The 72,089-nt window shown below is 39.2% G+C and overlaps 2 protein-coding genes across 9 annotated transcripts; one reads left to right on the top strand and one right to left on the bottom strand.

Annotated features, from left to right (window-relative positions):
* Window positions 1–33,875: 33,875 nt before the first annotated feature.
* On the top strand, window positions 33,876–44,494 carry LOC110735153 (exosome complex component RRP45B-like). 8 transcript variants are annotated; one of them, XM_021915316.1, is made up of 10 exons: window positions 33,876–34,043; window positions 34,572–34,716; window positions 37,128–37,337; window positions 38,982–39,077; window positions 39,165–39,279; window positions 41,602–41,679; window positions 41,765–41,953; window positions 43,284–43,562; window positions 43,683–43,741; window positions 44,208–44,336. In XM_021915316.1, exons 2-10 carry the CDS (start codon window positions 34,580–34,582, stop codon window positions 44,209–44,211), a joined length of 1,167 nt encoding a protein of 388 aa, XP_021771008.1. In that variant the 5' UTR covers window positions 33,876–34,043; window positions 34,572–34,579; the 3' UTR covers window positions 44,212–44,336. The 8 variants fall into 8 exon arrangements, with proteins under 8 accessions (XP_021771008.1, XP_021771009.1, XP_021771010.1 ...); XM_021915311.1 differs by having other exon boundaries at window positions 33,877–34,043; window positions 43,284–43,558; window positions 44,208–44,494; XM_021915315.1 differs by lacking the exon at window positions 33,876–34,043 and adding an exon at window positions 34,926–34,990 and having other exon boundaries at window positions 34,602–34,712; window positions 43,284–43,558; window positions 44,208–44,494.
* Window positions 44,495–62,194: 17,700 nt separating this feature from the next.
* On the bottom strand, window positions 62,195–69,534 carry LOC110735152 (uridine kinase-like protein 1, chloroplastic). Its single transcript, XM_021915310.1, has 14 exons — window positions 69,205–69,534; window positions 68,968–69,059; window positions 68,766–68,835; window positions 68,467–68,585; window positions 67,454–67,550; window positions 67,187–67,266; window positions 66,683–66,877; window positions 64,806–64,889; window positions 64,645–64,705; window positions 64,058–64,118; window positions 63,496–63,589; window positions 63,329–63,401; window positions 62,639–62,721; window positions 62,195–62,556 (listed from the first exon to the last, which is right to left on the bottom strand). The coding sequence occupies exons 1-14, from the start codon at window positions 69,392–69,394 to the stop codon at window positions 62,410–62,412; spliced, it is 1,446 nt and encodes a 481-aa protein (XP_021771002.1). The 5' UTR covers window positions 69,395–69,534; the 3' UTR covers window positions 62,195–62,409.
* Between the last annotated feature and the right edge of the window lie 2,555 nt (window positions 69,535–72,089).

The following is a 72,089-nucleotide window of genomic DNA, read 5'->3' as shown; positions in this document are numbered from 1 at the left end:
TTAAGGTCTCATTCTTGACAAATTTGCACATAATTTATCAATTTAAACTTGTGTTATTAATCTTCTAACTACCATACAGATAAAGCTAAATGAAGATCGACCTTTCTTAAGCAAACCAATGTCTTTTAGCATTAAAACCCATTTTCAAAAAATGTTTTTAAGTTAATTTATAGCATAATATATAATATTATTTGTTATTAAGTAGGATCTTACGATCCTACGATCCGATTCTATCGATTCGATCCCACCCCTCCCCCTCATCGATCCAAGGTAGGATCCCGATCCTAACAACCTTGCCGGTGATTATATGTAAAGAAATAAATGCTCATTTTATTAAAATGGAAAGGGTAAAATAAACTCATGAAGTTAATCTAGGAAAAAGATGGAGGGTGCCTATGCTAGACTTATTGGGGAAAGGGACATCAAAAAAGAAAAGAATCATGACATCTTGTCATTGAAGTCCGCATCGTGCTTTTTGCTTATCATCACTCGGTCTTCTTGCCAGCTGGAGGAACGGGAAGCTTGTTATTATCGATTTAATATTGGATGGCCTCTTTTACCTTCTAACAACTCTCAGTAGTATCACCCCTGCCTTGATGGTACTTGCAATGGGCGCTAGGATTCCAGTTGGGCGTTCTATTTTCGTGTGCTGGATCTTAAAGAGGTCTAATGGGAATGATGAGTCCCTTGGCATGGAGTCGATCGAAGGCGGTGTCATAGCTCATCCCAATAGGGGTGAATTTTCTTCTAAAATTGCTTCTTTTTTAAAGGAATGGAGTCCTTCGAACAAGTGTATTATTCCGATAAAGGGTTTAGAATTAATTAGAAAGCTAATTATTCAGTGAGGTCAAGTGAGCGGAATGCCTAGCTAGAGGCCGCTTCCGATCAGTAATATTAATGAATAAATCATATTACAGCTTAATCTTGACTAAACCCTTCAGGTCACACCCAATCGTGTAACCGAACCGAAGCGACGAATTAATTCGAAGGATTAAATGAGTCAATAGAGATTTTACGAACAAAGACGTTGGATTTCGAGCTTGGAGCGTCAAACCTGAGCGTCGTAAGTCGAGTCGGATTTAGGAATCGACGAGACTGAAAAATCATCCAAACAACAAGTCAAAATATACCCCTAGCCTCGTGTTGGCCTAGCCAAGTGAAGGCTAGGCTATGAAGGGCTGCTAGCCGCAGCAGCTAGCAAGGCTGCAAGCCAAGCAGCCCCATGCGGGTGCTAGCTGGGGCTTGCTGGCCGAGAAAGCATGCTAGCAGTGCTAGCAACGCCAGCTAGTTGGGCTAGCATGCCCAGGCACTCGCACAAGCGGCACAGCAGCAACGCCAGCAGCAAGCAGCCTACATATGCGAGGCTCGCTACTACAAGCTGGTGCGAGAGTGCCAGCGCATGGGCTAAGCTGGCCAGGCCATCTGAGCACAAGGGCTGCCAGCGTGTCGCGCCTTGTTGCTCAAGGATGAGCGGCCAGCTGGTCGATTCCTATTGGGGCCGGTCATTTGAGAGGGTTTGCTTGGGGAGCAAGGAGAAGGTGATCCTCCCCTTGTGGTCCTCACCTAACCCTTTTCTCTTCTCATGCCACTTGTTGTTTAGTGATTCATTTGGCTTTTAATTTAATTTTAGAATTAAATTAAATTCTATTTTACCTTTTTACCAGCTATACCACATTGAAAGATGATGGGAATTCTTGAGCTCTATTCCCCATAAATACCAATTATTTGGCATTGGGAGAAGGCACTTGAGTTGGTGAACTTTAAGGGATCTCCATAAGAGAAAAAACCTTTGTTCGTAAACTCTAAATTGTTTTTGGTCTAGCCCCGACTAAGCTTCGGGGTAGGGACTGGTTACGGGTCGGTAGCAAGGGTGTGAGCTGTTGGAGGTTCTCGCACTTGCAGAACTTGAAGCTTTCAAGTCCGAGCTCAACGGTTGAGCGAAGCACGCTACAAGGGTGAGCATTCTTTCTCTCTCTTCTCTCTCTTCTATTATATTTAAGTTTATTTTGCATGCTTTTATTTATGTTGTAATTATTATGCATGCGATCCGGTTATCGGGTTTTAATTTGTTTCCGCGTGGTGTCGGACACCGCAAAACCCAACAGCGGTGTAAGAGCCTTTTACATTTAATTTTTACATCTAAAAATAAATTAAGGTGATTTAAAATGGATTTTAATTTTTGGTTTAGCATCCTAATTAGATTAGGAGCTCGTTTTTAATTGGATTAAAATCGTATTTATGCTAATTTTGGATTACGAACTCCGATTTTGACTCAAAAATAATAAAGTTGGGTGGAATCGACGTTCTAAATAAGACTTTATTCACTATGTTCTTAAAATGGCCTTCCAGAAGCCAAAATCCATCTAGAAAGTTGTTTTTCGAGGGGATTTTCGTTTTTGACGAAAAATTTTAACTCTTTAAACCTTGATTAATTATGGCATCCAAATTTTGGATTATTTGTTTGATTATACCATTAATCTTCTGCAATTTTAACCCTCATTATGCATGTTAATATTTATGAAGTCATAATTGGTGTTTAATTTGGTTAACTCTTATTTTTGCATATACCTGCAATTTCACATTTTTGCAAATTAATTGCTTGGAGTGTGAATGTTTATGACGAAAATGTATTTTTGAAGCCCCTAAAATGTTAAAGATTCAATCTTTAATTGTTTATTTGGTTGGATCTTAACTTTCTAAAATCCACAATGAACTAATTTTTTGTTTTAATCATTTTGAGTTGATTAAAATCTTAAATGTTCAAACTTGTGCTTGAAAAATTATTGTTCTTCATATTGGAAGATTACAATATTCAAATATGCACAAGTAAGTGTTGGATTAAATTTTTCATTAGATGAATGATTGTTTATTCAACTATTTTTGTCAAATCTCATTATTAATTTATGTTGGTTAAATTAATTATGAGAATAGCCTTCAATTTTATAGCATCAAGTTGAGCCAAAAATAATTTAAAGAATGGTTCTTGAATTAATTTTGGTTTGTGCACTAAAATTGAATTTAATTAAGTTGGACTTCTTTTATTTTCATATTGCTCAATATTGGTACTAAAAATAATTTAGAATTAATTTTTTTTGTCACACAAAAAATCGGAACGAAATTGCGAGGCACTAGCACGTAAAACGAGGCACCAAGCCTCGAGCTCAAACTCTCGGCCAGCTGCGCTGCTTGCGCAGCCCGCATGCGGCTGCTGAGAGTGTGTGCCGTGCTAGTGAGTTGGTGTGTTCGAGCAGATCCCTTGGTGCAGCAACTTGGTGCGAAGTGGGCTTACGTGTGGTGTGGTATGTGGTTACTAGGCAGCACGAGCACGCACAGCAGCATGACCTGCGCGGCCACCACCTGCGTGCGTTGCAAGCACGTTGCTAGAGCAGCACAACGCGCGAGCGATGTTGTTAGCCACTAGCAAGTGACTTGGCGCAGCAGTGGTTGTGTGGAGCAGCACCCACACATGGCAGCCTGGGGCTTGGTGCCTCGCAAGCCGACCTCGTGGATTGGATGCTAGGTACTCGGCCGTAAGGGGCTCTTAATTTTGCGATTATGCGTTTTTTTTGTTTTAATTAAAACGAGGCTAGGCCTCGGTTTTTCCCGGCACTTGCAAAATAATTTGGCAAAATTTTTGGTTAACCGGCTTAATTAATTTTAATTGGGTTAATTTTAATTAAGTTGGATGTGTAATTTAGTGGGAGCTTCATTAATACTTTTGAGTTATTATTATTGCGTTAATTCACATAATCGGATAACAACTTTGACTAGTTTTAATTAGGCGCGTTAATTGGATTAACCACCTAAGTTAGTCACTAGTTTTGCGCTTGTTTTGAATTATTGCTTGAATTATTTGTAAAATGCATGGGCCATTCACGTTAGTGAATGGATGAATGGAATTGATATTCTAATGCAGGTTTTACAAAATGGCAACTAGTGGGGCCTGACTAGGATAGTAAATACGGACTGCATTCCGTTTTGTATTTTTGTAAATCTAAATACAGACTGCATGACGTAAAGTATTTTTGTACTTAAATTATTTAGGTTAGTTCTAGCTTTTCTAGTATTTGCATAATTGGTGGTGATGTCTCGAAGACGGCGTTTCTAAGAAGACGAAGCCAAGAGGATACAACGAAGGCCCTTGAAGATTTTAAGACTTAAGTTTCAAGGGGTTATGCTAGTTGCCAAAATGCATCTTTATTTATGCCCTATATATATTTTGCTTATATATAATTGTGATGTTAGATGCATGTTTAGGATTTCGAATGTTGAATGATTAGTTTAGTTCACTTAAATCAACCAACATAGAAACCCTAAGTCCCAAAGAATATTGAGTTAAATCTGCCATCCAAAATGACATTTACGGAACTAATGAGAATAATAATGGGCTATGCCAAAGCTAGGCATTACTACTTTCCTAGGGAAGTAAGGTATGTCGGTACCCTTGCCAAAGCAAGGCATCATATACACGTTAGTTTTGGTTAAACTCAACGATATCAGTAAGGAATCCTTTGATGTCGTGGCAATGGAGATAAACGTCAAGGAAGCATTAGATGCAACGTTTTATCGAACCAAGAGTAGCTTAGAGCTATTAGCAATTGGATTTCTTACCTTAAAATATTATGTGTTAAGACAAGCCAAAGCATGTAAATTCTCGCCTAAAAGGGACAATTTTAAATGTGTGGATAAAATGCTTAATAAGATTGAAAATTTGCATGTATGCTTTAAATTTCAATCTTATTGGTTTTATGAATGGTTTTTCATTGTAAATTCTTTCAATTGTAGAAACATGTCTGCAACTAATACGAACAACAACCAATTTTCACCTTGTTCTATACTCGATAAAGAGAAGTTGAATGGGACAAACTTCCTTGATTGGCACAGGAACTTGCGTATAGTTCTCATGCAAGAGCAAAAGGAATACGTCCTTGATGAGGAAATGCCCGACGCTCTTAATGAGAAGGTCACTTAAGCTACCCTAAACCGATGGCACGCTGCCAATCGGGATGTCAAATGCATTATGTTGGCCACAATGTCTCCGGATCTCCAAAAGACCTTCTTTGGAAAGGAGACGACTTTTGAGATCATTTCTGAACTTTAGAATATGTTCCAAGAGCAAGCCCGAACTGAGCGGTTTGAGACCCATAGGTAGATCCTTGAGAGCAAGCTCAAGAAAGGAGAGTCGGTTAGCCCACATGTACTTAAAATGATCGGATTATTTGAGAACATGGAAAGGCTTGACGCTGGGTATTCAACCGAGATGGAAATTGACATTATTTTCCACTCGCTGCATAAAGGCTATGATTAGTTTAAGATGAACTATAATATGCATAGCATGGAGAAAACCCTCACCGAGCTTCATGGAATGTTGAAGCAAGTCGAGCACTCAAGGATGAGGAATGCATGATATGCTTATGCTCAAGAAGGGCAAACCATTCAAGCGCTCGGGTAAGAAGAAAGGCTTTAAGGGGAAGGGTAAGAAGACCTTTTCGCCTAAGTGAATAGCTACCAAGGGAAACAAGGAAAAGAAGGTAGCCTCTTCTCAATCCGATTCCGAATGTTTCTACTGCAAGAAAAGGGGACATTGGAAACGGGATCGCCTCAAATTCAAGGAGGATAAGAAGAACAACACCGTTGCTTCTGGATCAGGTATATATGTTATAGACCTTAAATTTAATAGCAAAGCATCATGAGTATTAGATACAGAATGTGGCTCACACCGTTGTTCCAATGCTCAGGGACTAAGGAAAAATAGAAGGCTGGTGAAGGGAGAAGTGGAACTCCGGGTCGATAATGGAGCAAGGATTGCAGCCGTATCCGTTGGGACACTTAGTTTGTCTTTGCTCTCTAGGATTGTTTTAGAACCTGAAGATTGTTATCATGTTCCAAACATTACCAAAACATTATTTCAATTTCAGCGTTGGACGCCAAGGGTTTTGAATTTTGGATAGAAGAAAATAGTTGTTCATTTTATCTCGATAATGTTTTATATGGTATGGCACATTCAAAAATGGTCTTTATGTGCTTTCACTAGACAAACAGGTTTATTATGTTAATGATACCACCAAAAGTGCTAAGACCGTTTAATCGAATCAAACCTACTTGTGGCATTATCGTCTTGGCCATATTAACATCAAACGCATCAAGAAACTTCTTCATGAAGGAATTCTTGATTCATTCGACTTAGAGTCATTTGAAAACTGCGAAGGATGCTTACTAGGCAAGATGATAAAAGAACCATTCTCCAAGTTGGTGAAAGAGCTAGTGACTTATTGGGTCTTATACACACGGATGTATGTGGACCAACGAGCACAACCGCAAGAAATTGTTATCGCTATTTTATCACATCCACCGACGACTTTAGTAGATATAGCTATGTCTACCTTATGTTGCACAAATCTGAATCTTTTGAGAAATTCAAAGAATTTCAGAGTCAAGTGGAAAAGCAGCTTGATAAGAAAATAAAATCACTTCGATCGGATCGAGGTGGCAAGTAATTGAGCTACGAATTCGACGATCATCTGAAAGAACATGGAATTTCCTCAAAACTGACACCTCCCGGAACTCCACAATGGAATGGAGTGTCCGAGAGAAGGAATCGAACTCTGTTAGACATGGTTCAATCAATGATGGGTCTTAGCGATCTTCCTATCTCTCTCTATGTAGGTCGCAACCTATTACCATGCGTAGGTCTAAACCTATTATGCGAGGCTGCGAGCGCATGGGCCAAGTTGGCCAGCCCATCTAAGCACAAGGGTTGCAAGCGTGGCACGCCTTGTTGCTCAAGGATGAGTGGCCAGCTGGCCGGTTCCTATTGGGGCAGGTCATTTGAGAGGGTTTGCTTGGGGAGCAAGGGGAAGGTGGTCCTCCCCTTGTGGTCCCCACCTAACCCATTGCTCTCTTGATGCCACTTGTTGTTTGGTGATTCATTTGGCTTCTGATTTAATTTTGGAATTAAATAAAATTCTATTTTGCCTTTTAACCAAATATCCTACATTGAAAGATGATGGAAATTCTTGAGTTCTATTCCCTATAAATACCAATCATTTGGCATTGGGAAAAGGCACTTGAGTTGGTGAACTTTAAGGGATCTCCATAAGAGAGAAAACCTTTGTTTGTAAACTCTAAGTTGCTTTTAGTGAAAGGAATGGTGTCCGTCGAACAAGTGTATTATTCAGATAGAGGGTTTGGAATTATTAGAAAGCTAATTATTCAGTGAGGTCAAGTGATCGGAATGCCCAGCTGCAGGCCGCTTCCGATCAATAATATTAATGCATAATTAATATTAGAACTTAATCTTGATTGAACCCTTCGGGTCACACCCATTGAGTAACTGAACCAAAATGACGAATTAATCCGAAGGATTAAATGAGTCCTTAGAGTAATACGAACATAGACGTCGGATTCCGAGCTTAGTGCATCGGAAACTGAGCGTTGTAAGTCGAGTTGAATTTAGGAATCGACAAGACGAGAAATCAAGCAAACAACAAGTTACACATATACCCCTAGCCTCGGAATGCCCTGAGCAATCTGAGGGCCAAGGGCAATATAGCTAGCCAAGGCCACTGCCGCAAGGTAAGGCCCGGCGGCAAGCTCAGCATACCTAGCATGGCCGAGCATGCTGGCTGAGCATGCCTTGTGCGCATCGCAAGGCCAGCATGGTTGGCCGCATATGCTAGGCAAGCTAGCAACACCAGCCGCACCATCGCAAGTCCAGTAGCACGCAAGTGCTCGCTGGGCCTCGCACATGGTCGCAGCGAGTGTGCGAGCTCGCAAGCAATAATAGCAGTGCTGGATAGCTGGCTGGTGCGACATGCCAACATCGTTGGCGCGCTAGGCGTGCTAGCATGCTAGTGCCTCACACACAACAACTCCCAATCAAGCGCAGCGTGCTAGGCTGCACCTAGCACGAGCATTGCAGCAGCAGCAACACGCAATGCATGCCTGGGTTGCGGGCTATGCGTGCTTGCGTGCTGGGCTGCGTGCACGCTCAACGCCCAACTTGCAGGCTTAGCCAAGCACCAGGCCGCCATCATGGCATGCCTTGGTGCCCAAGGCTGGGTGGGCAGCTGGCGTGCGAGCATTGGGCGTGTGTGGGGAAGCTGGTTTGTGTGGGTTTCCTTGGGGAGCAAGGGGAGGGTGGTCCCCCCCTTTTGGTCCTCACCTAACCCCTTGCTCTCCACTTGACTCTTTTTTTTTGTTGATTCATTTGCATTACAATTTGATTTTAGTATTAAATTAAATTGAATAAATGCCTTTTTACCAACTCTCCCACATTGATGGGAGATTGGAATTCAAGGGCTCCTTTCCCTATAAATACCAATCATTTGGCATTGGGAAAGGGCCTTTGAGTTGTGATCTTGAATGGATCTCCACAAGCGAGAACACTTTCGTTCTAATACTCTCAGTACTTTTGGTCTAGCCTCGATAAGCTTCGGGGTAGGGGCCATTCGGGTCGGGTCTTGAGGGTGAGAGCCGTTGGAGGCTTGCACATTTGCGAAGCTCTACGCTTTCAAGTACGAGCTCTAAGAAAGAGCGAAGCACGCATCAAGGGTATGATCGTCTTTTCTTCTTTCTCTCTCTCTTTGTTAATTAATTATGTGATTGTTAATAAATATGCATGTTTAGTTACTTTAATTTTTGTGCGGATTTTGGGAGGGTTTCATTCCGCGTAGTGTTGGACACTACGAAACCCAACAGCGATAACGGAGTTGCGCTCATTTTATTATTGTAACTAATAATTAATTAAGGTGATTTAAATGGATTTAAATTTCTGGTTTTGCTTTATAATTCGATTAGAAGCTCGTATTAATTAGTTTTAATCTCGTTTTAATGCTAATTTTAGCTAAAGAACCTAGATTTCGACCTACAAGTAGTGAATTTTGGGTGGAATCGATGTTCTAAATTAGTTTTGACTTTTTTTAAGGATTGTCCAGAAGCCAAAATCCATCCAAAAACATGTTTTTCGATGGGTTTTTCGTTTTTGACGAAAAATTTCAAATCTTTAAACCTTGATAAATTATGGCACGTTAATGTTAGATTTTGTGTATGGTTACATCATTAATCTACTGCAAAAATAACCCTTATTAAGCATTTTTATGAAGTCATATTTGGTGCTTAATTTGGTGAGTTAATTTTTCACATAAACTTGCAATTTCACATATTTGCAAATTAATTGCTTCAAGTGTGAATGTTTATGGTAAATTTGTAATTTTGAAGCCCCTAAAGTGTTAAAGATCCAATCTTTACTTTCTAGATTCCATGTTGAACTAATATTTGATTTAATCATTTTTGAGTTGATTAAATTCTTAAAAGTTCAAACTTGTGATTGAAATTTGATTACTCTTCATATTGGAAGGATGTAATTTTTCAAGTTTACACAAGTTAGTGTTGGAAAATTTTCATTGGATGATTATGTTTATTTTTCCAACTTTCTTTAATTTTGTCAAATCTTATTATTAATTTATGTTTGGTTAAATTAATTGTAAGTATAGCCCTCAATTTTTGTAGCATCAAGTTGAGCCAAAAATAATTTAAAGAATGGTTCTTGAATTAGTTTTGGTTTGTGCACTAAAAAAATTGAATTTATTTAAGTTGACCTTGTTTTATTTTCATTTTGCTCAAATGTCGGTTCTAAAAATAACTTAGATTTAATTTTAATATCACACACACAAATCGGGATAAAATCCCTAAGGCAAAGCATGTAAATCGAGGCGCAAAATGCCCAAGCACTCCCTCGGCTAGCTAGGCTGCTTGCGCAGCCTGCATGTGGCTGCCGTGGAGTGCGGGCTGGTGCTTCGATGGCGCGCTGTTGATGCGGTGTGTGCGAGCTTCGTGTTCGCTTGGTGCAAGCTCAATGCGGTGCGTGGGGTGTTGCGGTGTGCGTTAGTGGCCAACAGAACCCCGCACAGCCTAGGGCCTTTGAGGCCGAGACTTGCTTATGTGGCCGACATAATGCGCGAGTGATGCTGTCATCCACTCCCACATGCTTGGCGCAGCAAGGGGTGTGCGAGGGCAGCAACCACGCATGGCAGTCGCGCCTTGGTGCTAGGTACTTGGGCATCGTTGGGCTATGTGTTTTGCGAATTTTGTCGTTTTAATTATTTTACTTAATTATGAAAACGAGGCTAAGCCTCAGTTTTTCCGACATTTGCAAAATAATTTGGCAAAATTTGGGTTAACCGACTACATTATTGGATTAATTAAGTTGGATGCGGAATTTAGTGGGAGCTTCATTAATTACGACTTGGGCTAATTTTACTGCATTTAACCACATTATCGGTTAACAACTTTGACTAGTTTTAATTAGGCGCGTTAATTGGATTAACCACCTAAGTTAGTTACTAGTTCGTTTGCGTATATTTTGCATTGTTGCTTGTTTTACGTTGTAAAATGCATGGGTCATTCACATATAGTGAATGGATGAATGGAATGAATATTCTATCACAGGTTTTATGAAAATGGCAACTAGTGGGGCCCAACTAGGATAGTAGATACAGACTGCGATCTGTTATATATTTTTGTAAATCTAAATACGGTCTACGAACTGTTGCGTATTTTTGTACCTTAATATTTAGATTAGTCATAGTTATAATTACTAGTAGTTTCATTATTAATGGCGATGTCTCGAAGATGGCGATTCTTAGATGACGAGGCTAAGATGATGTGATGAAGACCCTTGAAGACTTGAAGACTTAAGGGGTCATGCTAGTTGCCAAATGCATCTTCTACTTATGTTTTCTATATATAATTATGCTTATATATGAATGATATGTTGGATGCATGTTTAGGATTTCGAATGTTGCGATGATCAATTAAGTTCACTTAAATCAACCAACATAGAAACCCTAGGTCCATATAAAATTGAGTCAAATTTGCCATTCCAAGATAACACTTACTGAACTAATGTGAATAGTGATGGACTATGCCGAAGCAAGGCATCACTATCTCCTTAGGAACGTAAGGTATACTAGGTATACAAGTTGATTTTGGTTAAACTCAACGATATCAGTAAGAAGTCCTTAGATGTCGTGGCAATGGAGATAAACGTCACGAAAGCATTAGATGCGACATTTTATCAAACCAAGAATAGCTTAGAGCTATTAGCAATTAGATTTTTTACCTTAAAATATTAAGTGTTAAGACAAGCCAAAGCATGCTTGCTCACTTTTTGCTTTTAGGGATCTTGGAATCGTTTTATTCTCGTCTAAAAGGGACAAATTTAATGTGTGGATAAATCGCTCAATAAGATTGAAAATTTTCATGTATGCTTTCAATTTCAAACTTATTGGTTTTATGAATGGTTTTTCATTGCAAATTCTTTCAATTGTAGAATCATGTCTGCAACTAATAACAACAACAACTTAATGTGCCCGAAACTCCTTGACAAGTTGGCTTTTAGCCTAAACTTGGTCAGCTTTAAGGAATGGGATGAGGAACTCCGGAAAACTCTTCGGGATTATTCCATGGAGTACATTCTTGATACTCCCATTCCAAGCTTCTTCTCGAAGGGAATCATGAGTGATGAAGCTCATGATGCATGGTCTTTCGATTGCAACAAAGTCTCACGACTAATGGCTAATTCCATCCCGGAAGAATGGAAGGAAAAGTTCTCCTCCTATTTTCCGGACATGTTCCTCAAAGCACTTGAGGACATTGTCAATGTGAGAGTCACCAAGAGTCTCAATGGCAACTACGATGGACTTGTGTTTGATGTGACTAGGTCACTCTCAAACATGAAGATAAAGCCACCGGAAGAGGGTTTCCTTGCTAAGGAGAGGTACCGGCTTTGGTCAAGGGTCTACAATACCAAATTAAGACCCAGTTTGCCCCTCCAACCTCATGTGCTTAGAATGACTAGACACTTCAAGCACATGGAGCTTCTCGGAATCCCATTGGAGGATGAGATGGTGGGTCATATCTTGCTTGCCTCACTCCACTCGGACTATGATGCACTTAGGATGCATATAGCTGCGGGAAAGGAATCACACTCATTGAGAAATGTGGTGCAGCTATTTCGCAAAGCCAACTCCTATGGAGCAACCAAAATGCCCTTGAGAGCAAAGAAGAAGGAGTTCAAGAAAAAAGCGAAGATGTGATGCTTCTATTGTGGTGGGCAAGGCCACTACAAGAGGGAATGCAAGATTTTCCAAAGGGATGAAGAAAAGAGGAATGTTTCATCAACCTCAAGTATCTTCATTAACACTTAAGCTATTCATAGGTATTGGATACCATGTGTGACTCACTCTATGCTCCCATTTTCAGGGACCAAGTGAGAGGGCTTCACAAGTGGATGTGCAACCAAGAGCGGACAATGAAGATGGTCTTTCTATCATGCTTGTAGGCACATCATTTGTCTTTGGCTTGTAATAGAACTAATTCTTGTTTTATTATGTTTTGAACATATTTTGATCTATGGCGTTGGACGCCGGGTTATTTGATCACAACACTATAACAATGGTTGTTTTTACGAATGTCTTGCTTATACGTTTTATGAGAACACACATTCTATATGTGACTAGACAAATGTTAATGATACCACCAAAAGAGCTAAGACTATTGAGTCGAATCAAACCTACTTGTGGCATTGTCGTCTTGGCTACATTAACATCAAACACATCAAGAAACTTCTTCATGAAGGGATTCTTGACTCATTTAACTTAGAGTCGTTTGAAAATTGCGAAGGATGCTTATTAGGCAAGATGATAAAGCAACCATTATTCAAGTTTGGAGAAAGGGCCGGTGACTTATTGGGCCTAATTAATACACACGGATGTATGTGGACCAATGAGTACACGTACCCGCAAGGAATGGTTATCGCTATTTTATCACTTTCACGGACGACTATAGTAGATATGGAAATGTCTACCTTATGTCGAACAAATCTGAATCATTTGAGAAATTCAAAGAATTTCAGAGTGAAGTGGAAAATCAGATAGGCAAGAAAATCAAAGCCCTTCAATTAGATCGAGATGGCGAGTATTTGAGCCATGAATTCGACAATCATCTGAAAGAACATGGTATTCTCTCAGAGTTGACACCTCCCTAAACTCCACAATGGAACAGAGTGTCCGAGAGGAGGAATCAAACCTTGTTAGACATGGTCCGATCAATGATGGGTCTTAGCGATCTTCCTATCTCTTTCTGGGGACACGCACTTCTAACCGCGGTACTAACACTGAACCGAGCTCCGTTAAAAGCTATCGAAAAGACTCCACATGAATTATGGACGAAGAAACCTCCAAGGTTGTCTTTTCTTAAGATTTGGGGTTGCAAAGCATATATCAAGAAATTAATTTCTAACAAAATTCACCTAAAATAACACAAGTGTTTCTTTGTGGGATACCCAAAACTAAGGGGTATTACTTCTACAACAAATCTGAGAACAAAGTGTTTGTTGCTTGTGATGGTGTCTTTTTGGAGAAGGAGCACCTTTCCAAAATGATAAGTGGGAGGAAAATCGAACTTGATGAAGTTCAAGAGGACGAGCAACAAAGTCAAACTTACAAAACTGACAATCAAAGTGCTTTAGAAGCAGTTGTTGACATTGGTCAGAGTCAAACCGACAATGTGCAAAGTCAAAATGACAATGCAAATGCTCAACCTATTACCCTGCATACGTAGGTCGCAAAGGCCAAGATCTCAGCCAGATAGATATCTCGGTGTTGTATTAACCGAGGATCAAGACATCTTAGGTGTGGATGGAGATGAGCCAGCGACGTACAAGCAAGCTATGACGAGCCCCGACTCTACAAAATGGCAAGAAGCCATGAAATCCGAGATAGACTCCATGCATGTTTGAAATCAATTATGGGACTAGGTTAATTTGCCCGAAGGTTACACACCTATCGGTTGCAAGTGGATTTTCAAGTTGAAAACTGACAAAGATGGAAATGTACATGTATACAAAGCTAGACTGGTGGAAAAAAGTTACAGGCAAATTCACGGCATTGATTATGATGAAACCTTTTCACCAGTTCCAATGCTTAAGTCTGTCTGGATTATCCTAGCAATTGCTGCATATTACGATTACGAAATATGGCAGATGGACGTCAAAACTGCCTTCCTAAATGGAATTTTGGGAGAAACTATGTACATAACACAGCCGAAAGGTTTTGTTAATCCAAGCAATGCTGGGAAGGTATGCAAGCTTAAGTAGTCTATTTATGGATTAAAGCAGGCAAGCAGAAGTTGGAATCTGCGATTCGATGAAGCCATTAGTAAGAAGGTTAGTGGGAGTAACATTGCATTCTTCGTCTTATATGTCGACGACATATTGCTCATTGGAAAAAACATTCCAATGTTAAGAGTCTGTAAAGGCTTGGCTTGGAAAGTGTTTTTCAATGAAGGACTTGGGAGAGGCATAGTACATATTGGGCATCAAGATCTATAGGGATAGATCTAATAAGATGATTGGATTGAGCCAAAGTACTTATGTCAATAAGGTACTGGCATGATTCAACATGCAGGAGGCCAAGAAAGGGCACCTACCCATGTCACATGGTATAACTCTTAGCAAGAAGCAGTTTCCACGGACACCTAATGAGCGAGAGAGAATGAGTTAGATTCCATCTGCTTTGCTTATTGGATCGATCATGTATGCCATGATATGTACTAGGCCGGATATATCATATGCCTTGAGTGCTACTAGCCGATACCAATCAGACCCAGGAGAGGCGCATTGGACTGCGGCCAAGAATATCCTAAAGTTCCTGAAAAGGAACAAGGATAAATTTCTAGTCTATGGTGGGAGTAATGATTTGGTTGTTAAAGGTTACACCGACGCGAGTCGCAATCAGGGTACATATTCTGTCTAAATGGAGGAGCGCTTAGTTGGAAGAGTTCTAAGGAAAGCACAACTGCAGATTTCACAACTGAAGCCAAATACTTAGCAGCTTCAGAAGCAGCTAAGGAGGTAGTTTGGATTCGTAAATTCGTTGGTGAACTTGATGTTTTACCCTCAATCAAGGGTCCGATAGATCTCAATTGTGATAATAATGGAGCTTTTGCTCAGGCTAGGGAGCCAAGGGAACAAGGTCAAACATGTCAAGAGGCGATTTCACATGATAAGGGAAAGGAAGTCCGAAGGTGAAATCAGAATTTGTAAGATTGGAACGGACGACAATGTAGTCGATCCACTCACTAAACCTTTGCCTCAAGTGAAACACAACAAGCACGTTAAGGCAATGGGAAACAAGCACGTTGGAGATTGACTTTGATTTCCCTGTTTGTGTGTTTTAATTAAACACTATGTTGAACCATTCTTTTTGGAGTAATTTAATTTTCTACAAATTATTATCACTCCATTTCTATTTAATTGTGGTTTAGAATTAAATAATGAGTCCATTCGATTTTGAGAATATTCAAAATAGGGTATCAAGACAATGTCTTGGATAAAGAAACACCTATTAAATGAACATTGAATATTTTAATCGAAAATTATCCCTGATCAAGGTCATTTAAATGTTGGACAACTAATGACCACTTGAGATTAGTATGTAGTATGATTTGCACCGTTTCTTGTGCTACAAGGACATGATTGTCATAGATCATTTGCACAGGTATTTGTTTGGAACTATACCGGATCAACCTATGAGAATACTTTAAGAGATTTAAAATCGTCATAAGTATATTTCTCATTATAGCTATTGGAACCTCTTTCCTCGACCATGAGTATTGTAAGTTCTCTTGTTTGAGTACTAGTTCGTTTTGATGTTGTCAAATGTCTGACGTACATGGGGATTATAACGGCAACACTCGAGCGGCTAGGTCCTCTTAGTAAGGGAAGCTAACAATGCAAGACCGGGAATGTCCCCCTATTAACAATAAGGAACATGTCTTTGTTGTTTACAAGGCCTCTCGAAGAGCTAGACTGTGAAAATGCATGGTCGTGCTCAGATGAATTTTAGAAATCATCTGCTTATTGACAGTCGAACTCAGAAATCAAGAAGCACTTCTGGATGTAATAAGGATGACGAAGAATCTTACCTTATAGTTCATGAAGAGATATTTTGTGACATAGGAAATAGGCTATACACTAACAAAGCACTTGTCCGGAAGGACAAGTGGGAGATTGAAAGGAATGGTGTCCTTCAAACAAGTGTATTATTCCAATAGAGGGTTCAAAAATATTAGAAATCTAATTATTCAGTGAGGTCAAGTGATCAAATGCCAAGCTGGAGCCCGCTTCTAATCAATAATATTAATGCATAATAATATTACAGCTTAATCTTGAGTGCACCCTTCGGGTCACACCCAATGAGTAACCGAACCGAAACGACGAATTAACTCAAAGGAATAAATAATCATTAGAGTATTACGAACATAGAAGTCGGATTCCGAGCTTAGAGCGTCGGAAACCGAGCATCAAGAAAACAACAAGTTATAAATATACCCCTAGCCTGGGAATGCCCCGAGCAATCTGAGGGCCAAGGGCAACATAGCTAGCTAAGGCCACTGCCGCAAGGCAAGGCTCGGCCGCAAGCTCAATATACCCAGCGTTGCCGAGCATGCTAGCCGAGCATGCCTTGCGCGCATCGTAAGGCCAGCATGGCTGGCCGCATATGCTAGGCGAGCTAGCAGCACCAGCTGCACCATCGCAAGGCCAGCAACAGGAAAGTGCTCGCTGGGCCTCGCACATGGTCGCAACGAGTGTGCTAGCTTGCTAGCAATAGCAGCGCATGCATGCTAGAATCGCTGGATAGCTGGCTGGTGCAGTATGGCCAGCATCGCTGGCGCGCTAAGCGTGCTAGCATGCTAGTGCCTCGCACACATCAGCCCGCAATCAAGCGCAGCGTGCTGGGCTGCGCCTAGCACGAGCATCGCAGCAACAACAGCATTACGCAATGCATGCGTGGGTTGCGGGCTGTGCGTGCTTGCGTGCTGGGCTGCGCGCACGCTCAGCGCCTAGCTGGCAGGCTAAGCTAAGCACCAGGCTGCCAGCGTGGCACGCCTTGGTGCCCAAGGCTAGGTGGGAAAATTGCTCGCACGCATTAGGCGTGTGTGGGGAAGCTGGTTTGTATGGGTTTCCTTGGGGAAGAAGGGGAGGGTGGTCCCCTCCTTGTGGTCCTCACCTAACCCCTTGCTCTCAGACACTTGTTGTTTGTTGATTCACTTGCATTTTAATTTAATTTTAGAATTAAATTAAATTGAATAAATGCCTTTTTACCAACTCTCCTACATTGATGGGTGATTGGAATTCAAAGGCTTCTTTCCCTATAAATACCAATCATTTGGTATTGGAAAAGGGCACTTGAGTTGTGAACTTCAAAGGATCTCCACAAGCGAGAACACTTTTGTTCTAATACTCTAAGTACTTTTGGTCTAGCCCCGACTAAGCTTCAAGGTAGGGGTCGTTTGGGTCAGGTCTCGAGGGTGAGAGCCGTTGGAGGGTTGTGCATTTGCGAAGCTCTACGCTTTCAAGTACGAGCTCTAAGAAAGAGCGAAGCAAGCATCAAGGGTATGATCGTCTTTTCTTCTTTCTCTTTGTTAATTAATTATGTGATTGTTAATTAATATGCATGTTTAGTTACTTTAATTTGTGTGCGGATTTTGGGAGGGTTTCATTCCGCGTAGTGTCAGACACTACGAAACCCAACATTTAGTCTAGCCCCGACTAAGCTTCAGGGTAGGGACCAGTTATGGTTTAGTAGCGAGGGTGTGAGCTGTTGGAGGTTCTCGCACTTGCGGAACTTGAAGCTTTCAAGTCCGAGCTTAACGGTTGAGCGAAGCACGCTACAAGGGTGAGCATTCTTTCTCTCTCTTCTCTTATGTTTATGTTTATTTTGGATGCTTTTATTTATGTTGTAATTATTATGCATGCGATCCGGTTATCGGATTTTGTTTCCGCGCAGTGTCAAACACCGCAAAACCCAACACTTTTGTCCTTGATTATCCATGGCTAAGACATCATTTTAAAGGTACTAACATTGTTACTAGAGTAGGTGTTTTCGAAAGAAGAAGGATTGTCGTTCTTCTTTCCTTTCCAGCCACTGTTGTTACTATTGTTAGCAGCTTTCGATTTCATAAGGTCATCTTCAATTTCAATGCCTATATTACAGACAGCTTTGAAAGTACTCAAGTGCATTGATATTTCAAACGCTTTTGATATTTTTCTTGGAGGTTCTTAATGAACATCCTTACAGATTCTTTCTCACTAGGAACTTCAATCATCCTAGCAGAAGTTTCCTTCCATCTATCGTAGAAGGTAGTGGAACCTTCATTTTCCTTTTTTTTTTTGAAACAACCTTCATTTTCCTTTTGTTTAAGCATTTCAAGTTCCCTGTGATCAGTTTCTACTTGAATATTACATTTGTATCTATCAACGAAAGAATGAGTAATAGATACCCAAGTAGCAATCTTCTCGGTGCCCATGGAGAAGAACCATTGCTGGCACACTGGTTCAAGAGAAAGTGGGAAGAGTGAGGGGAAAACTTTCTTGTCAATTCCCTTGATCTCCATGATTGTCTCGAAATGCCCTCAAATGGAAGTAAGGATATCGATAGCTTTGAACTTAGGAATGTCTTTGGCAGAGAACTTCTGCGGAAGAAGCTCCTTATCCACTTAGACTCCCTTAGAACTTATCCCAAAGTATTTGTAGTCATTGGAGATTTAGCTCAAGCTATCTTCCATGCGCTTAATGGTTTCGACTGGTACTTTCTTGTTGGGGTCATCGACTCAAGTGGTGAGTCCCTTGGGCACCTCGGCGAGCTCATTCATGGTTTCTTTAAGTTTATCGAATTCTTCTTGACTGGCCATTATTACGAACTTTCTTCTCTGTCGGATTGGTTCATCAAAGAGGAGTACTTGTATAAAGGTGTTGTCTTTGATTAAATGTCCTTCTCTTCTTGACCAAACGCTGTGGAAAGGGAAACCATGGACACTCATTGTCAATTACTTGACTCGAACTCGATTCAACATGCATAGATGGGAAAAGATCATAGTGTATGGGGAATGATATGTATGAGGAAAGCATGAAAAGGAAAGTATGTAAATGTGGAAAGGGTGAAAGAAGGAAAGATGCATGTAATGTATAAAAGTATGTGGGAAGGAATATGTGTATATGGAAAGTGTGAAAAAAGAAAAGTGTAAGGTATGTACTGATGCAAAGGGAAAGAACGTACTTTGTGGAAAGATATGGAATAATCCGGGAATTGAATGGACCCTCAACTTAAATAACGGAAAGGATGACTCATCCATGGACCTAAGACATGGTAATAGTGTGAATAAGGTATGTACGAAGTGTGCAAAGACTTGTGAGTGAAAGTGATATGTTCAAGACTCATGTAATGAAAATGGGACAAAATATGTGATTAGACTCAAGCAAAGACTAAGTTAAGAGCTCAGTTATTAATTTAACCGGTTAATTATGGAAATTAGACTTGACACGAAAAGAAATAAAAATGGTTGGACGCTAAAAAGAACTCCTAAACTGGACATGCTTTAGTATTTCGATCATAACTTGTGATCTGTGACTCTAATTGGGACGGAATGAACTCTAAATGAAAGATAAACCTCTGGGATACGGATCCATAGGTGGCACGACACATAAATCTTTCTAGAACTCCGGCTATGACCAAAACAAGTTGACGCTTGTGCAGGATACGGGAATAAAAATCCGGGTTGACTCAAAAAATAAAAAATAAAGATAAAAAAAAAAAAAAGAACTATGACTCGACTTAATAAAAAGGACGAAGGTTAAATAAGAGAAACAAGTCCTTGGTTAGTATGTTTACACATATTTACAAGAAACAAGTCAACACAAGGGTTAGTTTAATCACAAACAAGCTATGCACAAGTAAGATATGCACAAGTAGTCAAGTAGTCATAACATGATGCAATGAGTTTGCAACCTAACCATGGCTCTAATTTTCTAAAGTTCAAGGATTATGGTGGTCAAAGAGGGTCCATAGTTATGAGTTTAGATGCATCGCATAGAAGCCTTACCTTTGGAAGGGTTGGCGCGGATGGATGGGACCCCACAAGTTGGACTTGCTTCCATGGTTTGGCGAATTCACAAACTCGGATGTACCCGTCGTTGCACGAAGCGTTCTATTGGATAGATGGAGCGTGAATTCCCATGGGTTAAGACCATATGTAGAGCACATATGGGTTCAGAAAAGTAAAAAAAACTCAATCGGGAAGTAGAATCGGCGAGACGGTACTAGAATCGGTCAAAACAAGAAGGCAGACTCTTGATTGATGTCGTGAGAACTCGGTGCGGGAAAACAGGGTCTATCGCGCAACAACAACCCTATCACGTCGCTATAGAGCTATCTCATGGTGATAGACATTATCGTCTCGCGACAGTTCCTGCGCGTCGCGGCAGTTTCCTGTGTTTTCGGATTTTCCGATTTTAGCAATATCTTTTCGATTCTAGTTGTGAAAGATACTTCCGGCTTTTCCAACGTGTAACAATCCTATGTTTTTGACGCATTACGGATGGTCTTTCCAATGCGGACCTTTTTATGCTTATGCCACAATGTTAATCAAAATTACGCACATGAATATCTAAAATCTTTCAAGTCTCATCCACTCATTCTAAAGTCAATTGCCAAAATAAATTTTAGGAATCAAAATTAGAAATCTTCCCTAGTGGAATCCCCAAAAACTGTAGGGAATATTTCAAAAATCAATTTTGAGCCCCACTGTGATCATGCATTTAAGCATGGTGGCGTCTAAAGGGAAATAAGCTAGAGATAAAAGAGTCGCCAACAAGTTTTAGGAGCTTGTAAAACGTTCACGGGTGTGAAGGTTACACCCCATTCACGATCACAGAGATTGCAAACTCCATAGTGGTTCGAAACCATGACTAGATATTCGGGGATGATGGTACGAATCCAACCTAAAAGAGATTGAACCTGCCCTAAATCGGCCTCTACTTAATTCTTTTGATATTCATGTGCGCTTTTCGATCAACATACATTCATCGAACTAATCCTAAGCATATTTAATCTACGTTGGTTGATTATTAATGCATAAGTGAATCTATTATCGGCGATCACTTGAATTAAAATCATATTAAGCCTAAATCAAATTATTAATTATCTTATTAGGCGTGATTTCAAGTACAAATTCCCTTTAATCCTGCAAAAAAGGCGTGATCAAGAAATAACAATAAATTATGAATAATCAAGCAACATACATGGCTTCACAGTCTGTACCGCCTCCTAATGAGAAACGGCCTATGGCCGACGCACAGGTTTATATTGACCAAGATACAGATGACGACCTTGAGGTCGATACATACATGGCCCCTGATGGGTTACTAAGGACTAGGCGCGTCCGTCCCGTCGAAAGGAGGGAACGGGGCAACGAACAGGCAGGTCAAAGCGAACCAGTCGTCTAGTCGACTGGTCAACCTCAGGAGGCCGAAGGCTCCGCCCCTATCACCAAAAACGAGCTCATGACTTTCATGACAAGTTTTAAGGACCTGATTGATAAACGAACGGTTGTCTCTACCAAGGAACAGTCGGCCAAGAAGCCTTCCCATTCTGGGAGGAACAAGTCGGTTAAGGACCGAGAGGCTACTCCTTACCCTGAACCTAGGGACAGACAGTTGCCCATGATCGACTTAACAAAATTATGGTTCCCTGAGCCAGGGAAGAGGAAGGCCATCCGGCATGTTCAGCCGGATGGTTCCAAGAAAACTTATTCTGATGCCCGGATGTTAATCCAGCAAAAAAAGAACATACAACTGTCAGATTAGGCTTCAACGTCGAACTTAAACGACAGCTTTCAAAATCCCTCAATGAGGTATTCTCAATCAAACCGAGAGAACCAGACAGGCGGCATGTCTGCCCACTCTGGTCCTCAGATGCTACATGCGGCCCCGTATGCGCCTCAACAGCCATACATGCCGTAAGAACAACCCTGCATGCAGCCTAATCTCTTCGGAGGGCATTCGGGCTTCTACGCCTCCCACATAGGCGGCAGGACCTTAGTAAAGAGAGTCAGGCGGCAACGTTACTTCTGGCTTACCTTAGAAGCAGACGCCATGGAAATGGTGAAAAAATGCGACGAGTGTCAAAGATTTGGCAAGCTCATACATCGTCCGGCCACTGACCTGAAGACCATCCATAGCCCAGTGCCATTCGCCAAATAGGGCATGGACATTCTGGGTTTGTATATGCCTGCTACAGGCGGACGGAGGTATATTTTGGTTATTGTCGACTACTTCACCAAATGGATAGAGGCAGAGGCGGTCAAAGGCATAAAAACGAAGGATGTTATCTCCTTCATTTGGAGAAATGTTATCACCCGATTTGGGGTACCCATGTCTATGGTCTTTGACAATAGCCCTCAGTTTGAGACGTCTGCTCTCAAGAATTGGTTGGGAGACCAAGGGATCTCTCATTGCTTCTCTTCAGTCGGCCGACCTCAAGCAAACGGCCAGGTTGAAGCCTTCAACATGTTAATCTCAGAAGGCATTAAGAAGAAAATTGAACGGTCTAGCGGCCTATGGACAGATGAATTGCTGCATGTTCTTTGGGCCATCAGAACGACTCAAAAAGGGGCGACTGGTGAAACTCCATTTCTCTTGACTTATGGTGCTGAAGTCGTCTTGCCCATTGAGCACTATGAGCCGACTCTTCGAGTCATGCTTTATGACGAAGAGGCTAACTGGGAGGCCATGCGGCTAGCATTGGACTCACTTCCAAAACGCAGGGGCAATGCAGCCTTGCGTCATGAGATCTACCGTCTGAGCATGATGAGAGCTTACAATAAAAGAGTGCACAAGCGGCCCTTGAAAGTAGAGGACTTTGTGTTAGGAAAAATGGAAGCAATCGGTAAGGCCAACGAGCAGGGAAAGCTGAATCCTAATTGGGAAGGCCCCTACCGGATTTATGAAGAAGTAAGAAGCGGCACCTACCGCCTTGAAACACCAGACGACAGGCAGCTAGCTAGAACTTGGAACGTAGACAACTTGAAAAAGTACTACTTTTGAGACTTGTACAATATTTGTAAATAAAATCATATCAATAAAAGTTGTAGTTTGCTTTTAATACTTGAATGCATCCTCCCAATAGGGAGGGCCGCCTGTGCAATGTACAGACGGCCATATACCCATCTACAACATGAGTAAATAAGTTAAGTCTAAACAACTTAGCAGCTATGTGTTGCTCCTTTTAGGACAACCTTATGAGACCTATGGCCAGACGATCTAATTGACGCCTATGGCCGAATGATCAAAATGAGGCCAATAGCCGGATGATCTAAATGAGGCCTATGGCCGGATGATCACGATGAGGCCTATGGCCGAATGATCTTAAATAAATTAAACAATACGTCTGCTCTAACATGAGAAGGCGTCCAGCGACATCTATTTGGGTGAATTCGTCGCAGAGAACATCTCCCATTTAGGTGGCACATTGCTCTATAAACCTAAAACAAATGGCTCGACCGACTGTCTAGAATAAGACATGCTCGTAGCTGTTTGAATTGATAATATGAGACAAAGATAAACATGCGCCTGATTTAAACAAGAGGTAACCGGTTAAAGTCTAAGTCAGATACCGCCTGCTGTTGCTCAGGGGCAATACAGGCGTAAAAAATTTGAGGATACAAGTTTTTTTTTTTTTTTTTGAAAAATAAGAATTTTTATTATCAAAAAAAATAACGAGGGCAAGCCCTCCACCGAAGCAATACAAACCATACAAGGCTAGAAAAAAACAAAACTAGAGCTAAACAAACCTATCTAATCCTACTCAACTGAAGAGTGACTAACCATTTACAGTGTTGTCTACTCCATTTACAATTTATAAGTTGCCTAACTCTATCAATAATCTCTAAACATATACCTTTACACAAAATTCTAGGAATTATAACAGCTTTTTGCCAATAAGCATGATTTCTAGCTAACCAAATATGATACACCAGGGAAGACAAAGCTGCCAGGCCAATTTTTTGTCTAATAGGGTCTTTCAGTTTCCTTCGCCAGTGCTTCCAGGTGTTATCAATGCTGTAATGAACCTCAGTAATCCCAAGCCAAGTACCAATGAGCTGAACACAGGCCCTGCTATAGCTGCAATCAAAAAACAGGTGCTGCCTGTCTTCCCCAGAAACACCACACAGCAGACAAGAACTGTCATCATAGCAGCCAAATCTCTCAAGTTTAACTTTTGTTCGAAGTCTGTCATGAATGGCTAGCCAGCAAATAAAATAATTCTTAGGCACACTGTACTTGTTCCAAATCCAGGGGGTCCAATTGACCTTATTCAGATCACCTTGCATCCATTCATATACCATTTTAATCTTGTAAGGCTGTTGAACCCAGTTGTGTAGCTCAAAACCAGGCTTCAGCTCATCTTTGATCTTACATAGCTTTTTCCAAGCCCATCCTGCGCTTTTCTTAGGCTCATAATTCCACCAATTCTGATCCTTGATGTAAACAGAGTGAACCCACTTAACCCATAAAGAGTCTTCCTTGTTAGCTATCTTCCACACGTACTTTCCCAGGGCAGCCTTATTCCATAAACCACAGTTCCTCACTCCTAGCCCCCCTGCAATTTTAGGAGTACAGATCCAATCCCAAGCTATAGGGGGACTTCTAGATAGAATGGCATTGCCATCCCATAAGAAAGCTTGACAGAGCTGAGTGATTCTGCTTATAACAGTAGCAGGAAGAAGCAAAGCATGATCCCAATAAACATGTAAACTCAGCAAAACAACATTTTTAATGTCACCCTTGCTGCATAAGACAAATTACGACTTGACCAAGAAGTGATTTTCACAAGCATTTTATCAACCAAGCTGTCATAATCAGTAACCCTCAAATATCTGGCATTTAAAGGATCGCCTAAATATCTGAAAGGGGCTTTACCCACACCAAAACCAGTAGCCTGCAGAATCTGTTCTTGCACCTCACTAGGAGTATTGCCAAAATATATAGCTGTTTTGTCAGGGTTTGCAATCAAACCAGAACAGTTACTGAAGGTTTTCAGGGCCCTCTTAATCAAAGAAACAGAACCAGTATCTCCATAAGAGAAAATCATGAGATATATAAGGTGATTAAGCCCCATACTTTTACATCTGGAATGAAATTTGAACTGCCTTTTCCTACCAATCTTCCTCATCAATCTGGACAAATACTCCATGGCTATCACAAACAGGAGAGGAGACATAGGATCTCCCTGTCTTATACCCCTAGCCCCCTTAAAAAATCCATGCATACCTCCATTAATCATCAAAGAAAAAGAAGGAGAACCAATACATTCCATAATCCAGGCTCTGAATTTAGCAGGGAACCCCAAAGCAGTCAGCATGTCACAAATAAACTTCCGGCTTATAGAATCATAAGCTTTCTGAAGATCCACCTTGATTGTACACCTTGAAGCTTTCCTTTTATTGTTATAATCCTTAAGAATATCCTAGCAAAGAAGGACATTATCAAGGATTGATCTACCAGCTACAAAAGCACTCTGGACTTCTGAAATCAGATCAGGCAGAACCTCTTTCAATCTCACGCAAATCAGCTTAGAGATGATCTTATATACCACGTTACAGCTAGCTATTGGCCTGAACTGTCCAACCATTACAGCATTCTCAACTTTAGGAACTAAAGTTATTGCAGTTGTATTTACTTGTTTTAAAAGTTTTCCATGATCAAAGAAATCCATAACAACCTTACAAAGGTCCTCCTGAACAATTTCCCATGAAGCCTTAAAAAACTGACTCGAGAACCCATCAGGACCAGGTGCTTTGTTATCATCAATGTCCCACAAAACATCTTTAATATCTTCCTTGGTAAAGGGTCTACAGAGGCCAGCACCTTGCCCAGAACTAAGCACCATCCCTTCACTAATAACCTGCTGATGAATAGTGTTAACAGGAGGAGAAGAATAACCTAACAGATTCTTATAGAATTCAAAGAAAGCATCAGTAATCTCATCTGGATCCTGCACAATATTGCCATCTATCCCTTGAATACTACAAATTCTATTCTGGATTCTTCGCTTCCTAATACAAGCATGGAAGAAAGCGGTATTAGAGTCCCCATCCTTCATCCAGTGCAGCTTAGCTTTTTGTTTCAAGAACTTAATCTTCTTTTGGTGACTTACATTAAAAGCCTGTCTAGCTTCAAACTCAGCCTTAATAAGGGTCTCATTAGACGGATCAGTATCAAGTTGTTGTTGCACCTTTCTAAGCTCATGAGCCAATCTGTCATCCTCAACTAGAACATCAGAAGGATGTTACTTGCTAAACTCTTTCAAAGCTGTTTTCACAGCTCTTAACTTCCTGGTAAGAACAAACATATGGGAACCCCAGTATCTCACCTTCCAAGTATCATAGACCAGCTTCTAAAAACCAGGATAATCAACCCAATGATTGAAAAATTTAAAAGGTTTCCTAACATTCCCCTGTGAAACAAACATGTTCACTACACCGAGACTATGATCTATTAATCCTTCTGGAAGAAACACAGCCTGAGCATGCTGATAAAGCCTGGTCCACTCCTCATTCACTAGGACCCTATACCCTATCCAACCCTTGCTGTTTATTATTCCAGGTGAAGAACTGTCCACCTGTTTTAAGGTTAGACAAGTTACTTTGTCTCAAGCACGACCTGAAATTTTCAACCTCACCCAAAGAAACAGTTGACCCTATCCTGTCTTCTAAATTCAGCACATTATTGAAATCACCACGTACTACCTAAGGACCATCTATATTAATGCTGAAATCACAAATATTCTGCCACAACTCCTCTCTTTTCACAGCCTCATTCAGCCCATACACCAAAGTAAACCAAAATTCAATACTAGAAGCTCTATGAATTATCTTACAGTGCATACACTGAGCTTCCACCTTAATCACACTGACTTTGAACATACTAGGTCTCCAAATACACCAAATTCTACCCCCACCAATCTTAGGGTAATTAGAAACAATAGACCAATCCCCTCCAAATTTAGTAAAGACCTTACCAAAGTTGGCAGCCTTTACTTTAGTTTCTAGGAGCCCAAACAATCCAATATTCTGAGTATTGAGAAAATGAAGAACATCACAAATTTTGCTTAGATAGTTTAGGCCCCTAATATTCCAAAATCCCCAACTATCCATGTAAGGGATAGGGAAACACAAACCCCCCCCCCCCACTTCCATACACAACAGTATCCTTGAACAATCCAATATTATCATATCCCTGCATCAAGTCTTCCTCTATTACTGAGGCTGATTGTTGCATCTGCTGACCTTTCCTGCCATTATACTGCTCAACAAAATTAAGATTTGTCACAGATGACTCAGGTGGCTCATTCCTTTACACTAGTCTCCGGATCTTCTAAACTCTCTGTGTTGCTTTCCTTTCCTTCACTATTCTAACATTAGGACATTGGCTCTTATCATGCCCCATACCTCTACAGATAGGATATGAAATAGGTTTCCATTCAAACACTACTTGCTGTTTAATAACCTGCCCCACCTCATCAAGAAATTCAATAAACTCCACCATCTCACAATTGATCTTAACTTCTACCATAATCCTGGCATAAGCAATCAGTTCTTTAGTGGTTGTAGCCCTGTTAGTTTTAATAGGCTTACCAATTAAACTGGCTATCTTCAGAAGAGCTTGTTTCCCCTAGAACTTCAGATTAAGACCTGGCAATCGAATCCAAACAGGAATAAAATCAACAGTCTCCTCTTTCAAATTCATCCCAGACCTCCACCTTTTCACAACAACTGGTTTCTTATCAAAAAATATCAGGCCATTACCAATTGCTCTCTCCTTGCTGCTCACATCATGGAATCGAACAAGAAAAACACCATCATCACTCAAGCAAATCTTATCAATGCCAAATTTTCCCCAATTTCTTCTAATGAAACCAGAGAATACATTCATAGAAGGTTTACCACAAACTACATAACAAATCACAGATGAGTTCCAATAGTCCACTTCCGAAGCAACATCTTCCAAAGATAATTGCATCATTCCTCTATTCCGAGCACCATCTTGAGGACGCATTGAATTCTCTTGGAAGAATAAACCCTCATCCGACACCTTAGCAACTTTATCCCTCCATGCAGTTCCCAGATTAGACCCAGAACATTTATTCCCAGAAATAGAGCAATTACGAATTGGGGGGAAAATTGGTGCTCTAGGGGAATCATTAACTCCATTACAAGGGCTAGAAGAATTGCAAAGAATCATTATGGGAGTGGGAATCACAAGATTATTATCAAAATCACCATTATTACACAAATTGTTCACTTCCAAATTCAACTCAGAAACCCCCAAATTGCTAGAAATTACAGGTGAGTTTCGATGAATTACCTCAAGCCACTGATTGAATTGCTCTTTATGCAACTCCTTCTCTTCCTTACGGACATCTTGCACTGGGAATTCCTCCATCGAAGCATCATCAAGCCAGCTAACCACAGAGACATCATCAGGCTTCGCAACCTCCTCCTTCTTATTCAAGACCCTCTTAGTCTTAGCTTTCGATTTACTCTTCTTTTTAGTCTTAGACGACGAACCTTTCTTCCCCTTGCCTTTCTTTCCCTTGGCCATGATCAAAAACCATGAAAATTGGGGAAAACAATGGCGAGTTCAGAAAACCATGAAAATTGAGGATACAAGTTAGGTTCAATACTTAGCAGCTAATTGAAAAATAAGCTAAGTCCAACACTTAGCAGCTAAACATACGAAAAAAAACCGCATGCGGCCATTTGTCGTCTGTTTCTTCTGGGCACTCAAAACCAAGAGACAAAGGTTAACTAACCCAGAGGGCTAGCTCATAGTCGCTCTACCTGAATAACCTTAAAGGAACATAAACGGTGCGAACAAAACCGCCTGTCTTATTGACAACAGTGGGTATTCGGCCACTATTCCTACTAAGGTTATCAAAACCAAGATAGTTAAAGCTACTGCCTATGGCAGGCGGTTGCTACTTTGATTAAACAACCCGTTTGACGCCTGCTTCTGTACAGGTACCATACAAACGGTCAATTTACAATCAATAAAATAAACTAAGTACAAAACTTAGTAACTAAGCGTGGTTCGCCTTTAAGAACTATCATGAGGCCGAGTGCCGGATAATGCTGTATGTTCACCTATGCAATGGCCGGACTGACCGCCTGGTTTGGGGCAATCACCATAGTGATTGATTGACTTGAAAATTAGTCATACTCCTTAGAGTATCAAAAATTCCCAAATCAATCAATTCACCTTTGAAAACTAGGCGCACGGTCGCTTAGGGGAAAGAACAGCCAGTATAATGAAATAAGCATTCATGAAAAAAGCAAGTTACATATACTTTGCAAAATTTATGAAATGCAAAAGTTTCAGACCAAGTGTAAATGGAGAAACCGGTCTATTGGCCAGATGATTCATTAAAGCAGTCAGCCTAATGGCCGACAAAAAAAGTTAACTGGTGCAACCGGTGAAAAGTGTTAATAAACCCGACCTCTTAGTCGGTAAAGTTACATCAAAAGCATGCAGCATGCAGGCCGAAGAAAATTACATGGCCATCCAGCCGCAGAAAAATCACCCAAGGACTTAAGCTTCTAGAGGAGGCTTTTCAGCATCAGGAGCCGCATCCTTCTGTTCCCCAGCCGACTCCTCCTTCTTTTTAGCATCTGCCTCCTCCTCTTCTTGGTCCGACTCCCTCGAGGTAGAATCAGACGACTCCTCCTCCTCCTCTCCCTCACCCTCTTGGGCTTGGTTCATGATCTAGTCATTATACTCTTTGGAGGAGGCAACAAACTGACTCTCCCAGCTATCATAGCTGGTCTCCGGGAAAAGAGCCCCCCAAGTCATCTTCATGATGGTGTTGCAGTCGTCCATCATGTCCCTGACTAGGGCCGACTTTTCCTCCTTAGCCCTTGAAGTATACTTCTTGGAGAGTTGGACTTCCTGGTTTTGCCTTGACCTGCAGGTTGGCGGTCGCCTGTGAATACAGTATGTCAGTCGTCATCATTTCATTTTGAGCAATTTGAAACATAGTTGTGTCTAGAGAAGAGGCGGCCCAATATTTCTCCGCTTTTACCTCTTTGGTCTTTTCGTTTATGGGCCTGCGAAGACCGTTCACTCGCAGCATAGACTGCACTCGGCCAAAAAGAAGACGTCAGTTACAGGCGGCTCAAAGGTTGTGTAAACAAGAAGTAAAAAATTACAAGTATACCTCAGCCAGGAGAGCAAGGATGACGTCCAGGTTAAGGGTGCCGACCTCTCTAACCGCCTCCTTGTCCTCAAGGGAGATGGCTCTCAGCATGGTCTTGGCCAGCTGTTGAAGATCTGGCCTTTGAGGGGCATCTGCACAATCAATACTCTGTATATACTTGGTATAAATTCGACCAATAGACCGGTTGCTTTTAGACATACTGGTTGACTGTTGTTGGAATTTGACCCTACAAGGGTAAGGTAAAGAATTAAAGTTTTTTATACCTTCAACCGCCACCCCCTTCTCCTTCTGGTGCCGGCAGACCCCAAGGACGGCTAGAGATTTGGGAGGATGGCTCTTCCCTGGCCTACTGGCCACATGTTTCCCGGGTTTACTAGGAGTTCTCACATCACCAGCCTCCTGTTTCCTAATTTTAGGATCCGACTGTGAGGAGGAGGAAGGTTTTGCTGATTCGCCCTACAACAATAACCGCAATAAGTAAGAAGCAAGTGACAGAAAATAAACTGAAGCTTATTCAAATTGAACAGAAGTTCACCTTTCTCTTTAATTGACCGCTTGCCCAAGAGGGAGCGGTAGTATGCGACTATTTCTTTGAGGTCGGGAGTCTTTCCATTGCTTTGTTTGCAAAAAAGATTTCAAATGGTAAGGCAAGATATAAGAAATAACTAAGTCTTGCAAAACCTGTAAACACATTCAGCGACCTCTCAACACTAAGATCGCAAGCGGCCAAGTAGTTCTTGTCAAACAACCAGTCATGACGAGGAATGTAGCTTTGGGGGATGAACTCTCTCGCCCCTATTTCGCCTAAATGACCACTTTGAAGAGACCCTGGTCAAGGATCTCCTCTTTTGCCTTTCTGGGAACAGACGGCATTTCAGTGGCGCCTGTTAGGAAAGGTGGATTACGGTTCCACCTGATGTACTTCTTATTTTTCACTTTGTCAGGGCAGGAAACTATATAAAATTTATTTCTCCAGTCTTTCCATTTGTTCTCCTTCCCTATGGTCATCATGTAGCCCTTGTGGCTAGACAAAGTGTACCAGCCGGCACCGCTTGTTTTTGGGGTTTTGCTGAGGTAGTGCATATGGGCGAATGCCTCAAAGCTGGGATCCACACTCATCATTTCACAGCCGACAACATACCCCAAAATGTTGAACCAAGAATTGGGGGTAAGTTGCTAGACACCCAGCTGATATCCATCCAGAATTCGTTCTACAGCCGGATGGAGGGGAAATTGAAGGCCAGCCTGAACGGCCGCCTCGTAACAACCAAAGCATTCGTCCCCAAAGCTGGTCCCCTCTGGCCAGACTACGGTATCCTCGGCATCCGACATGCAAAGGATGTAACCGTAACCCATAATATGGTCGACTCTAAAACTACCAATCTTTTCAGCCATGGTCTTCCGCCTGCCTTCGGGAACGTGACAGTAATAGGCGGCATACATATCTCGCCGGCCAGCAGACGGCTCAACCCAATCATCTCCCTTCTCCACGGCAATGGATTCTCTCGTTGTTTCCAGCCGAGAGTGCAATTCCTCAGAGGCGTCAGACAGCCTGCCTGAGATACTTGTTTCAGGTTCGCTATCAAAGCAGTCGGACCTATCGTCCACCTGCTGGGCCTGTTCAGGAGAGCCCGAAATGTCATTTTGAGCTTCCTTCCCTGATTCTTCTAAAATGGAATCATTGGGAGTACTTGGGATGCCAGGCGGCACGTCAGATAGCTCACTGACAGGCGCATAAAAGGAGGAGCCGTCTGAGTTCGTCACTCTTGTAGTTTGTTTAATTCTGGCCATGGTGTCTTGCACAGACACATAGACAGTCGGACTTGGAGAAGTTCGCAAAGAGTGGTCCAACAAGGGGCAGTCGGCACTCCTAGTTCTAGATTTAGCCGTCCCCGGTGACCGGCTGATCACTAACCTAGGTCGTGCCGTGTGCTTTTGGGATACCGTTTTCAAAAAAGGAAAACAAACAAAGAGAAATTGCGAAAGAATAACAGGCGGTTACCTTTTAGTCTGGGAAGTTGAAGGTGCTTGAAAAATCTTCGGCGGCTGTAAGAGCAGGCGGGCAGGTAGTAAGCGTCAGTCGTTCTTTCTCAGAGAATAACAAGTTCTAAGTCTAAGTCTCTGTCTGAAATTTCAAGTAATGTCCAAAAATGATTTGGACATCCCCTATTTATAGGGGGGTAATTCCAAGGGACACTTTAAAAAAAAAGAAAAAAAAAAAACAACAACAAACAAACGGTAAAAATCGTTGGCCAATCAGAGTGTGACACCTGTCACAAGCGCCACGTGGCAAGCCACGTTACCCCTGTGAGGGGCAAATGATTAGGGGATTTAACCCCGCCACGCGGACCAATAAAAACTCTGCCACGTGTCATCCACGTGGACCAACCAGAATCTGCCACGTGTCATCCACGTGGACCAACCAGAGTCCGCCACGTGTCACTCCGTGAAGAGTCCAAAGTGGACCACTCAGGGCCCGACACGTGGCAGACGGATTGCCAACTAGGAAATTAAGGTTGCCTAATAGGCCCAAACTCCTAGGCAAGCCCAGTCAGTCCTAGGTTACTGTAACCTAGTACTAGGAACGCACTTCGAGACCCTAGATAAGGGAGATGTTTCCCCTCGGAAACGGACAATTGACAAATACACAAAAACTGAGCAATCATTAATTGCAGATACTCTCTTGGAATCCGAGAGAGACTTTACTTTCTACACTTTCACATCTTCCGAACACGTTCTAACTTGATCGTTGGAGGCGGAACTCCACCCAAGCGGAGTCTCCACTGTTTTGCAGGTACAGGTGTCCAGAGACCAGTCTTGGAATTGTAACTCTCCCGCAGGACATCCAAAAAACCCCAAAACAGCACTAGAGATGGCAATGGATCGAATCTGAGTTTCACTCACATCCATCCAATCGCTTCATTCACATCCATCCATCACCCGCTTCACCCATCATTCGTATTCGTCCATCCATCATTCGCGGATGAAACGGATCGATCGGGGGACTAATGGATGAACATTTTTTGAAAAAAAAAATCACATAAAATTTAATTTATGGTTATTTTTACCATAAATTATTATTAATTTTCAAATAAAAAGGAAGCACTAACTATATATTCTTTGAAAAAAATTAAGCAACAACTAAATTATTTTTATTATATATTTTATATTTTTTTAATTAAAATTCTTAGATTAAAAATCTTTATATATGTTAAACGGGTGGATGGATGGTTAGCGAGTGAATAAATCATCATCCACATCCGATTTGATCCATCATCCACTCCATCCGTCACCCACTTTTCATTCATTTATTTCGGGTTTTCGTCCATTTATCTTAAGTAGATGGATCTGATTAGCAGATATCCATCTAAGGTGTTGTTTGATTCACTTGGGAATTAGAACTTTCCATGAATTGCAAATTTATGGGAATTAAATTCATGGGAATTTCATAAAATTGTTTGGTTAACAATGAGGGAAGTAACTTCCCATGGGAATTTCTACTTATCTAGGGGGAATTAGGTAAGTAAATTCCTATATTTTAAGGGAACTCAAAATTCCTAGGAAGTTTCACTTCTCCCATTTCACCAAATTTTTATCAACCAAATAACACACAAAACTTGCAAAGTTCCAATCTTTAGAAAGTCTCACTTCCCTTATTTTTTTATGTCAAACAAACAAGCCCTAATATTACCATCTCTACGTAATACCGGCCGCCAGGGCCACAACAACTATTAAAATATGAAAGGAGTAACAAATAAGGAAACAAATCACTTTTTTTAATTCTCTTACTCTTTCCTAAAGACCGCAAACCAAACGCTCCTTTATTATACTACTTACCATCACCCCATTTCCCCCCTCCATTGAAGCGTACTCAAAATTGTTAAAGCAGCTTATGAGCTTTTTCTCGCCATTAAAGCAGCTTCCAAGGTTAGAAGTGTTTTTGCCTCTTTAATCATCAAATATCAAATCTAATCGTTGATTTAATTGTCAGTATATTCAATTTAGGGTTTTTCTTAGGTAGATTGTTGTATTGGTTACAATTACTAAAGTTATGAAAAATTATTACGAGAAATTTCGTTGCTAAAATTTTTCTATTCATATACTTACGCCAGGAGAATGTAACTTGATTTATCGAACTTACTCTGGTACAACAACAACAGCAAAGCCTTGGTCCCAAAATGAATTGGGGTCGGCTAACATGAATCGCAATTTATGGACGGAGTAAAATTTAAATTTTAATTTGTTGCAGGAATTTGTTTATATAACCGTTTAATGTTAGGACGGAACTGTGAAAATGGACCTTTTCTCCGGGTTCGGGGCGGCTGCTCCTCCTGCCCTGGCTCACGTTCTGTGATAAATGGGTTGTTGAAATAATGTTTGAATGTTTGTTTGTCATCTTAGTTTGAAGATTGCAATTTGTGGATTTTAAACAATCTCTAACTGAGGTTTTTACAGTTTGAAAAATGGAACAGAGACTAGCTAATACTTGGCACATGTCTATAAATGAGAAGAAGTTTATAGAGACTGCATTGCTTTCGGATCTTAGAACTGATGGAAGGCGCCCTTTTGACTACCGCGAATTAACAATTAAGTTCGGTAGGTAAGTGTTTTGTACAGCTATGTTGGTGTCCTTTTTGAATTGGTTCTATAATATGTTAGTCCGACATTGGTATAAGTCATGGGGAGGTCTGTGTTAAAGTAAATGCAGTAATTGAATTTGTGGTTTACGTATAAGGTTTTACTTTGTTCATGTTTGTGAAATTGATCAATGTTGATTAATGTTTTATACTAACATTGACTTCCTCTTAGTGTTAGCCTGTCAGGTACGTATACATATTCGAGTGTCAAACATGGGTTTGAGGACACAGCTAAAGGTTATAAACTAAGAATTTTCTATATAGTATTGTATGTATATGAAGCTAGTAGGAACACATGAGTTGATCCATGAGGATGTGAGTAACTGATGTACTTAACACAAACACTATTGAATTGTAATATAAGGATTTGATGAATTGATGAAAACTTAATTAATAAAATATCTGAATTGATAATTAACTGACGATTAGTGGTAATTATCATTCACAGTGTAATTAACGTGAAATAACTCACAATAATTCCAGAAAATTTTATTAAATTTTGTTCATGGATGTGTGTTTTAATGGCAAAAAATGTATGGGATGACCTCTATTACTCAATCTCACAAGTCAAAGGGTATCTTCCTAATCAGATTATAAAAAATATACAAATCACATCAAATGTTGTTTAGATTAAGCAAACCAACAAATCTATGAAGTTCTCTTTGTCAACAAGCTATGCTCAATATAATTCCAACTAAACTTCGGTTTTATTGAATGATATGCATGCCTGTATATTGTATCAAATCTAGGATCCTTACTAAACTGTGATTTGAATCTATACAGTTAGATCTAAAAGATAAAAGTGACTAATTAAAATCCTACTGTAACTAGACCACAAAGCTGACTAATATGGCAGAACTGTAAGTAGAATTCAAGCTGTATGAGGATTCTAATTACAAAGCTAATTCTGAAAATAACAGAGTCTTATTGTGCTTAAAACATAAAAATTATATTCAGGTAAGTGGTAAATACATGCAAAATGAATCTTGTGTAACTTTGAAACTAAGTAGAAGAGAATCATTTTTGTTGTCATGTCACGGAGTACATGATTACATATCTACTAGTTTACTAGTATGTAGAATTTCAGTTATGTTACTTGTGGGAGTTATAAATGGTGGATGCTTAATTATTTATTTTGGTGTATTTAGCAATCTTAGATTCTTGGGGTTTAATGTCTAGAAAGGGTGATGATACTTTCTGAGATAGGACTTCTTCTTTGGGTCTAGATTGATGAAGCAACTTATCTTTGCTTCATTTTGGTGCTTCTAGGGAAAAGGTTGGAAGGGGGGGGGGGGGGGTATGGGATTTTCCTTGTATGATAAAGCTTGATTTGCAATATTTCTTTCTCTGGCTGGCCTTCTTTAAGAGATTCCTTGACTATTGCGTAAAACTATTTTTTATTTTTTTATTTTTTTTTTTTACTATTTTTGGTTGTGCAAACTTGAAGTGTAAATCACACAATTAACATATCAGATTATCAGGTAAAGTAAAACACAAACAACATTCTAAATTTCAAATAGAAAGTCTTGTGGGGTTTGCTTGGAAGAAAGTTGTTTAGGATCTTACGTTGTTCATAGACTTACAGTTAAAGACTATGAATCACACTTTAAAAACTTAATTGTGGTCTGGTAAGTAAAATAACTGAGGATTTGGACCAAGAAAATGAAATATTTTCTCACAAATTGGTCACACACCCATGTTAGACAACAAGTGAGTAACCTAGGGTGAATTTAAGAAAGTGGTGGTTAGAGTAAGAGAATGAGTGAAAATGTGTAAATGTTGTTGGGGTAAGATGAGAGAGAGAAACAGGGAATTCAAGAATTGACCATTATTTCAAGAAAGCTGTTTTTTGGGCAATCCTCATAAAAATCTAAAAACATCCATATAAATAAGTGATATCTTGGATTGGAGCTGATTTATGCATAGTAAATAAAAGTAGCCTCCTTTTGGGTTCTTCATAGCTTTTATTGTCTGTAAATGACCCCAAGTACAAGAGATTTTCTGCTTTGCGTCATTTAAAACCTTCTAGGATGCATTCAAGAATCGACCATTATTTCAAGAAAGCTTTTTTCTGGAAATCCTCATAGACATCTCAAAACATCCATTTAAATGAATGGCATCTAGGATTGGAGCTGCTTGTTCCACATGATGGTTTTGAATATAAGATTGATTCATGAGGTGTTTGCTGCGAAATTAATGTATAAACTGTCTTTTAAGTTTTAACTTTCTAGACTCTTGAATGGTCAGAGAAAATGATGTACATCTAGGTGCTCTCTGCCTCCATCCTTTCGCAGGTTTAATATTGGATTTATGTTATTGCTTGCTGATATGGTATGTGAAATATAATTATTCAATCATTGTGATAAAATTGCAGGAAAGACGGATCAACTGAGGTACAGCTTGGCCAGACTCATGTCATGAGCTTTGTCACTGCTCAGCTAGTTCAACCTTATAGAGACAGGCCAAATGAAGGATCACTTAATATATACACAGAGTTTTCACCCATGGCTGACCCGTCATTTGAGGCTGGTCGCCCTGGAGAGTCAGCGATAGAGTTGGGACGCATAATAGACCGTGGTCTGAGGTTTTTCCCTACTGATATTTACATCTTAATTTTTACATTATTGCCGTGTGTCACCTTATTGAATCTGTTGTTAAGTGTTTGCTTCTGTCATGAAACTGAAACCTATTTTTCTTAGAATAGATTCTTTCTGAATTAATTATTTAACAGTGTGCCCTCCTGGGAAAATTTTATGATGGTCGATCTAGTAATTTTACACCCTGAATGCTGTAAAGAAAATGTGTTCAAATATGACAGTGTTAACCCAGTCAATTAAGATTCCTAATTGGTTGCTTATCTCTGTTATCTACTTATCTATCCCAAATTGCTAAAGGATTTGATTCTTCAAATTGCCTATTTGGCCTTCAGCTTTCATTTATAAGGTTTTTGTATTCCAGATGCGGTATTATGGCTCGGCCGCATCATGGCCACATTGTAAAGGTTATTGAGCTTAACGTGACCGTGATAATAGGCCGTGGCAGTGGCAGTGGCAGACCATCCACATCAACCATGAAAGTTTTTCAGTGACCATTATCACAATTGCTATGCGAATTTGCAATTGCTATTACGTTCGAGATTTGAAACCATCCTACATCTTAGAAAAATCATTTGTTTGAGGTGCTTTGGAAATCATGTTCTGGGGTCATGTATGAGAAGAAAACCATTTCAAGGTTCACTTGTGTCTCTCAAGGATTGGGTATGAGTTGGTTGGTAATATCTTGTGTCTAATGGTGATCACCGCAATTTGTTTGAGTCCAGTCACATAGTATTGCTAGTCTAAAAATGCTTTATAATTTTCGAGATTTGAAAGCATCCTACATCTTAGAAAAACCATTTGTTTGAGGTGCTTTGGAAATGATGTTCTTGGGTCATGTATGAGAAGAAACCATTTTGAGGTTCACTTGTGTCCCTCAATGATTGGGCCTGAGTTATTGGTAATATCTTGTGGCTAACGTTGATCGCCCCAATTTGTCTGAGTCCAGTAACATAGTATTGCTAGTCATAAAATGCTTTGTAAAATTCTAGATTTGGAACCAGCCTACATCTTAAATAAATCATTTGTTTGAGACGCTTTGGAAATGAGGATCTTGGTTCATGTATAAGAAGAAAACCATTTTGAGGCTCACATGTGTCCCTCAAGGATTGGGCCTGAGTTGGTTGGTAATATCTTGTGTGTAACTGAGTCCAGTAACATAGTATTGCTGGTCTAATTTCTCTAAAATTGCTTTGTAAAATTCAAATGCATATTTATGATATCCTTTATTTTTTGCTGGTTGCATAAATTTGGTGATGCTGAAAATGTTGCTAATTGACCACTGACCAGAACTTATCGCAATTGTTTTTTTATAAAATCTTTAATCAAAATACTGGATTCTCTTATAGAATCTGATCTCTTTTGGATGGCCTTAGTGTCCACTGACAGCCTGATGCTATACTTAACATTTCAGAATTATTCTGTGTTTTTTTTTTTTTTTTTTTTTTTTGGGTTTCATCTTGCCTGTTTTTTTAATTCTTTGGTGATGCTGTTGCTATTTGTAATCATTATATTGAAAAAGATTACATCTTTTTTATTCCATCTACTATTTCTCCTTCTCTTTCTGTTTGGGTGTTTCCATGTTTAGGGATTTGGAGATTATGATTTGTAAAAGTGTGAAAGCGATGCTGCAGGGAGAGCAGGGCAGTTGATACTGAATCACTTTGTGTTCTAGCTGGCAAGTTAGTATGGTCTGTCCGTCTTGATCTTCACATTCTTGATAATGGAGGGTAAGCTATAATGTTTTTTATCTGAAGAACCTCAGTAAGTTAATGTGATACATCTTTACAATTTACAAATTATCCTGCTGGAAACAGAAATCTTCTCGATGCTGCAAATGTTGCTGCTTTGGCATCTCTGATGACATTTCGACGGCCTGTATGTACGCTTGGAGGAGAAGATGGTCAGGAAGTAGTTGTACATCCACCAGAGGTGTGTTCATAGTTCATACCCTTTTAATAAGACATAGTTATGATTTAATCCTTGTCTATGAGTGCCATCAATCAATGTGAAATTCATGAATGTTATAGACTTTTACCCTACGTGTAATTTGTCTGGTTACTGTTGGTATACATGCTACCCTTCTCACCCTTCAATATATGTATTTTATAGTAGTTAAACTAACATTATCTTTATTTATGACTTGCATGATTAAATTTCTATGTTAAATGTGCACTTCACTATACGCAAGCATGTGTGTGGTGCACTCATAGAGAGGTGATGTGGAAGAACATCTGTAAACAAAATTCTTTATTTAAATCATTCTAGATTGCTTTAAATAATACAAAATATTGCAGGTCGGTTGGTGGGGCTTGGTACCCTTAGCCTAAACACTACTTGGAGAATGAGAAACAATTGAGCATCCTGCTGTAACTCAAATTCTAGCATCCTAATCTTAATAAACTAACATGCTAAGATTACTAACAACAACAACAACAACAACAACAACAACAACAAGATTGATATCCTACTACATGGATGTGTATGGTGCTGGGGTAAGGATCAGATGGTAGGTTATGACTGACTTTTCTCTGTTAATAATTTGCTGAGAGTTATACAACCAAAAAGCCAATGTGAGCTCTTAGACAGTGAGTGGTTTTCAGTTCTAGTTTTAAAGTTGGTTATCGTTTATCATAAGTTGCTGACTTCTACCAGCAACACAACCAACACTTATTGTGGCTGATGAAGTATTTAGCTAAGTGAAAGTATGCATTAGCTGATATTTCTTTCATGTGCCTACTATCTAATAGCAACCATCAGAATGTAAACAATAGGCTAGATGATTATGTTAATGAGTTTAGCTCTTGCTATGATAAAGTTATTTATGGCTATATTCACGTAACTTTTTTGTTTGTGTTTATGGTTTTAAAAAGTATAAAATGCTAGGTAGTTAAATTAATTAGGATCTGTAGATGGAGCATCCTTTAAACGTGAAGTTTCTTATTACGTGTTCCAATGACACATTTAATGCTAAAATGGCTAACCTGGACTTAAATGGTTAATTTGCTTACCCCTGCATTTATTATGTCAACAGCTTGCCAACCACCACCATCCATGTTGACTCCCATGCTTGGCCCCACCAATCCCACCATCCCTACAGGTCTACACTACCACCTGACTCACCACCCCTCCTAGTAACTACGTCTGGTGAACATGTTAGCACATCCAACCCAACTACCTTGGCCACCACATCTTCTCCTTCCTATCTTCACTATATTTAGTGTTTAGAGGTGTGGAAAGAGAAAGTAAGATGGGAGTGAAGGTGAATGTGGTTTTCGGTCGGTTAGATGGTTGTTTTGGCGGTTTCTAGAAGTTTTAGGGATTTATGGTGGTTTTTGCCTTTTGGAGAGCTGGGTGGTGGTTTTCGGTAGGTGGATAGGGATTTCAAAAGATGGGTGGTGGCTTTAAGGGTTGGGTGGAGGTTTTCGAGGTCGAGCAAAATATTTCAGTTGGTGGGTGGTTTTATTTGGTGGTTAGCTGGTCACTTTTGGTGGGTGGAAGGTGGTTGTTGGTGCGCTGGGTTGGGGTTGTGGGTGGTCAGGTTGGGTTGGTGAGGGATTTATGGGTGGTTGGGGTGATGGTCTAAGTTGGTCAAGAGGGGTGTTAACTATGGTTAGGTTTGTAATTTAATGATTAAAGTTAAAAATCAGTTATTAAATGGTGAGTTAGCCATTTTCAAATGAGCTATTGGGACATGTTATGAATATATGCATACCAAAGGGTCACTTGAGAAAACGGCCAAAAAAAATAACCCCTCCTTGTGGAATTTGCAATAGTATGAGGTCATCATGCCAATACCTTTTTTTCAAGAGCAACATAATGAGATCATTTTTTTGAATTGGCCTACTTAATGGTCTTAATCCATTAATGCCATTGGTCATAAGGTTTGTTTTCCAATCAGTTCTTTTGCTGAGCATTTTCACACTTTTTTCTCCTTCACATATTTGTGCTGCCCACTGTTGATATTCCTTTTACACTATTCCTCTGTTTCGAGGTTGTTAAACTATCTTGATAAAGAACTCGGTTCCTGCCTTTCTTGATAGTGATCTTGTTCTGGTAGTTATGTCATTCGTGATTTGTGTATGTAGTATGATTTATTATCTGCCTTAAACTTTTCTATTACTCCTTAGGTGCATCGGAGAAACAGTCTCTGCTCTTGTTCTTATGATATGTGACCACTGTATGCTCTGTAGACATGTGTTGGGATGATCTATCCGTTTGATTAACTGTTTCCATGTGATGTTTCCTTTGCAGGTGCAGGAACCACTTCCATTGATAGTTCACCATCTTCCTATAGCTGTGACATTTGGATTTATGACCGAAAACATTTTGGTAAGAGGTGAAGATACAAAACAATACCCTAGTGCTGTTTGGCATTGTCATTTGGGTGGATTCAGCATGTGATGTGATGATTCAGGTGGTAGATCCTACTTATTACGAAGAGGCCGTTATGAAAGGAAAATTGACAGCTACAATTAATGCAAGTGAAGATGTCTGTGCCATTCAAAAGGCTGGAGAAATTGGTGTCGCCCCAAGTGTTGTTATGCAGTGCTTGCGAATTGCTGCTGCGAAAGCTGCTGATTTGACCAGCAAGATTGAAAATGCGGTAAGTCAATGTTTTCAATTTTCAAAATCTCTCTCTCTCTCTGAAATTAGAGCTAGATACAGTCATAACGGTCTTGTTCATACACCTATGCTGCACTGCAATGAAAACAGAATGAGAAAAATGATTATACTAAACTTATAAAGCTAGAAATATGTGAAGTGGAAACACATACGGAAACAAGTAACCAATATCTTTGCTTTGAAATGAGACCAATAATAATGACAAATAGAAAGTATTAAAGGTAGCTGAACTCTGAAATATAATGGCTACCCAACTATTGTAGTTGGGTAAAGGTAGCTGAACTCATAAATGAAGTGAATGGTTTAATTTGGGACTTCAGAGAGTAAACTTGAATTTAATTTTATTATATTTTATTATTTATTTTTAGTTATTTATGTATTCTTTTTTATTTTTTGTTGAGGTTTCCCCTGATTCCTTCATTTTCTGACTTCTGAGTTTGAGTTTCCAAGTCCCTGAAATGGGAAACTTGAGCTTCATCAAAGAATTTTTCTTATAGACAACTACCTTGTACCCTTACTATGATATTGGTCTTTTTCACTGTCTCACTCTTGTATGGAACCATTAGCATCTGACTGGTGTGAGAGTGTGAGACTGACACTCAGAAAACCTTAAGACCACTCTTGTCAACTGGTATTGCCTAACTGGTAAGATAAGTATTTCTAGATGCTTTGTGCTTTGCTGAAAGAGTCAAAGATTTAATACCATTGGAGCACTTGTCAGAGACTCCACAGCTGAATCTAAGGCACCATCACTAACCAGATGATAAGGTATTGGGTTGTTATTGCCAGCATGTAACAATTTCCCGTGGGGAATGATCTGCTGGCTGCAACATTCAGACATTTCACCAGCCTCTTTTTAATGCAAAACCTCAATTCTCTGATATCTGACGGCTTATCCCATATAAGCCTAGGTGACCTTTCTTAATTGATGGTAAATGGCCCTTAAATCCACTCTATTCACGATACTTGCTCTCTGTTCTGACTTTTGAGTTGAACTTGCTGTTCAGCTGGAGAGATGACATCAAAAAGCGCTCCTCTCATTGATTTTGGGCCACCCTTGTATGTAAAGTAATTCATTATTTAGAAAATTCACTGGCATAGCTAACATTCAAAATTTCACACAAGCTCTATACCAGTAAGGCTTGTAGCTCATTTTTTTACATTAAAGAGACTTGAATAGATACAGATTCAAGTAGAGTCTGTTATCTTCTCAAGTGCATTATATATATATATATAGAGTCAGACTTGAATATATATATGGTGGGGGAATATTAGTGGTCTAAACTTCGAATATGATATGAATACACTAGGTCAAATTGTTCAACACTGATCGAGAACAGCAAAGTGTGAAGCGCCTATCTTCTGCGGCGTTATTGAATATTAGTACACCAAATTTAAGTACTATCAATGACAACAGCCATTCTATTTGTGAACAAACCACTGTATTACAGCAAATGCGGAAGTCAGCATGTCAAGAACGTTATGCTAGTGAAAGCAATGTTATGAAAACTGAAGAACCTTCATGTAGAGAAGAGGTAGATGCAACTACTGAAGCTAAGAGGCTCATGAAGGGTCCTTCTTGTTGGTATGTGAGTAGTGTTCAAGGAAGATGTGAATTGTATTTGATTTTTTTCAGTGGTACCGTTCTTGAGTTCATTAGCTTGATCAAAGGCTTGTGGCATTTACCAATTTTTGTTGCTTTTCGATAGGGATCCCTTTTCCAGAGGCGTGGATTCGAAACATCTGAAAGCTTCTCTTGTGTCTTGTGGTAATCATCTTGTTCAGCTACTAACCATTAAAGTTATATTTTGGAATTTTTGTTTCACTTATTTGAACAAGTTATATTGAAGATGAGAAATGCCCAAAAAAAAAAAAAAAAAAAAAGGTCCATTGCGCCTTTGCTCTTATTGCCCATCACCAAAGTCATTTTGCAGGCTTTAGGTAGTTCATAACTATTGTGAAACGTTGGAACTGTTCAAATTATCTATACTTCGTATTAATGTAGTCTGGAAGCTATCTAGTTTATTCAGAATGGGTTGATGACTTGGTTGAATCTTATTTTTTCGAGCTTCTATCAATCTTTGTTCTCCCTCTAGTTCAGTGGTTGTTTTGTTACATCATTAAGTGTTTTCCCTTCATTATTCTGTTCTGCCTCCTATGACTTTACTCCTCCCTGCCCCTCTGCACTTATGATTCATCATAATGACTTGCTTACATATTTGGTTTCTTTGTAGGTAAACTAATGGAGAAAAAGGAGAACGAACAAATCGTTGAAGGCAAGCTGTTGGACTCGAATTTCAACCCCGCTGAGATACTGGAGCAAAGGAATCCAATAGCATTGGCTGCAATAGCTACTGATGAGATATCAAATCCTTGTGAGATTAAGACCCTACAAGATGCTGTAAAACCAAAATCCAAGAGAAAGAAGTTTCTGCTTCGAACACAAATTAGTTGGGCCTGTAGCAACTACTCTTCCTCCAGGGTGCTTTTGTTTTTAAAAAAATAAAATTATTATTTTACCCTTTTTTTCGAAAAAATACAAGTTTATCACCTTGATAAACATGAGTTGTTTTACTGTTTATTACGGTGGCAAATTTGTAAATAAATATCAAAAATAAAACATTGTTCATGGAAGAACCGCTAATGGTGTTAGCGGTTTTACCATGAACAGTTTTTTTTTTGCACTATTCATGGTAGAACCGCTAACACTGTTAGAGGTTCTACGATGAACAGTGCAAAAAAAAAACACTATTCTTGGTAGAACCGCTAATGGTATTAGCGGTTTTACCATGAACCGTGTTTTTTTGTTGCTTTTATTTACAAGTTTGCCATTTGATAAACAACTCATGTTCATCAAGGTGATAAATCGGGGAAGCCTTTTTTTTTTCTTTTTTCTATTGAATATATACGTAGTATTAAATGCGCGGATATGGATGGGATTCATATTAGCATGTGTGTTCAGATGCCTATGGCTAATTTTAAAAATAATGGAGCCTCATTTTTCAATATACTGATAGTTAACATATCATGAAAAAAGTAATCGTGTAAAAATTTCACTCCAACCTAAATATTTGGGAATTTTTCAATTTATGTAAAGGAGTTGAATGAAACCAAAGTTTCATGTTCGGTTAAATTAAATGGGAGGAATATTATTATGGACAAATTTCGTTGAGCAAGACCCAATTTATATCATAAAGATAAACAAGTTCATCAAGGGTTATAGTGGTAACTTCGGATTTTTTTTCAAAACTAAGTTTTATTGTCAAAGTATTTTGCAAAGTGGATTTGTGGCTAAATTACTTACCAAATTAAGCTTTTGGGGTAAAACGCTATCTCGAACCAGCGTTATATACTCGGGTTTTTTTTTAAAAAAATTTAAAGTATAAAGACAGCGTGTTTACTTGTTGACTTTTTTTTTTAATTTTTTGTTTGTGATTTTCTTAATTTCTGATTTTTTTTTTAAAAAAAAAATTCAAATACATTAAAACTCTGCCTGGGACAACGTTTTATGTACAATTTTTTTTTTGTACATAAAACGCTGTCCCAGACAACGTTTTTTCTGCTGGACTGCAGTAGCTAGCAGCCAGTAGCCTTACCACTCCAAATTTAGCCCCCAACACACCACCCCCAGGCTTCAATCAGCCACCACCCTCCAACACCACCACCAACCCCTACCGTCCCACCACCGTCGACCACCACCAACCACCATCTCCCGCCACTTTCGACCACCCTTATGTACTTCAAAAGGCCCAACAGCACTACAACCACCCCCACCACCAACCCCAACCTTACCACCACCATCGACCACCACCAACCACCACATCCTGGGACTTTCGCCCACCCTTAAGCACTTCAGAACACTCCAAACACCCTCAACAGCGCTACAACCACCATATTAACCACCACGGGCCGTCGCTTCTACCCCGTTTCTCATTATGGAAAACAAATGTCTTGTGTTTGATATATATCGGCATAGAAGGATCTATTTTGACTGACATAAGTCCGATTCGGACAAATAAGGAAATTCAACTTCAAACCACATACAGATTCATTCAAAAAACATTTATTATATTAATAAGGTAAGTGTTATATACAACAGACTAGAAAATCCGATTACAGCAAATAAATCAGATAATACTATCAAGACTCATTTATTTGAGGTAACGGTTCTCCATCCCGTCTGTCGTCCCTCTGTCTAACACGACGCCGCCTGTAATGAGTAATGGTGGTAAATGGGTCTCGGGGCGGTGGCGGAGTATGCTGGCTGGACGACGAGTCCTCCTGAGTTTGTGTGGGCGCAGAACTGTGGATGAGGTAATCCTCTGCAATTATGGGTGACGTAGGATCACCTCCACCGCTACTCTGGTTGGCCTCGATTTGTGAATGGACGGAGTGGCCTTCATGACTGTCCCGCGGGTGGACGAGATAGCCGTGACCATATCTCTGCAAGGTAGCCACCCCCATATCTCGCACCTGCTTGACCTGGGCTCTGGTGGGTCCATCTGCAAGGGCGCCTGATAGTGCATCAACCATTGCCACCATATCCGTCGTCTGCAGTAATCATCGATCAGTCAGTTGTATGATATAGGAATTTAAAAATGGATGAAAATAAGTAAATTAAATAAACTCACATCCGCTAATGACGTCAAAGGCTGGATGGTAATGTGTGGATGGTGGCGTGTAGTTGGGGTTGATGAAACGCCATGTAATCCGCTTGTACCAGACCATGTATGGATCGTGAGGGTCCATAACGCCCTGCATTGGATCACCGGCGATGACGAACTCCAACTGTCGCTGCCATAGGTGAATAACTACGTAATTGCATCAGTGAAGGTGTGACGGTGTTTGATGTCGAAGGACCAGGTTGGCCGAAAATTGTCACATATGCCCCCCATGTACAGGTGAAGGTATATGAGAATTAAACGGCATGTAAAATTGATCGTCGTGCAGCATTCTACTGAAAGATCCCATCCCATATTCATTCGAAGGAATGTCGTGTGAGGGCACTTGAAAGGACTCTGTGTTGTAACCGAAAATATATGTAGCTTGTTGTTCTGGCCGAGTACTTTGTTGGGTACATATAGGCACCATTTCTACATATATCTTAGTGGGAACACCCTTCATTGAAACAACGCTCCTTAAAACTTTCAAATGTTTATTCGTAGAAACAAGTAATACTTGAACCCCATTGCCAGTCTCAAACCTCATTTTAATGTTTAGTTCAACATTCCTTGGGTTTGAACCAATACTACTATGAACCTCGTTCATCATATCATTGTAACTCATGTTCGGTTCAAGTGTTAGTGGTTCCATATTTCCTCCACTATACTCGACACGAGGTCCATCGAACAAAATTTCACCTCCCCACCAGCATAACAACACAACATTTTGTGCAGCCATATTCTACATAACAACCAAAACACATTATACTTAAAGGCACTAAATCATCCCTAAATCGCCATAATTAAACAACAATGTACATACTTTTCAAATTACAACAACTTAGAAGCACTAAATAAACATTAATAAACAACAATGTAGGTTATCACAATCACTCAAAAACTAACAATTATCAACCATTATCAACAATTATCAACATTATCAACAATTATCTAAACTAACAATTCAACATTTTCAACAACTATCAACACTAACAATTCAACATTATCAACACAATTCAACATTATCAACACTAACAATTCAACATTATCAAGATTTTAATCACAATTCCAAAAAAATAAAAACCAACAACAAACCCTAGATTTTAAAAACCAAAGAGAGAGAGGGCAAGTACCAAAATCGGGGTGATGTGAGGCTAGGTCGTTGGGGCTGCCGGCGGGTGGTCGTCGGAGGGAGACGGTGGTGGGGGTGGCGGCCTGCAGGACACGTTCTTGCTTTAAGTTAGAGAGAGATTGAGTGAGGGAATAGAATTGAGGGTAATTGACAAAGAGAAGAACCTCGCATGTCATACTCGCATGAAACGCTGACTGAGGCAGCGTTTCATTTTTTTAAAAAAAAAACACTATGAAACGCTGACCGAGACAGCGTTTTATACTTTTAATTTTTTTTATTAAAAAAAACCAGGGTATAAAACTGTTGGGATTTGTAGCGTCCAACGCTACGCGGAAGAGAAACCCGCCCAAGACCCGCTCACTAATTGAAGCAACGAAATATTTAATCACATAATCAACAACATAAAAGAGAGAAAGAGAATAAACATTCTTACCCTTGACGCGTGCTTCGCTCGATTCACGAGCTCTTACTTCAAAGCCCGAGCCTCGCAAGTGCGACGACCTCCTACGGCTTGCACCCTTGACCCGACCTGAACAGTCCTAGTCCCGAAGGTTAGTCGGGACTTGACCAATAAAAACTAGAGTATTACGAACTTAAGGTTTTCTCACTTTACTACGGAGATGCCTTTTTAGTTCCACTCAAGTGTTCTCCTAAATCCCCAAAACTTGGGTTTAGAGAAATGAACATTGATTTCCCATTCTCAATCAATGTGGGAGATTTGCATTTTCCCCTATTTTATTTTAATAAAAAACAAATTAAAATGCTAAATCAATGAACAAGCTATAAGTGGCAATGGGAGAGGAAGAATTAGGTGAGGACCATTTCAAGGGGTGGGGGGACCATAACCTTGCTCATCAAGCAAGGCCTTGAAACCGGTCCCCACCCAAAACCGTGATCATCCCGCCATTTGGCTTCCAAGGCTGCCAGCTGGCGCCTAGTACCAAGGCTAGGTAGCCCAGCCAGCCAGCCCGCAACGCATGCACAACAAGCTAGCCACCACATCGCCAGCCAGCCCGCAGCACATGCGGAGCCAGCCAGCACACAGCCAGCCAGCACGCATGTGATGCTGCTGTGCTGCAGCTAGGAGCTGCTATGCAAGCACGCACGCATAGCCCAGCATGCCTAGCACGCTGCTATGCGATACTGCTGCTTGGTGTGAGGCTGCGATGGGCTGGGCGCCATACCCTAGCACGCTTGCAAGCACATAAGGCCTAACACTTGCATGCGCAGCACGCTGCTAGCATGTGCGATGCTTGGTGCTAGCGATAGCTGGGTGCTTGTCTTAGCATGCTAGCAAGCACGCTTCGCACCATGCTTGCGATGCTTGCAGGCTGTGCTTGCCCATGCCTAGCACGATACGATGGCTAGCGTTGCTATGCTAGCATACCTAGCCACGCATGCACAACCACACCACACACACGCATGCACGCATCCTGCGATGCTTGTACCATGCGATGTGTGTGTGCTAGGGGATGCTAGGCACCCATGATGCGCCTGCGTTGGTAACCTCGCCTAGCTTAGCACTTTCATGGCTAGGCCAATGCGAGGCTACGTCTAGGCTCAAAACTTGTTACTTGCTTGATTTTACGTCTCGTCGAATTCTAAATTCGACTCGACTTGCGATTCTCGGTCTTGACACTTTAAGCTCGATATCCGACGTCTTTGTTTGTAATACTCTAATGACTCATCTAATCCTTCGAATTGATTCATCGATTCGGATCGGTTATTCGATTGGGGTGCGACCCGAAGGGTTCAGTCGAGATTAAGCTGTAACATTAATTATGCATTAATATTACTAATCGGAAGCGGCGTCCACCTAGGCATTCCGATCACTTGACTTCACTGAAGAATTAGCTTTATAATAATTCCGAGCCCTCTATCGGAATAATACACTTGTTGGAAGGACACCATTCCTTTCAATCTCCCACTTGTCCTTCCGGATAAGTGTGAAATTAGTGTATAGCCCTTTTCCTATGTCGCTTAATGTCTCTTCATGAACTATAAGGTAAGATTCTTTGTCATCCTTATTACGTCCAGAAGTGTTTCTCAATTCCCGAGTTTGACTGACAATAAACAGATGATTTCTAAAATCCATCTGAGCATGGCCATGCATTTTCACAGTCTCGCTCTTTGAGAGGTCTTGTAAACAACAAAGACATATTCCCTATTGTTAATAGGGGGACATTCCCAGTCTTGTACTGTAAGCTTCCCTTACTAAGAGGACCTAGTCGCCTGAGTGTTGTTGTTATAATCCCCATTTACGACAGATATTGGACAACATCAAAACGACTAGTACTCAAACAAGAGAACTTGCAATACTCATGGTCGAGGAAAAAGGTTCCGATAGCTATAATGAGAAATATACTTATGACGATTTTATATCTCTTAAAGTATTCTCATAGGTCGATCTGGTACAGTTCTAAACTAGTACCAGTGCAAATGATTTATCACAATCATGTCCTCGTAGCACAAAAAACGGTGCTATAAATCATACTACACACTAATCTCAAGTGGTCATTAATCGTCCATCGTTTAAATGACCTTGATTAGGGATGATTTTCGATTAAAATATTCAATGTTCACTTAATAGGTATTTCTTTATCCAAGACATGGTCTTGATACCCTGTTTTGAATATTCTCAGTAATCGAATGGACTCATTATTTAATTCTAAACCACAATTAAATAGAAATGGAGTAATAATAAATTTGCTGAAAATTTAATTGCTCCAAAATTGAATGGTTCAACATAGTGTTTTACATTAAAACATCAAGTTTACTTAAAACACATACAGGGAATTCAAAGCCAATCTCCAACATGCTTGATCCCCATTGCCTCAACGTGCTTGTTGTGCTTCACTTGATGCAAAGGTTTAGTCAATGGATTGGCTACACTGTCGTTCGTTCCAATCTTACAAATTCTGATTTCACCCTCGGATTTCCACTCCCTTATCATGTAAAATCACCGCTTGACATGTTTGACCTTCTGGTGTTCCCTTAGCTCCCTGGCCTGAGCAATCGTTCCATTGTTATCACAATAGAGATCTGTCGGACCCTTGATGGAGGGTAAAACACCAAGTTCACTTATGAACTTACGAATCCAAACTGCTTCCTAAGCTGCTTCCGAAGCTGCCAAGTATTCAGCTTCAGTTGTAGAATCTGCAGTGGTGCTTTTCTTAGCACTCTTCCAACTAAACGCTCCTCCATTTAGGCAGAATATGTACCTTGACTGCGACTTAGAGTCGTCTCTTTCAGTCTGGAAGCTCGCGTCAGTATAACCTTCAACAACCAAATCATTACAGCCACCATAGACCAAAAACTTTTCCTTGTTCCTTTTCAGGTACTTTAGGATATTCTTGGCCGCAGTCCAATACGCCTTTCCTGGGTCTGATTGGTGTTGGCTCGTAGCACTCAAGGCATACGATACATCCGGCCTAGTACATATCATGGCATACATGATCGATCCAATAAGCGAAGCATATGAGATCTGACTCATTCTCTCTCGCTCATCAGGTGTCTGTGGACACTGTTTCTTGCTGAGAGTTATGCCATGGGACATGGGTAGGTGCCCTTTCTTGGCCCCTTCCATGTTGAATCGTGCCAGTACCTTATCAATATAAGTACTTTGGCTCAATCCAATCATCCTCTTAGATCTATCCTTATAGATCTTGATGCCCAATATGTACTATGCCTCTCCCAAGTCCTTCATTGAAAAGCACTTACCAAGCCAGCCCTTTACGAACTCTAACAGTTTAGTGCTGTTTCCAATGAGTAATATGCATCAACATATAAGACTAGGAATGCGATGTCACTCCCACTGACCTTCTTGTAAACACAAGACTCATCTGGATTCTTGATAAAACCAAACTTATTAATAGCTTCATCGAATCGCAGATTCCAACTTCTGCTTGCCTGCTTTAGTCCATATATAAATGGACTTCTTAAGCTTGCATACCTTTTCCAGCATTGTTTGGATCAACAAAACCTTCCGGATGTGTCATATACACAGTTTCTTCCAAAATCCCATTAAGGAAGGCGGTTTTGACATCCATTTGCGATATTTCATAATCGTAATATACAGCAATCGCTAGGATAATCCGAACGGACTAAAGCATTGCGACTGGCGAAAAGGTTTCATCATAATCAACGCCGTGAATTTTCCTATAACCTTTTGCCTCCAGTCTAGCTTTGTATATAGATACATTTCCATCTTTTTCCGTTTTCAACTTGAAAATCCATTTGCAACCAATAGGTTTGTAACCTTCGGGAAAATCAACCAAGTCCCAGACTTGATTTTCAGACATGGAGTCCATCTCGGATTTCATGGCCTTTTTCCATTTTGCAGGGTCAGGGCTCATCATAGCTTGTTTGTATGTCACTGGCTCGTCTCCATCCATAACTAGGATGCCTTGATCTTCGGTTAAGACAATACCACGGTATCTGTCTGGTTGAGATCTTTGTTGTTGCGACCTACGCAGGGTAATAGGTTGAGCATTTGCATTGTCGGTTTGACTCTGACCAATGTCATTAGCTGCTTTTAAAGCACTTTGATTGTCAATTTTGTCAGGTTGACTTTGTTGCTCGGCCTCTCGAACTTCGTCGAGTTCGATTTTCCTCCCACTTGTCATTTTGGAAAGGTGTTCCTTCTCCAAAAAGACACCATCACGAGCAACAAACACTTTGTTCTCGGATTTTTTGTAGAAGTAATACCCCTTGGTTTCTTTTGAATAGCCCACAAAGAAACACTTGTCAGATTCTGGGTGAAGTTTGTTAGAAATTAATCTCTTGACATATGCTTCGCAACCCCAAATCTTAAGAAAAGACAACCGTGGAGGTTTCTTCGTCCATAATTCATATGGAGTCTTCTTGACAGCTTTTGACGGAGCACGGTTAGAGTTAGTGCCGCAATTAGAAGTGCGTGTCCCCAAAAAGAGATAGGAAGTTCACTAAGACCCGTCATTGATCGAACCATGTCTAACAAGGTTCGATTCCTCCATTCGGACACTCCGTTCCATTGTGGAGTTCCGGGAGGTGTCAAATCTCAAAGAATACCATTTTCTTTCAAGTGATCGTCGAATTCATGGCTCAAATACTCGCCACTCGATTCGATCGAAGTTCTTTGATTTTCTTGCCAAGCTGATTTTCATCCTCACTCTGAAACTCTTTGAATTTCTCAAAAGATTCAGATTTTTTCAACATAAGGTAGACATATCCATATCTACTATAGTCGTCCGTGAAGGTAGTGAAATATCTATAACCATGCCTTGCGTGTGTACTCATTGGTCCACGTACATCCGTATGTATTAGACCTAATAAGTCACTTGCCCTTTCTCCTAAATTGGAGAATGGTTGCTTTATCATCTTTCCTAATAGACATCCTTCACAATTTTCAAACGAATCTAAGTCGAATGAGTCAAGAATACCTTCTTGAAGAAGTTTCTTGATGCGTTTGATGTTAATATGGCCAAGACGATAATGCCACAAGTAGGTTTGATTCGACTCAATGGTCTTAGCTCTTTTGGCAGTATCATCAATGTTATAAACTTTTTTGTCTATAGAAAGCACATAAAGACCATTTTCTGAATATGCCTTACCATATAAAACATTATCGAAATAAAATGAACAACTATTGCTCTTAATTCGAAATTCAAATCCCTTGGTGTCCAATGCCGAAATTGAAATAATGTTTTTGGTAACTCTTGGAACATGATAACAATTGTCAAGTTCTAAAACAAGCCCAAAGGTCAAAGACAAACTGAGAGTTCCAACGGATACGACAGACATCCTTGCTCCATTGCCGACCCGAAGCTCGACCTCTCCTTCTCTAGCCTCCTATTTATCCTTAGTCTCTGAGCATTGGAACAAAGGTGTGAGCCACATCCGGTATCTAATACCCATGATGTTTTTCTAGCGAAGTTTAAGTCCATAACAAAAATACCGGATGAAGAAGCAACGATGCCGTTCTTCTTATCTTCCTTGAATTTGAGGCAATCCCGCTTCCAATGTCCCTTCTTCTTGCAATAGAAACATTCGAAATCGGATTTAGAAGAGGCTACCTTCTTGTCCTTGCCGTTCTTAGCAGCACTTGACTTAGGCGGAAAATTCTTCTTCTTTTTCCCTTTAAAGCTTCTCTTCTTGCCCGAGCGCTTAAATGGCTTGCCCTTTATCACCATGAGCATGTCATGCTTTCCCTCATCCTTGAGGGTTTGCTAGGCCTGCTTCAACATACCATGAAGCTCGGTGAGAGTTTTCTCCATGCTGTGCATATTATAGTTCATCTTGAACTAATCATAGCCTTTGTGCAGCGAGTGGATAATGATGTCAATTTCCATCTCGGTTGAATACCAAGCATCAAGCCTTTCCCTGTTCTCAAATAATCCAATCATTTTAAGAACATGCGGGCTGACTGGCTCTCCTTTCTTGAGCTTGCTCTCAAGGATCTTCCTGTGGGTTTCGAACCTCTCGGTTCGGGCCTGCTCTTGGAACATATTCTGAAGTTCAAAAATGATCTCATAAGCCGTCTCCTTTTCAAAGAAAGTCTTTTGAAGGTCCGGAGACATAGTAGCCAGCATGATGCACTTGACATCCCGATTGGCACTTTGTCATCGGTTAAGGGCAGCCTGAGTGACCTCCTCATTGGGGGTGTCGGGCATTTCCTCATCAAGGATGTATTCCTTTTGCTCTTGCATGAGAACAATACGCAAGTTCCTTTGCCAATCAAGAAAATTTAGCCCACTCAACTTCTCCTTGTCGAGAATTGAGCGCAATGAAAACTGGTTGTTTGAGTTATTTGTAGACATGTTTCTACAATTGAAAGAATTTGAAATGAAAAACCATTCATAAACCAATAAGTTTGAAATTTAAAGCGTTCATGAAAATTTTCAATCTTATTGAGCATTTTATCCACGCATTAACATTAGTCCCTTTTAGTCGAGAATAAAATGATTCCAAGATCCCAAAAATCAAAAAGTGATTAAGCATGCTTTAGCTTGTCTTAACACTTAATATTTTAGGGTAAGCAATCCAATTGCTAATAGCTCCAAGCTACTCTTGGTTCGATAAAACGTCGCATCTAATGCTTCATTGACATTTTATCTCCATTGCCACGACATCTAAGGACTCCTTACTGATATCGTTGAGCTTACCCAAGACGACTTGTATACCTAGTATACCTTACGCTCCTAGGGAAGCGGTGATGCCTCGCTTTGGCGTAGCCCATCACCAAGCGCATTAATTCGGTAAGTGTCGTTTATGGAATGGAAAATTTGGCTCAATATTATAGGGACCTAGGGTTTTTATGTTGGTTGATTTAAGTGAACTTAATTAATCATCGCAACATTTGAAATCCTAAACATGCATCTATCTTACAATTCAGTCATATATAAACACAATATAAATCTTAAGTATAATATGCATTTGGCAACTAGCATGACCCCTTGAAATCTTCAAGGGTCTCCGATGTAACTTCTTTGGCTTGTCTTTTCTTAGAAATGCCGTCTTCGAGACATCTCCGCCAACTATGCATCTACTACCTACTACGACTAGGAATAATCTAAATATTAAGGTACAAAAATACACAACGGTACGCAGACCGTATTTAGATTTACAAAAATACATAACGGATCACAGTCCGTATTTACTATCCTAGTCGGGCCCCACTAGTTGCCATTTTCATAAAACCTGTGAAACAATATACATTCCATTCATCCATTCACTATATGTGAATGGCCCATGCAATTTACAACGATAAACAAGTAACAATGCATAACACGCGCAAACTAGTAACTAACTTAGGTGGTTAATCCAATCAACGCGCCTAATTAAAACTAGTTAAAGTTGTTAAATATTTAATGTGATTGAGACGCAATTAGTTCATGCAATTAACGAAGCTCCCACTAAATTCCGCATCCAACTTAATTAATCCAATTAATTAAGTCGGTTAACCCAAATTTTGTCAAAATTATTTTTGCAAGAGCCGGAAGAACCGAGGCCTAGTCTCGTTAAAATAATTAAATAAAATTAAAACGACAAAAATTCGCAAAACTCATAGTCCACATAACATAAAAATCAGCCTACTAAAACCGAGTGCCTAGCATCCTAGCCATGGGGCTAGGCTTGCTAGGCATCAAGCATGCGGCTTGTGCGTGCTTGGGCGCAGGCATGCTACGCCTGCTAACACCAGCAGCATCGCAGCATGCGAGCTGACGCTGGCAGTGTGTGGCTAAGCCTACTGGGGCTCACTGCCTTGCTGCCCAGCAGCTCTTGCGAGCAACGTCCAGCAGCCACGCACCACACCGCAGCACGCACCAAGTGCACACTCCCAGCCCGCCACATAACAGCACCATGTTGAGGTAGGAGCACCACCATGCGCACCTAGGCAGCCACATGTGGGCTGCGTGAGCAGCTCGGCTAGCCTTGTGGCGCTTTGGTGGTTTTACCTCGATTTGCGTGCTTTTATCTCGGGATTTTAATCTCGATGTATGTGTGACATTAAATTAATTCTAAATTTATTTTAGAACCAATTTAGAGAAAAATGAAAATAAAACAAGTCCAACTTAATTAAATTCAATTTTAATAGTGCACAAGCCTAAATTATTTAAGAACCATTCTTTAAATCAATTTAGGTCTATATTGATCCTACAAATTTGAAGGGCTACACTCATAATTAATTTAATGAAATATAGATTAATAATGAGATTTGACAAAATTAAGGAGGTTGGAAAAATAAACCCTTTCATCCAATGAAAAATTTCCAACAATAACTTGTGTATAATTGAAAAATTACATCTTCCAATATGAAGATTAATTAAATTTCAACAAGTTTTGAACTTTTAGGACTTTAATCAACTTAAAAATTATTAAATCCAAAAATTAGTACAACATGAAATTTAGCAATCAAAGTTCCAACCAAATAAACAATTAAAGATTGGATCTTTAAAATATTAGGGACTTTAAAAATTACAAATTCACCATAAACATTCACACTTGAAGCAATATATTTGCAAAAATGTGAAAATTTCAAGTTTATGTGAAAATTGAACTCACCAAATTAAGCACCAATTATGACTTCATAAACATGCTTAATAAGGTTTATAATTGCAGTAGATTAGTGATGCAACCATACATTTAATCTACCTTTAACAACCCATAATTAATCAAGGTTTAAAGATTTAAAAATTTTCGTCAAAAACGAAAAACCCCTCGATAAACATGTTTCTGAGTGGATTTTGGCTTCAGGATAGTCCTCCTCAAAGAGAATCAAAAACGATTTAGAACATCAATTCCACCCAAAATTCCCTATTTTTGAGTCAAAATCTAGGTTCGTAGGCCAAAATTAGTAAAATACGAGATTAAAACGAGCTTCTAATCTAATTAGAAAGCAAAACTAGAATTTAAATCCATTTTAAATCACCTCAATTAATTATTAGTTACGATAATTAAAATGAGCGCGGCTCCGATACCGCTGTTGGGTTTCGTAGCGTCCAACGCTACGCAGAAGAGAAACCCGCCCAAAACCCGCTCACTAATTAAAGCAATTAAGTATTTAATCACATAATTAACAAAATAAAAGAGAGAAAGAGAATAAACATTCTTACCCTTGACGCGTGCTTCGCTCGATTCACGAGCTCTTACTTCAAAGCCCGAGCCTCGCAAGTGCGATGGCCTCCTACGGCTCGCACCCTCGACCCGACCTGAACGGTCCTAGTCCCGAAGGTTAGTCGGGACTTGACCAATAAAAACTAGAGTATTACGAACTTAAGGTTTTCTCACTTTACTAAGGAGATGCCTTTTTAGTTCCACTCAAGTGTTCTCCCAAATCCCCAAAACTTGGGTATTTATAGGGAAATGAACCTTGATTTCCCATTCTCAATCAATGTGGGAGATTTGCATTTTCCCCTATTTTATTTTAATCAAAAACAAAATAAAATGCTAAATCAATCAACAAGCTACAAGTGGCAATGGGAGAGGAAGAATTAGGTGAGGACCATTTCAGGGGGGGGGGGCATAACCTTGCTCATCAAGCAAGGCCTTGAAACCGGTCCCCACTCAAAACTGTGACCATCCCGCCGCTTGGCTGCCAAGGCTGCCAGCTGGCGCCTAGCACCAAGGCTAGGCAGCCTAGCCAGCCAGCCCGCAACGCATACACAACAAGCCAGCCAGCACATCGCCAGCCAGCCAACACGCATGTGATGTTGCTGTGCTGCAGCTAGGCGCTGCTATGCAAGCACGCACGCATAGCCCAGCATGCCTAGCACGCTGCTATGCGATGCTACTGCTTGGTGCGAGGCTGCGATGGGCTGGGCGCCATGTCCTAGCACGCAAGGCCTAGCACTTGTATGCGCAGCACGCTGCTAGCTTGTGCGATGCTTGGTGCTAGCGATGGCTGGGTGCTTGGCCTAGCATGCTAGCAAGCACGCAACGCACCATGCTTGCAGGCTGTGCTTGCCCATGCCTAGCACGATACGATGGCTAGCGCTGCTATGCTAGCACGCCTAGCCACACATGCACAACCACACCACACACACGCATGCACGCATCCTGCGATGCTTGTACCATGCGATGTGCGTGTGCTAGGGGATGCTAGGCACCCATGATGCGCTTGGGTTGGTGACCTCGCCTAGCCTAGCACTTGCATGGCTAGGCCAATGCGAGGCTACGGCTAGGCTCAAAACTTGTTGCTTGCTTGATTTTACGTCTCGTCGAATTCTAAATTAAATTCGACTCGACTTGCGACGCTCGGTCTCGACGCCCTAAGCTCGATATCCGATGTCTTTGTTCGTAATACTCTAATGACTCATCTACTCCTTCGAATTGATTCCTCGATTCAGATCGGTTATTCGATTGGGGTGTGACCCGAAGGGTTCAGTCAAGATTAAGCCGTAATATTAATTATGCATTAATATTACTGATTGGAAGCGGCCTCCATCTAGGCATTCCGATCACTTGACCTTACTGAAGAATTAGCTTTCTAATAATTCCGAACCCTCTATCGGAATAATACACTTATTGGAAGGACATCATTTTTTTCAAAAACGTTGTCCGAGACAACGTTTTACCCCAGAAACTTAGTTTGGTAAATAGTTTGGCCACGAGTCCACTTTGCAAAATACTTTGGTAATAAAGCTTAGTTTGGAATAAAATCCAGTAACTTCCTTCTAACTGTTAGGGTAGCTGTGTATTTATACGTTAATTGTGAAATAGCGATGTTAACAGGCGTTAACGTTCTTCCTCCTTCCTCCTCCATTAAAGCTTCTTCCCCCCTCCTCCTTCCTTCCCCGATTTCCAACCACCTTCCATCAACACCACTAAAACTACTAATTCCAACACCATCTTCTTTGTCTCCACCAACGACACCACCATTAAGCTGCCGACAAAAGCGAAAAACCCATGAAAAGAGGTAATTGAGGGCATGGTCAACCCTAAAGGATAAGGTGACCATGTCCTCCATTGAAGTTGGCATTGAGCTTGATTTTGTTCATTGAAACTTTGGAAATCTCCATTGACGGACCTCAAATTTCGAACTCTTTTAACATACATTCTTAAAAACTCTATTTCAAATTGAAAAACCGTTTGGAAGAATTATCAAGAAATGCAATCCTTAAGAAAATGTTGTAAAACTCTAGTAAGCTATTAGACATTAACAAACTCATTCTCAATGTTTTCTTTCAAGGTATGTAAATGATCACTCACGACAACTTGCTAAGTTAAGGCAATACTCTACAAACATAGAGACACGCAAAAAATAAGGCAAACACATAATAGTCTTTAGCATAATTAGTCATTTTGATGCTTTGCATCAAATAAAAAGAGAAATCTATAATTAATGCCTCTTATTCCTCTTACAATCAAGTTGTTCACCATTAACAAGATTAGAGAATTACATAAGACAGGAATAAAGCGACCAAGAGATATAACCTCTTCAATATGCATAGCCAATCACTTGTCACTTAAATATGGCGAGAATGCACAGACATACTAAAAACAATTTTTAGTAAAGGATAAGGATTAGCGTGGGACATGAAATTAATCCAATACTCACATACAAAGTCATGGAACATGGAATCATTTGCTAAAAAGCAAAACAAAAGAGAGTACATAAGCCAAAAGACTTTAAGTTAAACAGTGATTAATTTTACACTTTCCCCCACATTAGGCGACAGAGTTCTCAAAGTTAGTATTGAAATTAGGCATGGATAACTCTCCAATGTTCACATGGGGCATATAACAACAAAAATCCTACAAATTTTTTTTATACATTCATAGAATCATAACCCCCACATAAACCCACACATGGCAACGTTAAGTCCAAATTCAAAACATAGTCAAGGTTGGAGAAAATAAATATGCAAACATACCTCCATGGTGTCTCTAAGAGGTTACCTTAGTTATTGACGAAGAGCAAATCGATGATCACCACTTGAATTGTATGTGCATCCACTAAGTACTTTGAGCTCTTGGGACACACGTGTACCCTTGTTCTTCATAAGATTCATGTTGGCATCATCAGGGCCGTCTTAAACCTTTTGGGGCCCTGTGCCATTACAAAATATATTTATATGAAGTCATGCCCAATATGTTTGTATTTTTTGGTCATAAAGAAATAATATTGTAGGTACCAGTATTTTAAATCCACATAAAATTACAAACAAAGGGATACATAAAAAAAATAATAAGAAAGAACATTAGGCAATAACATATACTAATAATACTTATAAAATGTGAAAATTGTATATAAAAGAAAATTTAAAATGGGGGGAGGGGATGACATGGATTGAACAGACAACCTATGACATTTAGAGGCTTCATTAAAATATAAGAGGAACAAACTCTGCCAACTTATTCTTATGCGGTATAAGCTCATACAGTAAATTATATAGTTAACTAAATTTCAGATTATGGGGCCCCAACAAACGTGAGGCCCTGTGCTGTTGGGCTATTTGCACAGCCCAATAGCCGCCCCTGGGCATTATGTAGAAATTTACTAGGCACAACATCAAAAGAGTTAAGTTTCTTAAGAATTATTGCTTTGCATATAAAGTAAATGATATTGGTTTCTTCAAACAAATGCTGAGAATTAGTCAAAACAGGAGTCAGGAGGCTGTCTGGTAGGTGGAACTCTTCCACAGCTGAGGCTGCTGCTTGTTGCTTCGGGCGGAATTAGCAAAACGATACAATTATGATCGTGTATGGTTGGAAGGGGACTCTTTGGGTGTAATCCAAAAAGTGAGAAAGAAGACAGAGGGCTTCAACTACTTGCACATGTTCATATCTCGCATTATTAGTCTTAGTTCCTCCTTTACTTTTTTCTTCTGTAGTCATGTTAAAAGAGGTGGTGACACTGTTGCCCACCTTGTTGCACGTTCTCAGGTGGATATTAACTCTGCTTGTATTTGCTTTGATTCATTTCCGGATAGCATTCTTCAGCTAGCGGAAATGGACTTAAATTAATGACATGACTGCTTTCCCTCAAAAAAAAAAAAAAAAAAAAAAAAAAAACAAATGTTGAGAATAAATCAAATTGAACCAAGTAAGAATATTTAGGTGCAAAAATATGAAATAATTTACTTATATATTGGCTATTCAACTTAGATTTATCTCTTTTTTAATAAAAATGGTAAGAAAAAGGCCCATATTAGGAGGGGGGAATTTAGGAAAATCCCTCCTTAAATGAGGTTGTTGAGTTTCAACCCTTGGCCTTAGGCATAAAAGTCGAAAAACTAGTCAATTGCTCTAGCCTCCTATCTCAACTCAGCTTAGATATTGTAAAGGCAATAGACTTCCATTTTTTTTTTTGGTTCCCTATGGATTCTTGGATTGCAAGGACTAACAATGTTATTAGAGGACAACACTGGAATTTTGCAGGAACTATATTTAGTCTTCTTTCCCCGACCCAAATGGAACTACTGCACAACATCCCCCTCTAATATTTTACGTGTTAGTATTGGTAGAATACATGGTGGATATGCTAATTTAAGGCGACAAGTGGATGGGGTCTTAAAAAGGAAAACGGGTTCTAAAAGAGGCGGAACAATAATAAACAAACAGTTAGGGGTTGAACCGTTGGTCTAGCTCAATTAGCCTCAGCTTGTTAACAAGGTCAATTTCATACACAATTAGTCAATTATACATCTACATTGGTTTTATCGAGATAGTAACCAAACAGTAAACTCATCATGGTTAGACGCAAAGTTGAGGTCCGCAATACATAACGTGCATATTATACAAAGTAGAGCAGGATCAAGTCCAGCAAATCCACAACCTAGCTCAACCGGGGATCAGTATTCAGTGATGGGGTCTTAGTCGTTCCTTAAGATTTTTCTTTTTCCGTTTTGCAGTATAATTCATGTATACTGCATCTACCACTCATTAAGTTGGTTGATCTTCTTCATTCTAATAACAAGCAGAAATTTGATTAGACTGCTACCTCATATCAACGAGAAACCCCAGCACTTCAATAAGAAAGCAGCATCAACCATTTGGCAGCATCAACCATTTGGTTACATGGTAAGAGTTACGTTCGGAATGCCATTTAAGTATTTACTAGCATATCCAAACACATTTGTACATCAAAATATATCCTAAAATCTCAATAGAGTTCAATCAGCAATTGTGTATCAGCTAATAAACTTCCGTAGACCTGCATCTTTAATCATCAGTACCAAAATAACGATCCCCAAATTCTCCCAAGCCAGGTATGACACGATATTCTTCATTCAATGCAACATCAATCTCTGAAGTGACAATCTTCAAGGATGGGTACCGCTTGCAAACACAATGGACACCTTCAGGTGCCTGCAGTTTACCAATTCAAATGTAAAGTATTAGTGCATAATTCCAGAGCCAAAGGTTATAGTCGCTGTTATAGTAAACTTACTGAAATGAGGTTCAGGAAAATAATATGGGCTTCAGGAACTCCCTTCTGTATAAGCAACTCAATTGCTTGGCAAGCAGAATTACCTTCAAAAATTCAATTGATCAGTGAGTTCTAATGTTAGAACAACAAACCAAAGCCATGATCGACAAGAGCTTACAGGTAACAATAAACATTTTGACTCAGCGAAAACACAATAGTATTCACTGACATGTCAATATAACTACTCATCCTGTGAAATTTGAGCCAGGGAAAAGGTCCTTAGAACACAGATTAGCAAAGTAATCTATAGCGTAAAACATATAGACTTGATCAAGGCATTATCACAAATAACAATGAATACAGCAAAAGGTAATAGCATCTTCACACAATTTATGAACTGCGTAAATGAAGCATTTTCTGCATGCAAAATATAGTCACAACGAGAGAAATTGCATTTAGTATAATTTTCTATTCTTTCAAAAAAGGATTCAATTAAGCTAATTATAAACACTTTAATTCTACTTGGAAAGTGGTCCAAACCACAGCAGGAATAGTTGATATCACCAAATGCAGTGTCTGGCAACATAATTTTCTCACATGAAAATGCAAATTCTAGGATGACATCCTAGGTTGCACCGGCTAAAGATGCACAGCTAATTGACATCAATAGAGTTTTGGCAACATAGCAGCATATACAATATATAATAATACCTGTAGCAAGGACAGGATCTAAAAGCAAAACATGCCGTTCTGATATATCCTTTGGGAGTTTCTCATATATAAGCTGTGCAATCAAAATATAGCTGATGTTAGAGTTATAACTCGAAGAAAGAGATATACAAATTCTAGATCATTAAACAGCAAATAAGTATGAAAACCTGCTGCCCATCGTCTCCATCTCGATGTATAAGTATCTTCCCAATCTTTATTCCCTTGCAACATGCACGTAATGCATTTTCCATGCTTTCACCACTACAGTACTTAAATAGTCAATATGAGAAAGAGGAAATAAATTTAGAAAAAAATAATTGAAAAAAAAAATAGAAATGCAAGCAATGACATACATTGCACTAAAGAAAGACCAGACATTGCACTAAAGAAAGACTAGACATTGACAACAATAAAATTGCTTCAAATCAGCAAGAAAAATGAGATAAACGTTAAGATATTACAACAGGCAGAGTTTTAGTGAGCTAACTACCATATAAGGCATAAAAACGTATAATACATTGTTATGATAATGCCAGGAAACTATTAACTAATACTACTTTGGCACTATATTCAGCTATATTTATATCACACTTCATTCAAAACATAAAGAAGGATAAGGCAGGCAAAACTATAAAATTATAAAACAAGAATGCCTCATAAACACAATTATGAGATCATTGGTTATGTATCCACAGATGTCCATTTATCAAATTCCTGCAGCACGCTCACCTTCTAACAATAGATACCCCACACAATTTTTTGCAAAAATCCACTCCAGTATACACTGACCCTGGAAAAAAAAAAGGCAAAATAAGCTAACTGGTATAATAAATTAGAGTGCAATTTAGTTCAACCTTCGCAGCACCAAACAGAATTTTGACCAACAATCAAATATACATAGTAATTGTCTTGAAAGCCTTTGTAGGTGACTTGGTTTTCGTTGTCTTCCACCAAATAACACTTAACAACAAGCACCCCATTTTAGATTTTTAGAGTTCTTACTCCATAACTATACCATCAGTTTTCATGTAATAATATAAAAATTTGAGAAAATTGTTCATCATGAGCTGCTCCTCACTAGTAACTAACTCAAACCACCACCAGATTTGCAATGGAATGGTTGTTTTGCCAGCAAGTGATTTAGATAACATTCAATTAAAAACTCTTTTATACCAAAAAGTCCTGATTGTCTGAAAGCAAAAATAAGCAGGGGGTGGGGCGAAATCTTGAAAACTACAAAAATATTTGTTACACACCTTCAAGCTATGACTAATTTTAAAACGAATTTATACTTATGTTGGTACTAAGCAACACACCTGTAGGAGTCATTACTTGCTTCTCAGTGAATGGCAAGTGGCCAAGACCATGCTCCACTACCTGATATTTAAATGAATTTATACTTATGTTGGTAAAAGACTCGATAGGAGTATTTGGAATACAGTTAATCTATATTACAGACAGCCACAGAGCAGGTTACCAGACGAATTAGCCGATCTGAATAGAAAACAAAATCATGCTTTGATATTTCTTGGTCTCGAATGAGCGTATGCATGCCCCGAATCTGAAACATTTTTCAGCATAATCAGTATACAAAAAATTTGCATTGAATCCAATACAAGAAAATCTCTATGTAACTTTTACAATACACAGTTTGATGTAAAGTGCACTCGGGTATATTTTGTTGCAGACTACACATCACAAAGACTGAAAGGAAAAAAATGAAGAAAAACATTCTTACTAAAAAAAATGTTAATTATAAACATTTAAAAAAAAAAAAAAAAAAAAAAAAAAAAAAAAAAAAAACTAAGAATTCAGGATTTAGGAATCATGAGTGTTATAACTAGAAAAATATTTTAAAATTTTGTAAAAATTGAAAAAATAAATGAAACCCTTAATTTTGAAAATAAACAAGCAAAAGTTTTCCATTTCACATATAGGTTTTATTTTGCAAAGCAAGCTTAAAGTTTAATATAATTTAGAAATAAACCTTAAAAGCAAAAATGCTATGAGTCAATAGTTGATTAGTTATGTGCTTCTACAAAAGATATTTTTTACGAGATACTTCCTCCGTTTTATTTTTTTATTTTTTTTATTTTTAAATTCCATTTTCCTTTTTGGGAAGTTGCATATTAATTGCACCATTTCCCTATATGGTATGCTTTTTTCACTTTTTGGTTATGTTCACACACATAATTCCCTACCTATCCTTGTTCACATACGATAGAAACCATTATTACCCCACCTTTTTATCTCTCATTCGTTTATTTCACATGGGCGCTTTTGACATAATCCATCTTTTACACTTTTTCTTACATCTCGTGCCCAACCCACCCAAATGGTGCAATTGAAAAACAAGCCGAGGAAGTAATTAATATTTAATGTCCTATGTACGAAGAGTAGCTACTAATTTGGGATGTACGCAAATAGAAATGTAGCTAATAGTGTGGGATGGTGGGAGTATTATATACTTTCTAAGAATTTAAACTATTCACATACTACACATTGAATAATTTTTATGATTTATTCCTAAGAAAAAACAGTCTTGTAGTGTCTTGTTTTCAAATTTTAAGTTTGTTTTTTATAATTTTTATATATTGATAGTTGAAGATATTAATGTTCAAAGATATCCATTGGTAAGCATGAAAATGAAATGTTTCATTTCCAAAAAACAAAGAACAGTTAATACTCCCTCTTTATGTTCTCAATTTGACTTAAACCATTAATATCTCTAATTACATATTAGTAGAAATTATAAAAATTTGATATTCTTAAAGCACTCATTGATACAATCAAACAACACCCCGACACGTATGATTTTTCTTATATATTGGACAGATTTTATAAGAAAGTTTCTTTAACTTGTGGTTGCAAGATTCCAAACAAGAACATAAAAAAGAAACAAAGGGAGTAGCAGACACTTGACAAGGGAAAAATTAGAAATAAAACACAATACAGCCAGCCGAAACTTATACACACTAGTTATACCATCACTAACTCATCATACAGATACAAAATGCATTAGTCACAAGCTTTGAGATTTCAAATTATGATTAGCTATCATGGAATTCCACAAACTAGACATTAGGACTTCAAATTTAATTAAGGTTATTACTTGTAATGTGTGTGTGCATATATATATATATATATATATATATATATATATATATATATATATATATATATATATATATATATTTTTAATTTGACAAATGTCAAAGCTGTGGATAAGTTTCCCTTGCATATACTTTGAGATAATTTGATTCAAAGAGCCATTTTTGATTTGTGAATAAAGCACACTTGACACTTGATCTAAATGATTCAAAGACATGAAATAAGGAATAAAGTAAGGTCTACCTGGAAAGTTGATTGAATGACATAGACATTGGGATATATTTTGCACAGATCATGCTGACCAAGCTTTGTGCTAATGTGCTGCACAATTAAATCAATTGCAACATGATTATCACCTCCTCTTGGAATGATAACATCGGCATATTTCTTTGATGGCAGAACGAAATCATCAAAAGCAGGCTTGACAAACTTTGCATACTGCAAGCAAAGGGCATCTATTAGCATGATAAAAGCAAACGAAATGTTACAACATAACAAGAAAACGAAAATAAAAAATGAATAGAATAAGCCAAACAAAAATTTTATGCATCATTTACATGATGATATATTAATATGTCCAATAAATTTCCTGTAGCTTGGATGCATTCGCAGCACCAGTATTGTAACATTACCACCCACAGGATTCACAGGGGCAGTCCTACCAGAGGATTCACCAGAAGGGAACTCTATTGTCCAAAAATGTACCACCAATACTGAGAAATGATAAGATCAAAGTAAACATCTTGCCTGCTCAAGAACAGAATTTATGTCCCTACCCCTCTCAACTGTGTCACGCCTGATTCTACGTGCAAGCCTCACATCAGCATCTACACGAAAAACACATGGTTCACACAAAGGAACCAATAAAAGACATCATCAAAAAAGCAATTTACCTGAAAAAATTACAGCTTAAGGGAATGGTATAACTATTTCAGGATCAAAGAGTAAATAAGTTTCAACTATAAAGAATCCAATATTGGAAAAATAAATAAATATATAAATAAAAAAAAACACCTGTATCCACGAATATCTTCATGTTCATTAAGTTCCTGACACGTGAATCATGAAATACCAAAATACCTTCCAAGATGATAACATCAGATGCATTCACCTGTCAGATTGTTAACATGACGTTCATCAAGGGGCAAAATCAGGGAAATGTCGGGACATTATTGTTTAAGAGTTGTACCCCTGACTAAATAATACTTACTACCCAAAAAAAAAACTCCTCTGTTATTTTCTATTTGTCTATTTTGCTTTTTGCAAGTTTCCCATGCACAATATATTAATTAAACTATCACAAGCTACGTATTACAAAAAAATGATCAAAAATACATATATGGAAATTAAAATTAGAGATGAATTTAAACAGATTCTACATAACTATGGTTTGAAGTATAGAAAAATGATTCCATTTGCATTGGAATAGGAGAAATTGTTACTTATTTTTACCCAAATAAATTAAGAGACTTATTTGATAAAATTTGGAGAGTTTAACACAAATAAACCCATTAATTTGTATCCTAAATAAACTAACAATAGGAAATACACTAAATAGTGTCAACTACCAATGTTATTAGCTCAAATGCAAATTAAAAATTCACAAATTCATCAAATGATCATGACTGTTAAATGAACTCAAAATCATGACCTTGCAATAGTCAATCACTAAAAGTACTCAGAAATTAAGAAATTGACCCGTTTTTCCTTCCTTCAAATAACATTAGACCTGACTTAGCCCAAAACATTACTTAATAATAAATCTTAATGCTGCTGCTCCAGTTATCATGACATTTTTCAAAAAAATTATATGGGTCATTTATGAAACATGCAGAGCAAACACTGATCATAAATTATGAAACATCTTTGGAAATCCTATTATGGGTCAGTTAGCATCTCCACCATACATACATAAAATGGCGACCAAACAAGATTGATAATTATATGACTAAAAATTAAATCCCTTCATTAACTTCTTCCAAAATCTTAGCATATTATTAAAACCGAAATTACAAACATCCATGTACCTGCCTAAAAGTATCTGTGCGTCTCTGATGTGTCTTGAAATCGTAAATCGGAACTTGCACAGGTTTTCCTGATTGAAGCTTCTCAACACAATCAAGAAGCTGCTCGGTGTCAAAAGCATCTACAAAACAACCACCATGACTTCAATAAACTTTTGATAAAAAAAAAATATAAATAAATAAATAAAATAAAAAAATGTACTGCCTTATAAGATAGCCAAACAACAAATTATTTCCAAAACTCGTCCTACCCATGAGTTACGACACAATGAGCACAAAACGAGTTATAAGGAGGTCATTACCAGGATGATCAAAGTTATACTCATGAACACATTGCAATTCCTCAGCATTCAATCCCCGATAAAATGAATCCTACCAACATAATTGATCACCGACAAGTATCAAAACTAATCATCAAGAAAATTAAGCAATACAAAAACTACACAAAACCCTACTCACAATTAATTTTCAAGAATCAAATTAACTCCTAAATTAATTAATTACCTGATTAACAAGCACAACACGATGATCATGAAGTTGTTGAATTATCATATCACATACCGTCGTCTTCCCCGAAGCCGTACCTCCAGAAACTCCTACACAATCATAATCAACATTCAACAACAAAAACAATCACAACAATTTCTCAAAATAACCAAATTCTATACACAATTAGAGCAAGAAACAAGGAAATCAAGCAGAAATTGAGCAGGAAAAGTAGGGTATGAAATTCAAAATTACCGATAACAAAGGGTTGATTAGAAAGATCGGAATCGGCGAACAAGGAAGCAGAAGGAGAAGAAGCAGAAGCAGAAGCAGAAGCAGAAGCGCGAGGTGAAGAAGTAGAAGAAGGAGAGAGACGAAGGCCAGAGAAGTGAGGACCTGAAGCTTTCTCCATTACATAATCAATGGCGGTCGTTGATTCCGGCATTGTAATGTCAACTTTTCTCTCTCCTCTGAAAATGCGTCGTACCAAAAGAATTGGATTGGTGGAATATGCGAAGGCTTACACCGGGGAAAAAATATAAGGCAAATGGATTTTTAAAAATGTTGTGATTAGGATGGTGTTTGTTTTCTTCGAGTAGAGTATTTAAAGTAGCAATGTGGCATATTCTATATATCTATTCCACTTGGGGTCGTTTTAAAATAGTTAGTAATTGCGCACATAAATTACTTCGGATATTAGGGCGTTTGGTACATGGGAATAGCTAGGGATAAAATACTACGGAGTATTTAGTATTGGATGGTTGGCATTTCGAGTATCTAAAATCTTGGGCGTCTGTTTAGGCGGATCGTGGAAATAACAACCCATAACCCAATTCAATTACACCTGGTAATCCGTAAATTAGGTACATCGAGTTGAGTCACAAGGGTTATGATAGCATCATTGTCTATGATGTCCTCATTTTGTATATATGTTTTCCTTATATTTTATGTACTTTTTTCAGTACCTTTACAAAGAATTCGGGCGCACCTTGACTATTCTCGGTGATTAATTCATATGTTTGTCTCATTGCCTTTTATATGCCATGTAAGGAAAGTTTATATTTAGTCGTTAGCTCACTTCGTTAGTTTTACTTTAGACTAGGTGAAGACGATGACAGTTAAATCCCCCTAGAGCTTGGCATTCATCTTCCCTCTTCATTATCGCGTTTGAACCCAAATTTCTTCAAAGGGAAATTTGTTGAAGTTGTTGTCATTATTTGTTAGATCTGCGTTTTATGATTTAAACGATCCCTGGGTGGGGTTATTAGAAGCACTTGTTCTTCCGTTAAATTAAACGTCGGTGGTGTTTATGGAGAGAGAGCATCGTTGTGTTGGTAATGGTGGCCTCCTTTCATCGAGGTTAGCTCAAATTATATCCTATTTGAGGATGTTATTGTTGTATTCCCAAAATTGATGAATTTTTTATTTGCAAATTGCAATAGTCTTTAATTTTGTTGGGATGTGTCAATTTTTGTTTGGGGGGTAATTGTCACTAAATTGTGCATTTTGAGTGGCACCATTTTTACGATTCAGTGTTGTATCTGTTGTTGCTGAACTATGAGTTACCTGCAATTTTTTTATTTAATTTGTAGTTAGTTAGTGATTGAAGTTTGATGTCGGTGTTATTTGATAGTTATGGTAAATGGCTGAGAATTTGGGAAAGGATGCAGAGGGAATCTGATGCGGGAGCGTACTTGAAACATATGGGTTATATAGCTATATGATCCGTTTAGTGGCATTATAGCTCAATCAACATGAATTCTCTATGTTATGATGTGGTTTACGTTAATAAGAGAAATCCTTGTGTTGATTTTACAAGTGATGGGGTTGAAGGTGAAGCATGGAAACAAGGATGAAAAAAGAAAGACTTGTACTTGATAAAAAAAATGCAATACTCAAATTCAATCAACTATATATTTTTAGTTACAAGGAATTTTTAGGTGATTCAAATTGGAGATGAAAGTAGAGTTTGAGGTCTTTCCAACGATAGCTCATATGCTAAATTTGAGCAAGAAACGAAGAATTTATGAACGTTTGAAGTTGAGTTGTCCAGGTAGTAGTGAGGAGCGTCCGCTCCCCCCAAGTGGAGCGCCCGCTCCTAATGCCATCAGTTGAAGTTTACAGCATCGCGGAGCGCTCGCTTCTACCCTTAAGAGCAGCCGCTTCAAAGGTCTAGTTTTCGAGCGGACATCCTTATTTCTTGTATGCTTTTTTTCCTATCTTTTAATCCTGGCCTTTCATTTGTAATCCAAAGGTTGCAATTTAAGAACTTTAGGTTTTGTTTGTAAAGTCTTTAAATAGGTCTAAGCTTACTTTTGGGATGAATCTTTGCTTAATTTTGAATCTAATGAGATTTTCTCTTTCTATCCATAATTTTGGTGATTATTTGCTTTCTTTGTGATTGCTACCTTGTAATCTTTATGGTTACATCTTACTCCTAGCTTTACTTGGTTATTCCTAGCTTTATTGTTGTGCGGTTATTCTTCTTGGCGTTAACTCTCCTTTTCAAATCAAAATACCTTGTTTGTCTCCGAACCGATTTGCTCCTTTCCTTGGGCCCTCTGACTAAGTCCATCCCATTTCTATTCCCATCGTTTGACCAAGGCCCTCAGTATAATTCTGAAGTCCATTTCCCTTGGTCAACAGGTCAAGGTCAAGAAAAGTCAATTATTTAAATTTTGGGTGTAACAAATGCCTCCCTAATTGTAGACACCTGATTGTGTATCCCCAAAAACCAAACCCAGTGATGAGTACCTTTCACGTCTTTGATTATCGAGTTAGGTGAAGAGTTGAAGAGTCTCGTGAATTTCCCTTTAGCCTTAACCCTTTCTAACCTTTCCTAAAGAGTTTTAAGCCAAAATCATTTATTTCGTGACTTTAAACCCAAAATCATTCATTACGTGTCTTTGAAAATCATTCATTTCGTGTCCACTTTATAAAAACGTCCAAACCTGATTAATTTGGTCCACAATTTTGGTCCAATTATTATTTAGTTGGATGGGGCTTGAAAATATCTTTCCAACGATATATTATAAGCTCAAATATGACTTAAAACAAATAAGTGATGACCAAAATACTAAACCAAGCGCAAACCGAGCCTTACCTGCGACCCAATGATCATGTGGAGGGGCCATTAACCT

This window comes from Chenopodium quinoa, unplaced genomic scaffold (genome assembly GCF_001683475.1).
Source record: "Chenopodium quinoa cultivar QQ74 unplaced genomic scaffold, ASM168347v1, whole genome shotgun sequence".
NCBI classification, from domain to species: domain Eukaryota; kingdom Viridiplantae; phylum Streptophyta; class Magnoliopsida; order Caryophyllales; family Amaranthaceae; genus Chenopodium; species Chenopodium quinoa.
The sequence above is the reverse complement of the archived record's forward strand: the minus strand, read 5'-3'. Positions and strand labels throughout refer to the sequence as shown.

Coding starts and splice junctions, on each gene's coding strand:
- LOC110735152 (XM_021915310.1), bottom strand. CDS start 69,394: ATGCCGGAATCAACGACCGCCATTGATTATGTAATGGAGAAAGCTTCA. Junction 64,706..64,805: donor CAGATCGGCTAATTCGTCTG/GTAACCTGCTCT, acceptor TTTAAATATCAG/GTAGTGGAGCATGGTCTTGG. Junction 63,590..64,057: donor GGGGTATCTATTGTTAGAAG/GTGAGCGTGCTG, acceptor TAAGTACTGTAG/TGGTGAAAGCATGGAAAATG.
- LOC110735153 (XM_021915311.1), top strand. CDS start 34,580: ATGGAACAGAGACTAGCTAATACTTGGCACATGTCTATAAATGAGAAG. Junction 39,078..39,164: donor CACATTCTTGATAATGGAGG/GTAAGCTATAAT, acceptor TGCTGGAAACAG/AAATCTTCTCGATGCTGCAA. Junction 43,559..43,682: donor ATGAAGGGTCCTTCTTGTTG/GTATGTGAGTAG, acceptor GCTTTTCGATAG/GGATCCCTTTTCCAGAGGCG.